Source organism: Colius striatus, chromosome 6, assembly GCF_028858725.1.
Source record: "Colius striatus isolate bColStr4 chromosome 6, bColStr4.1.hap1, whole genome shotgun sequence".
In the NCBI taxonomy this organism is placed as follows: Eukaryota; Metazoa; Chordata; class Aves; order Coliiformes; family Coliidae; genus Colius; species Colius striatus.
The window spans coordinates 47,214,259-47,286,347 of NC_084764.1; the positions used below are offsets into that span (position 1 = coordinate 47,214,259).

Genomic DNA, 72,089 nt, shown 5'->3' on the forward strand with positions numbered 1-72,089 from the left:
ATGTTCAACACATTTAAACTCTGACTGCTTGAAATTCTTAAGGTACTGCTCACATAAATTAAGCCTCAGATCACAAATATTCTTGTTATATAACAACTCTACTGGCTTTCTAGATCCAAGAGAGAGGGTCTTGGGACAAGATGTGCTTGTCTCTGATGGCTTTGGGCACTGTAGACTGCAGTGGTCCTGCTTGGTCTCTCTGTTTCTCGAACAGCGCTCCAAATAATGGTCTGTAATGGAGAACAGGGACAGCATGTCGGCTTTTCCACCTGCAGGCACATGAAGGGACAAAGTGATCTTCACAAATGCCTCTGGGGGCAGAGACTAGATCCTTCAGGTGTGGTACAAGAAATGAAGCCCTTCAAGGGGTGTACATGTTTTGGATACGTGTCAGGTTGAGGCTGGTTCTGGCCTTGCACAGCAACACTATTTGTCACTTGGTGTCCTGTACTGATGTATGCATGAGGAAGTTATTTTTGGTGCAGCCAAGTGAGAGGGATTCCCTTCAAAGGCAAAGGAGCTTCCTGAGAAAGGGATATGCTGACCCCGGAATACTGTGCTAAGTGAACCCACTGTGGGGTGTAGATAGGAAAGTGTCTTCAGGTGTCATAATCAAGTGTAGTAGCATAAAATAATCATGGAAGCATGAAGCTAATCAAGTGTAGAAGCAACAATGAAGGGCACTGCATATAGTTTAGATGGAAAAATTTAAAAAGGGAAAAAACCTGCTCAGAGAGTGGGTGTCCACTAAGGGGCTGTTTCTTTTGATGTGAAGCACCAGAGAGAGGAAATGTGTTATTGTTATTGCATCCCTGTAGTGAGACAGGATATCACTCATGGAACACTGGGAAAGTGGTGTCCAAGGAGTGGCGACAGGAAACACAACATCAGCAAATTTCAGGGTGGGTTGCCTGTAAAAATCTGCAGCCCCTGAAGGGCAACAGGCGCTTCCATGTCAGCCAAGCAGCAGTCCTCATACCCAGACACACAGAAGTTCTGCCTCAGTGCCTTCAGGGATGCAGGCTCCCACAGTAAAGGGGAAAAGTACCAGCAGAACCTAAGGAACAGATTCCCTCTTTTAATATGCAGATTCAAAAAGGGAAATCTGAGTTGTCCTTCTGCAAACAGAACTATTGGCAAGTATCGTGGCAACGTTATAAAGGAGAATTGCCTTAGCTTTTGAGCTTGCTAAGCAGCGGTAACTTGGGTGACTAGAAACCGTTGCTTTCTTTTCCTCTTAGTCTTGAACCTAGGGATCATCTTACTGGGCATTTTCTGGGCCATACCTGAAATAAGGATCTGACTGTACTTCCTGTACCCTAATGGAGCCAGGATTGCACTAGGCAGAGTTATTTAAAAATGCATGTGGAAAAGATTGAGTAAGATTATATTTTGGTGATCTGATGAAAATACTGCTCAGTTTGCTCCAATCAATAACTTATGGTGCTGTGTTGAGTAATGGAAAAGAAATTCTAACTTCTTTTCTTCTGAAGATTCTCAACAAAATACATAGGAAGCCGTTAAATAACTTTTGTATGTGTTTCTAAACCACACGAGAGGAAAGTTTCAAGGTTGTATAATGGACCTCCAACTATATTTAAGAGGAATTCTTAAAAAGGATTCCAAAGCCAAAAGATACTTTGTTTGTTTAACTTGATTTTATACATAAATAGACTGCAAATTTCCAAGCAACTCTATCTCAACACTTATATTTCTGCAACTGAGTTCCATTTGCTGAAAAGTACTTTTTCAAAGGTACACTTTGTTGAAAAATCATATCTAGGAGAAAAAACAGGCTATATTCTTGTTTCAGTATCTATTTTAAGATTGTGATTCATCTCTACATAACTAATACGACTGTATCCTGTGTGACTTGGGATAAAGCAAGAAGCAAGAGGGGGTTGTGGGGAGTGTCTTCTGTAAATACCTCAAATACCAGTGCATGATAATGTAGTATTCCAGTCCAGTAGAGATCTCTAACACTGTCTTAAGGCTATATTACATTAAACAGAATTACTGATGGAAAAGAAGGGAAGTACATTGGTTATGATTATATCAAAGCTAATGGTCTCCAAAACAAGATAGGAAAAACATCACTTTAGATTTTAGAATGTGCAATTTTAGGGAGTTTTCATTAGGTTTCATCTGTCCTTCATGGTGTCAAGTCAGAAAAAGCCTACAGGCAATATTTTCCGCACTCTACAACTGCTTGGGTTTTGGGTTTTTTTTTTTGGGTGGTTTGAGTTTTTTATTTAATCTCACTATTGTGCTACAACTTTGTCTGTGGGATGTGCATGGAATTAGCAATTGACACCTGCAATGCAGAAAAAAGCCCAAGCTTAGGTTTGATGTTTTTTCTGACTTACAGTTGGGGAATGGTCGTGCACTCTGGTTCTGCTCATCTGATGCCGTGGTATTTTCCCTGGCTTGTGTTATGCCATAAGAGGACACAGTCAAGTGCTTTAAGAGAGACATTATCCTCACTTCTATACTAAATTTGCTGTTGTTTTTTATTTGGTTTGGGTTGTGTTGTTGTTGTTTTGAGTTTCTAAATAGAAACCAGTTCCTCACCACTTACCGCTCTTTCATTTCCTGTGGTTCTTTCCTGTTAAAATGGATGTGTTACAATGGTAGTCCCTTACCAGGCAGGTTTGTAGGAGACACTTCCTATTTTCCCATATCTGCACAGAGAAGATGGGGTAACCTACAACCAGTAGTCACTCTGCAGCAACTTCCCAGGTCAGCTGGGCATGCTTCACTTTGAAAGGCCACAACTCACTCTGTCCTGGCAAGCTCTTGAGCAGCCCCGAGTCGCAGCTGGTGCAGTGCCTTCGTTCCCAGCCCTGTACTGCACACAAATCCATGGAAAGCACAGAGATGTCTCATCAGAGTAGCCCTGCTGTGGTTTTCTTTATCACTCATGATGATTTCCTACACTGTTCAAATAATCAGTTGCTTTGATACAGAGCTTTTTAGACCCCTAAGGTATTTGTTCTTGAGACAGCTGGTTTCAGAGACAGCATGAATTAATGCATAGCAAGTATGTGAGCACTGAGTGAAGCAGGGAATTGTTGAGCTATAAAGTAAGGGTGGCTCTCATCTAACTTAAATCAGCCTCACTGGGAATAGCATTCTTAACCCCAGCACTAAAAGACATTAAACAACATCTGATGAACTGGTTTTATCACAGAAAAGATACTAGAGCATTAAAAAAAGAAATTAAGTGTAACTTGACATAGTATGTATTGATAAATCTGAAAGTTGCTTCAGTGACAAGGTTGTACTGTTTTAGCACACAAAAGTCCAAAGCTGTTACAGTTGTGCTGTTACATTGTACTATACTAAAAATGTTCAGATTCTTGTCATATTGTAGGTCTCTTAACACAGGTAAAACTGATGCTAAACAAAGTTCTTCCATACATAGGAGAAAATAGTGAAGGTTTTATGTTTGCTTGTTTGGGTTTTTTACATTTAGAATGTAGGTTGTTTGTTTTTTTTTAAAATTGCCTGAAGAAGAGGAATTTCAGATTGCAACTGGAAGATGGTAAAAATTAAGAGTATCCTACAGTCAGCAGTGAGGCAACTGTGACTACAACGTTAAGAATTAGGCCCTGCATACCCTTGAACTGCAAAAGAAATGGGATGGTAAAGATAATTCTTACAAAGTCAAAGTCTGCATTTGACTTCAGGAGACGCCAGTGAAGATGTACTTCAGAAGATGGGATCCACCCGAAACAAGACCAAGTCAGTAAATAATGAGAAAGGACTAGAGAAGTTTGCACAGAGGATAGCAACTACCGTGGCTAAGAGAAATTAATGTGGTTATACAAACTATTAAAAAAAACAACAGCATGAGACTTTCAGAGGAATTAATGGGCATTTTGATTTACCTGAAGAAGAAAGAGAAGTACTTTATAAGTACTGTTTTGCAGCAGCGTTTGTCACAGAGAACTTTGAGGAATATTTACTCAAAATATTTTCGAAGTAAACAGAGATTGACAGAGATCAGAAGGAACTGGGTATTAGCACAGAGTATGAAATGAAAGAGCAGAAAGACTTTTTGGGGGTTTTTTTAAATTAAAAAAAAAAAAAGAAGCAAGAGAAAAATTGCTCAGATGCTTGGGAGAAGAGCTGAGCTGCTGAGAAAATAAAATCCTGCACTTAAAATTGTTTGATGCATTGGAGGCCTGGGGAATAATAAATCACTTGTCCTGTCCTTTAAAGAGTCCCTCACTCAGGAAATTCACAGATCAGTAAACCTTATTCCTGTACCCAACTGCAGGCACAAAACTTTTGTAATCAAAACCAGAAACCACAAGAAAAGAAATACATACAGCTGACTCTTCAAATGACCATCCAACAGAACTTTCTCTTCCATTTCTAATTATTGTGCAGAATTTAGAAGTGAAAACAACCGAAATCTGCAATGAAAAAGTGATTTATAACTAGATGTTGTTGTAGTGTGGCAATTGCACTGCCTTACATTTTAATGGGTAAACTCTGGAATATGTTGCTAGACCTATAGAGATTGGGACTAGGAAAAAAACCCACATCTTCGACTTTTAACTTCTTTTTTTCATTAATTTTTGTCAGATTTGCTCTCAGGACTGGCATGTGCATCTTTGTGGTTCTGAGTTTGCTTCGCTCAAAGGTAAGTCAAACTTAAAATGGTGCGTGAGAACTGACTTAACACATCCTTTTGTCATTCAGCAGATCTGAACATATTTGCTCATTGGTTCCCCTTTGGAGAATTGCAAGGTTTGCAATAATCTACATGCTGTATTGCATTAGGAAAGCCACATATTTTCCTTTTTACCTCTTGCCACTATTTGCCTTTATGAAGCTTGTTGAACATCCCACAGTGAGATGTGATGCCCCTCTCAGGTTCCCCAAACCAATCATAGAAACATCCACACTGCACCGTGGGACAGGACGGTCATGCTAAACTGAAAAGAGAACTGGGAGAGAGCAATCACAGAAGGGTTCATGGTATAAAGGCTTCTGAGCTTACTTTAAAGAAGTTGAGACATCTTTTTTGGCTCCAAAGTGTGTTAAGGCATTTCTTAAACTTTGGGAGCAGGTGCATCCCTTCCTGTGGAAACAGCCACAGTGTTTTGTTTGTGCCACATAGGCAACAGAGAGGGTTTCCCAAGGCTGACAAATCACGTAGATTCGTAAACAAAACAAACTGTTAGTGTCAACATATCACTGGAGGTAATAATTAAATAACTGCATTTACAGGCATCAAAATACTCTCAAGTAAACTGAGAATAAAATGAGAAATCACACGTTGCCATTAATTTGAAGAACTTTATCCAAAAGCACAAGTTCCACCCAATATTAACAAAACTTATCATTTTCACCATAGTAAAAGAATGAAACAGTATCTTGTACACATATAGTGAAAGCAGTCAAAGCTGGAGAAAAGAAAGTAACAGGAGTTTAAAATAACACATTTCTATTAACTAAACTTATTCATTACAGTAAACTTAAGAGGAAACTGAGGGCATTTTTTCAGTTGCTTTTCTCTTTACAGATATCCATATTTCAAGAATAATGATTACAAGAGTAAAAGTTTTCTTTAAACCAACCCATATACTACAAAAACAACAGAGCACCCCTGCAAACCTGTAAGTATACAGAACAGCGTGGCAGAGAGAAAGCACAAGAGAATTAAATTGTCAAGGATTATTAAGAAAAATAACTGTATACTTAAAGGGCTCCTGTAAAGATGTTTTACATGTGCTATGGATGCCGTTTCCATATGACTGTGACTCTGAGTGAAGTACGGGTGCTCTCAGAAGTGCCATTATCTAGCTTATTTTGAGAAAACCCCCAACAATTAGGCAATATTTGAGACAACTGAAAAAACAAATGTTACAGGCTACCTCACAAAGCTAGCTACTGGATTTATTTACATTAGCTTAAAATTTCAGTCAGGCTTTGCACTTCTTCCAAACTCAGTAACTTCAAACTGACAGAACAAATATTTCGCATGTTAGGTGCTCAGACAATAGAAAAAATAGTGCAACTGTTTGCTACATTATATACTCTTCCAGTGTATCTACCAAAATATTCAGACTAGATTTTTATTACCTTGTCGTTTAAAAAAATACAACATTCCTTCTTTCTTTCTTTTGATTAGGAAATTATGGACATCTTTAGATACATTTAAAATTAAACCCCAGCAACCCAGAGCTAGTTCTGGAAGGTGATCCACTGAGCAAGATGTCAGAAGTGTAGAAGAGGTGTTGTTAATGCAGTTGACTCCAGGTGGAGGCAAAGGTCCCTCTGGACAGAGCAGCTTGCGGGCTCGGGAGCTTCAATCATCCTTATGAAGGCAGTAACTGAAAAGAGTTTTAGGCCTAGATCTGTAAACAGCTTAATCTTATTTGCTCATTTGTGAGACTGAACTGCACAGGAAATGTGACATCATCTTAATAACTTCAGCTCAGGAAGCTCCCCAAACAACACCAGAACAAGCAGGGTCTCGTGAGGGAGGCTGTTCAGCAATCTCAGCTCTGGCCAAGAAATACGCTTCCTTTTGGTCACAATGAGACTCAGAAATGTGCAATCTGGCTATAGCAGCTTGGCTGTGCATCTGAAAACAGCAGGTGTGGCTAGATTTGAAACTCCCATGGCGTTGCACACTGTGCTTGTTTTCCTTCACTGAATTAAGGTAGTGGTTAATGGCCTTTGCCCTACACAATTACATGAGGCTTTTCACGTCTTCTGCTCCCCTTGCCCTACCCCAAGTGATTTACCACCGATTCTGACGTGCTGAGGGTGGCAAGGGACGTGAGGTGGAGGAAAACTCAGCAAATGCTGACTGCAGAACAGTGGACTAGATGTACAAAATGTGAGCTTCTGTAAGGAGCTTTGAGTTGTATGGATGCTGACGATACAGTTACCAAGCTTTATGGTCACATCTTACTATTCTATTTGGGGGAAGTAGTTAATGATTTTGCTAAGGCTGATAATGATTAGGATCTTCCTACAGGCAGACAGCTTATATCAGTGATCTGTGCACTTCCTGTGATGAGTCCTCACATTTTACTGATGGTCAAGGAGATGCTTAAGTGCCAAAGAACATTGCTGGCTTCCAACTGCTCACATGCTCTGAAATGGAATGAAAAGAATACAGAGAAAACAAGGAGAGAAACTGAATGAAGGCATAGAGACATGGGGTGGTGATGAGGGGTTTAAAGGGATGGATGTGAGCTCCCATCAGGGTACCTGGGGGAGGAATGAGGAATGACGTAGCCTGAAGCATCAGACAGTGACTTTTGAGACATGCTTAGCAAGTGAGGTCTCTCTGCTCTCAGCTTTTTAAAAATTTGGATAATAGTAAGACTTGAGATCGAATGTCATAAAAAGCTGCAGATTAAAATAAGGTAATGCTACTGTACAGATGTTACTTGACTCATCAATGTTCTATCCTTAAGAATCAAGAAATTCAAGTATTTTCACTTCAGCAGGGAGCCTAGAAGTGCTCTGGAAGGTAGGTCTTGCATGTATTCTACAACACAAAAGCTTTTTGAGTATTTTCTACAACTGAAAAATATCTTCACTAGCTGCATAGGAATGATAGGCATAATGCTCCCAAGACTTCCTGAAAAGATGGACATACCATTTGTGCTCATACAAAAGAGCCTTTGTGCTTGTACCAACGCATCAAGTCTGCTTCTGACTCTCAGGTAACCCTGCCTTCAGAGGCGTGCCAATGAGATGATTAGAGATTTGACAGTTCTGGGTTATCAGTGTTGTTTTCTTTTCCAGTTCCTGGCTGTGCTGCTGTAATTCCCACAACAGGTTACTGCAAAAGTAAGTCTGGTCATGTCATCTTGGGCCAGCTTGGGAGAAAATTACCATCAATTCATGTAAATGTACATATTCCCCTGGAGTCTCCTGGGTAGACAATTGGACACTTTCCCCTCTTTCTTTGTGCCCGAAGGGCAAAAAACCTAAAATGGGACATGGTTGGTCCCTTGCTGTTAGGAGCTCCCTTACATGTCCAGAGAATGGCATAGTGATGATTTCATTTCCACTGGTTTGACTTGGAAGGGCAAGGTAAAAGGCACAGAAGGGTTGTATGTGAAAACATAAAGTTAATGTCAGATCAAGGGAAACAGGAGACTTTAAGGCTTTGGCATGCTTTGATTTCTTTAGGATGTTCCCACATTGAGGCAAAGGAACCCACTACACATTAAAACATCCCCATCTTTACCTTATGGGTACCGATAACAATATACCTACCAGAACACCGATCTCTGGCTTTTATTCTGTGACTGGAATAAATGCACTTGCTTTTATTTTTTACACTTTATTTTTACAGGTGCAAGCAAGCTGTAGAATGCAGAGGGAGATGCCGTACTTCATGGTTAGCTCACTTAAGCTCGGCTCAGGCTGTGAGCCTAGGAAGCCAGCAAGGCTCAGCAGGGCAGAGCAGGCGTTAATGAACCGCTCAGCTCTGCCTGTCAGAGCCCTGATGCCTGACATTATCACCAGGGACTTAACTGCTCTTTTCTGTGCATTAACCAGATGGAATCTAATTCTCCAGAGCTCTGACTGCTCTAAAAGCACGGGAATATTTTGATCTGGGATTCCGATTTTTTTGACCTGTTTCTCTCAATAATGGAAATCATCTTTAAAAAGAATAACCTTCCAGATTCTGCTCTATGTTTAGCCACAGGAAACCCAGCAAAATTACACCAGGTAAATGGATAGTTACCTGAAATTAATAACTTTCAGCAGCCTGCAGATAAATGTGAAGAGGTTATTAACAACTGGAATTGTTTGAGAACAGCAAAACAAATGCTTCTAATGTCAGACAAAATATATAGCAACCTACTGACTAAGAACTCCTGTTTTCACTTGGTCCCAGGCACAAAGGTACATTTTCCCTTTACCTTCAAAGGGATGTACAGGATAAGACTGTAATGGCTGGCTGCTTCGATTTACTCTGGATTTGGGATTTGTTATTACAGGCTGCTCAGCAGTTTGGTGGGATGCTGACTGCCCTCACATCCTTTTGCAAACGAAGATTTTTGGACTCGTCACTTCTGAGGTATCTATCAGCTCACCTGTCCACTGAAATGACTAAATACATTAGTGTAACAGATGAGTCGCTTTCCTACTGTTGTTACAGCAGTTTTTAAATCTGTTGCTAAGTTTTGTAAGTGGGTTGACCCAGCAATACATCCTCCTCCCTCGCTTTATTTTTGGAGAATGTCAATGCTGTGGACAAAAACAGAGTTCTAGCCCTGCAGATAACAATATAACAGGAGTAGCCGTGTGGGTTTCCCTACCCCCTTCTCAGATCTGATGTGCATTTGCACCCACCTCCGTCACTGTTCAGCCTTTAGTCTCTTTGCTGTGATGGCTGCACAGATGCCATGGGGATCTGCCGACTGCTTAGAGGAAAAAATAATAATAAACTTAAGAGGCAGTTCAATTATTTGATATGTTGCTATTGATCCCTACAGTCCATTGGCTAGAAGGAGGAGCACATTCAGCGTTGGTTCTTGTGTTTGTACAATGACGTTTACAACACAGCTAGAGGTCTAGCACTGCATATAGGAAGCATTTTGCTTTGTCTGCTACAGTAATTCCCTTTTTCTATGGTTGAACTCAAACCTTCTCTAACCTCACAAAAGATGGAAGTAGTTGCAGTGGATGGAGCCAGATTGCAACATCCAGAAACACACCATGCATGTTATCACTGTCAAAATAGATCAGAGTTTGAACCAGCTCTGCTCCCCAAGATGCACCTGAAAATATTCTGGTAAAGAGTACCTTTGCACCTGCATGCTAAAACTACCATCTTCTCAACAGCAAAGCTGCATGCTTACTGTGCAGTGTAACCAGAAGACAGGAAATGCTGCCACTTGCTGCCTGCACCCAGTTTGCCTTGTCACCCTGTCAAACCAATTACTTTAATTAAAGTTCTGTCTAGCCCTTCCTGACAACTCAGCCTCTAACAATGAAAATATGTATGATGATGATCGGGATGAGGGAGGCAGAACTCATTGTTTTCCAACACTCCTGCTATCACCATCAATTTCACATGAAAGTAGGGCACTTTCTTTGGGAAAAACAACACAAGAGTGTCCCTCAGTTTCATTAGCAGAGTTGTGGTTCTTTGCTCTTCCTGCTCTAATGCTGCTCTTTATGGGTGACAGACTTAGTCTAGTGCTTTGGAAGAGAGATGCAAACATTTCTTAGAATATTAATCTTAGTGCAATTAGCAATGTCAACAAAGCTCACTGCTGGTAAATTCATTAAGTGGCAGAATAATCCCACTGGGGAAGTATCATGGTGTCAAACTGGTTTTAATCATGGGGGAAGTGTTTTGCTCTTCACTGCTTTCAAGATCTGGCCTAACTAGAGACCCTGTAGAAACACTGAAGAAAAGTCCATGAAAAATTGATACAATTAGAAAGGTATAAGAGTATAAGAAAATGGTTGGGAACAGAGTATTACATTAAGCAATAATTCCATGGGTCCTAAATGTTCTTACAGCAGAGCCTGTCCTGCTCAGTTCTGCATTGGAAACTTCTCTGTGGCCTTCTAAGCTCATTTAACACCTTTCTGTTCAGCAAGAATAAGGGAGTGTAAGGACAGGAAAGGTACACAATCTATGCAGCTCCCATTTTGTTGTTATGCTCTCCTATGAAGGAAAAAAGCACCATTTTAAGACAGTGAAAATCATCATTTTTGTATCATTCTTAAGACTACAGATATTTCATTAGGCAGAAGGTCCTTTCTTCCAGCTTCCAGAAACGGGCTTCCCAAACTTTTGCAACATGGATCTCACCCATCCTCAACCATCTCCACAAAATCCTACCTCTAAATAGGGAAATAACTCTACACATAAAAGCTCAGTTCCCCAAGTTAATTGGCATTTTTTTCCTCATCCTCAAAGCAATTTAGTTTCTTTCTTCCCCTCCTCTCTGTTTGCATTTCTCCAGTCTTTGAAGACCAGTTCACAGAGGGGGAAAGAAAATACACACCATGACTAGTGAGTGGTTATAAACACTGATTTGGGGCATGCTGCTTTGATTCAAGTAAGTTTTTGCCAGCCCTACATGAAAATGGGTTTAAAGAGAAAAGAGGAAAATCCAAACCTCTCTATAAATTCAGTAGCTCTTAGCCCAGCCTCGAGCTCAGGGGCAGGCAACTCTTAAAAATAGCCTCAATGCCTGTAGACAAGGCTTGCTGGAACTAGGGTAGTAGCTGTATGAGTCAGAAAACCTATATTGTACATATGTACAATACATATACATGTACATATTGTACATGCAGACATAGAGAAATTGTCTGGTACACTCAAAGTGCAGATATTTTATAGATTTCAGGTTATTTTTTAAGTGAGAATTGGAAGATTTCCAACAGAAGTGATTTTTTTTTCCTTCCCTCGAGCTTTTATAATCTCTGAAACAAGGCAGGAGACAGTTTGTTTTGAAAAGAAACAGCTCTTGAGAAAGAACTGCTCAGGGGAACAATGCAGTGAGAATATTGCCCCTCAACAGAACAAATTCAAATGATAATTGCAGTTGTTACCTAAAGCAGGCTGTATAAAAATCACTTCCAGGAGCCTCAGCAGAACCCAGAGACATATTAGCACTGAAATACAAGCACTTGCATGTCTGTCTCTTGCTATCTTCTTTTGTGCTGTTTCTACCCCAGGACATCCCGCCTCTTGCACTCACTCCCTCCAGAGCACAGAAGAGTCCCGTCTTTCTTTCTGTTCTATTATTCTCATAGACAGCATTCCTTGTTAATTAGGCTTCACAATTTCCCCACATTCTTTTGACACCAATAAGCTTAAGAAAGTACATGGCTGCTGTGGGAAATCTGGATTACAGCAAAATACATTGAAAATCATGGCATTTGGCTTTTGTTTCCTGGGAAGGACACATCTAGAAACCACTGCAACCCGGTAGCTCTAGCAGAAAGGGTTGCTGCTGCTCTGTTTAACGTGTACCTGTCCTGGAATGCAGAGGCTTTGCAGACCAGCCATACCTTGCAATAGCTATGCCTCCTCCTGCAAGCAGTATCAACTCATAGATTATCAGATCCAGCAACTGATACTGGAAGGCAAGTGTTAGATAGCATGCATCTGCCTGTCCTAGCTTTAAGACTCATTATTTTGAACACAGCCTAGTAGTGTATGCATGTGCTGAGGTCTCACACATGATGAATTTCATGAGACCTCAGCCCATGCTGACCATTCAGTCCATCTGGAAAACTAAGATGTCCAGAAAACATGACATTGAATAATTTCATCCAACATGATACCACAGTAAAAAATGCACAAAAAAAGCTGACAAAATGCAGAAGAGCTGCTAGAAAAATCTAAACAGTAGAAAATAAGCACTTTCTATATAAATCTCACTTTCTCTTAGTATTTACTGTATCCAAATTGGTCTCTCATCACATTTCTGTACAAAACTGATATTAGCTCTGTTCTCAATTAAAGCTTTCACCTCCACACAATTTGCAATTGCATCCAACCTTTCTGCCATTACCATTTAAGATGATTAACTTGCATTTCACTTCCACAATTGTGGCAGCAGTTAGTTAAACAACAAAGTCTCTGCCTATATGTGTTTATATAGATATACATGTATACATACACACATACATACGTACACATGACAAATACTGTTGCAGTTATCCTCTCTTCCAGTGTTTGGGGGGACAGTCATCCTAGAAGGTGAAGGCATACACCACTCCCACAACCACAATATTTCCAATTGTTGCTATTATAGCAATCCATAACAATATGGCATCATTTGAAGAACGGGATGGCTCCTCTGATGGATTCTGCATGGAAGAAGCTGCATGGACGTTGGCTGATGAGTTAAACAGGGAGTACTCTGTACTAAAGTCCTCGTTGGGTGAGTCCATAAAGGCTCCTCCCATAACAGGAAGCTGTGAAGAAAGATATGGCAAAATTAGATTGAAGGTGAATTTGCTTTGGTTCAAAGTCATTAACAAAAGACTAACCACTAGCACACCTGCAAAATTACTGATTTTGTGTGTGTGGTGCTAATCTGTCAGGAATACTGTTGACACACACTCTACAGTATTTCTTCCACTCCTGTTAGAATCAATTGCAGAAAAGCTACGGATTTTCTGAACACACACACCAGTGAGCACACAGGCTACCAGTCAATCTAAGTCATGGCATGCATTTGGAAAGTAGTAATACTGCTGTCCACACAGCACTCACATACCACAATGTAAGTCTGCAGCAACACAACTGTTGCGATTGTACCGTATCGCTCTAAGCCACTGGGCAAGCACGGGCTGTGATGCCAAGAATTTGTACCACTCATAATTTGTGCAGAGACCATGCAAAAACAGGAACTTCAAAAGTTCTTACTTAAACCAGGTGGCTAGTGCACTAACTTCACCTGCAAAACACACCATTGCGACAATTAAGGATTTATAAATCTATACAATGGAAAACTTCAAATTGAACTAAGTGGCAGATTTCCAACACTTCCCCCCGCCTAGAATTCTACGGGGAAAGACAAAGTTTCTTTGGTGATCTTAATGAATTTCTCAAGTGGTGCCAGGAAAAGTTCTCAGTAAAATAGCATTTATTCAGTACAGGAATATGAAAAAGCTAAAGAAAAAAGGAATCATTTAACCTTGTCTGTGTACACGTTCCAGTTGTCATCCCAACTTCATCCTAGACCACAACACACATTCTTCGTGATTCAACAACTCTTTTACACACTTCACAGAGTGTGCAAATGTATGGATCTCTCATTCAGGCAAGAGAAGGATACCTACTGCAGTATTAAGACCATCTACTACTAAAAAAGGGTTCACACAGAAGCTTTTTGCTTTCATGCTTGTCCTGTGTACATTTGGGAATGCAGACCTGTAAAAGTGTCCCCTGGCTCACCAAGTGCAGACTACACAGTAGAGGACGTTGTTTCAGAAGCTGCAGAACATCTGCTTCACAGATCTACAAATGCTAAGGATGCATGTTTCTGAATATCTTGTAAAAAGCCAAAGATTTGCTCAGCAACCTCAGAAACTGAAACTGTTATGTAGTGCAGGAAGAGCACGAACAGTGTGGGTACTGTAAAGCCCTAAATCTCTGCAGTAACCAGTAAATGAAACTCCTGGAGGACTGTAGCAGGCAGGTAGACCAAACCCATGGCTTTACTGGGGAAAAAAAAAAAAACCACACTACAAACTACAAACCAGAGCCATATGTCCAAATCTCTCTGGCAGCCTGACCAGGAAGGATAAATTCCATCACGGAGCTGATGATTACTTTGACCTTGTGCATCCTACCAACACTTTCGGATCTGACAGAGCTCCAGTCCTTCAAGGAATGCTTAAAAAAAAAGGTCTGAAAATGTTCTTAAGGAACAGCTCTGCTGCAACATCAACCAGCCTTTCCTTCCCCACCGCTGTCCATACCACTGCTGTCGCTTTCCAACCTTCAGATGCAGTTATCACCTCCTGTTTTACTCCCTACTTGTAAGTGCTTTTGAGGTTTTGGCACCATTCTTAGCCTTTCTCAACAAGGCTTTCTTCTACAGCTGGAATCCTCTGATTCTGTAACAACAAAATAAAACTTGTCCCTGCCGTGACACTAGTAAAAGTACTGTTATAACTTCAGCAGTACTGCTGAAGTCACCACAGCCTGTGACTAATAGCGAAGCCAGCCTTGTCTTTGTTGAGTCACATCACAGAAGGCTGCTATACAGTCAGCCCTAAATTACCATGCCCACTACTGGCTGGATTGAGAAAGCAACCTCTTTTAACACCCCATCCTTCGGTTCCCGTATCACGTTTTGACTCTCCCTTTGGTACCGAACTGTGAGGCTTATGCTATGGAGGCTGCAAAACAGGACAGGATTTGCGGACAAACCACCTCTACATATTGGTGGTTGTAATCTACAAATTAGAGCAAAGAACTCGAAAAGCTTGAGAATAAAGTAACTTTTTTTTTTTCCTTGCTATTCATCTAATTTTACAGAGCTATAAAAGACAGATTCTCTTTCAAAGCTGACTGATGAACAAATTTCATTTGTGATAGAAAATATTACGTCATATTCAAAATGAAACAGAGAATGATGAAAGATCATGATGGATTTGTCACACTACCCAATCCACACTACATAAAATTATCTTTGAGATCAAGCACGATTAGACAAAAGCAGTTTGCAAGAAACCAAACAGGAAATTGAAAAAGTCAAGTTTGATACATTCCTCCTGCATCGAAAATTTTTGCTGCCACTTTCGACACGGAGCGTGCCTCTAAAAGAGCAAAAGCTTCCACTTCACAAGCTCAGCTTGGTATTTTGAATCCAGTTCCACCAGCTTGTTTTATGTCTGGGGATTTGGTAAGGAAAACACTGCTCAGTTCAATTGAGGTTTCTTTTTCTTTAGAGATTGCCATAAAAGGCAATTCTGACTTCAAACAGAAGTGTGTTTACGTAGTGATGCTGCCACTTAACAGCTATGGAGACACTAAAGATCTTTGCAGCAAATGATGGGCACACATTTACCGCACCAGCAGTAAAATGCTCAGCTGGAGGTGTCTGCCTCTTCAGCAAACCATTTCAAGGGTATCTGCATTTAGGATGGCCACTTCTGCAAAATCTTTCTACTGAAACAATCATCCAAAATACAGAGGTACCTATAGATGTGCATGTGCCCAAGACAGTGGCAGGTCACAAGCACTGTTCTGGTGAGTGGTACCTGTTTTTTGGGGCCACACATTCTGTGCTCTAAATGAGTTATACGAAGCAACAAACTTCCACTCTGTTAGTCCACCTGGTGCTGTCACAAAGGCAGGGAGCATTCGTGTAGCAACACAGTTACATACCACACTGCAAGCGAGTCTGAATCTCCCCATACTGTCTTGAGGCTCAAACAAGCTGTTTGTACCATCTGAGGGGAACACATGGTGAAACAGCTCATCTGAATCTAGAAAAGGCTTCTAGTGACCTGATACAGGGCACTGACATTCAGCACCTGGCACAGGCTCTTTCAGTAAAATTGACTTCCAGCTTTTCTGTTTGTAGGTCAGTAGCACTTCACCACAGATCTCAAAATAAACCTCGCTGCCAATTTCCTGTTCACAGCAACTGTCTCTTCACAAAAAACACATATTTCCCCCTTCTCACTGCTGAAATGGCCTTGTGTAAGGGCACAGGAATGGCCATATGGTGTCAGACAGAAAGTTCATCTCCCTTGTGTGTGGCAGCTCCAGCAGTGGCCATAAATAGATGCTTAGGAAAGAGTAAGGGCAGCACAGGACAAGCCTGTCTGATGCTACCCCTCAACAACTCATAGTCTCCACACGTTTTCAGCTTAGGAAGTTCATACGTCAGATGCTATTGCTGTGGATTTAATAACTTGCAAAGAATTTAACTGCCATGAATCTGTCCAGCCTCCTCCTGAGCTCATCTAAAGCGGAGAATCCTTCTCAGTCTGGCCTCTTACTGCCACTTAACAGTCAGGGCTGCCCAGCAACTAGAGCTCCGAAAATTAACCATGGGAAATAGGCCCGTCTCTCCACAGGAGAGAGGGAAGTAGGGATGATTTATATCATCTGGCAATCTATCTTTTTGGTAGATTAATTTCAGTGAGATGAATCTCCTCCTCAATCTTGATGTCTCTGTTCTCCCAAAAGGTACAGTATCTTCCCTCTGCAGTCTTATTTGAGATATTACATTAAAGGCTGCAAGACATCCAGACCCGACACTGATGGGAAGTGCAAAGTGCCTGCGATAAGCAGTAAGCCAAGGATAGAAAGCCTGCAATGCTCTCTGTGTTTGCTCTATTTCTCTGTCCATGCCTCTACAAAGCAAATATATGCCAGTATACATCAGCCCGAAACTTCACCCACATGCTGTGACAGTGACTTGCAGTCTGCCTTCGCCTCAGAGGGTTCTTATAGTTTAGGCAAAGCTGCGCAGAGCCTGTGCTACCCCTCCCAAGGGCACTGGGTGAGCAGGGCAGAGCAAAGGGTTAACTGGGAAAGGTGATAGTGAAGGACATGAGGAAGAATGCTGTAAGCACTGTTTGGAAATGAAGCTCTTTTCCTAGTGACTACACCGATGATATTGTTGAGTGGCGCTAACAGTACGTCACTTACTAAATGCCTTCTGGGACTGTCGATGGAGGCATTCAAAACATTAGCAACAGGCAGGAAACCAAACAGCAAAATGTCAAGCGGTAATGAGAACACCCACTGTTCTGAATACCTCCTACTGACATCCAAACGGATGCTTTTGGGTCACAGGGAGGAGAATAAGGCTATTGAACAGTGAAGTGATACACTTCCCAGTTAGCAGAAAAATCCTATTTTATAAGCAAAATTATTCACATGAAGGAAACACAACATGTCACAACAAATCACTGGTACTCTACGAATGATAACTCTCTGGCCTAGTATCACATAAAACCCATCATTTAGCAATGACATTGCTCTGTTTCCTTGAGAATTAGGTGACCATCATTTTTTCATAGTCACCAAGAGAAGTGTGACACTTCTTTCCATCTAAGATATTTGGAATCCAGGCTTGGCATAGAGATTTGAAAGCACAGGTGAAGCTTCTAACAGGCATTTCCCAGAAATCAGGTAACCTCAGCAGCAGCTTTAACAGCTGTGCTGTACCTTGGCCCCGGCATCACAATATATCACTCTGGGGATGGGATGCAGAGAAGTGATGTTTTGTAAAATCCCCGTTGTTACTTCTGAATACATAATTTTTCAGAGTTTCTTTCTGGTTAAACGTTAGATAACATATTTTTACATGATGGCATATTCTGAACACATAGAACGAAATTATTATTCCAATCTGCCCTGGCAGCATGTGATCGCTGCAGCGTGTGCTTGTGTCTGAAAACCTTCTAGCTGCAATCATAGATCAATTCAGCACAGTTGCCAGAGGGCAGCAGTATACAGGTTCACAAAAGCATCATAACCACATTTTAATTCTTAAGCTTTTTTTTTTTTAAATAAATGTATTGCACTAAAGAGATATCCCACATGGCCCATATTCTCCCACACTAATTGTCTTGCGTCTCACAGAAACATGCACGTATATTCTCCTCACGTAAAGCATGCACTATTGACTTACTGGCAACATCTAGAGAACTGTTCCTCTGTCCACCGTTTGCCAGAATATCACCTTACTACTCACAATGCAAAGATGGGTACACAGTGACAATCATGTTCACTGCAAGTGGATCAGTTTACACCCATTAAACCCCCACACAAGCAAAGTTAAATGCACCTAAGTCAACCCTTTTAAATGGAATTAAATATGTCTAATTCTGAAGAGGGAGGAGCCATGCAAATGCTTTATGCAGTTCACTTCAAATCCTCATTTTAAATCATTCAGATCCCTGCTTCACCCTGAAATCACAGGCTCAGGTTGACAAGCTTATGAAAAACAGCTGCTTATTTTCAAAACATAGTTGTCAGAGTACTCTCTTGACCAGTGACAATGGAAAACTTTAACTTGGAAACTCCAGGATTTCATCTGTTAATTTTAATCATTTAAAAACCTCTCAATTCTATCAATCTCTGCTTTTGTTCCAATTCATGATATTCTGTGGACCCACATGTTACTTCCTCCACTGCTTTCCTGATTCATGCTAGGCTGGATATAATGTCTCTACTCTTTTAAATGAGATCACTGTTCAAAGTTGTTCCCTTTCTGCAGTATCTCAGATGCCACAGGTTCAAGTTTCAGCCCTGCTACTGAACCACACTTAAGAGTTGCTTTGACCAACAGCTGTCTGTGTACATTCAGGAAGGAATATCCAAAGATGTTCCAAGATGCCGCAGCAGACACTTCAAATCTGGGTTTGCTCTTGACTGTGGAAATCGGTTTCCCTTAACTAAGGTGTTTCCATGGGGAATTGAGCTCAGCTAGATCTTTGTCCCTAAGAATAGCTGCTCCTCAAGTGCCTTCTATGAGCACAATCTTTATGCAGACTGGAGCACCTCGCTGTGGGAAGTTATTCCTATGAAGTAGCTGCAAGAAACAGTGTAAATAACTGGCATAAAAGTGTTTTGACCTTGATATAGCCTCAGTAGAAGGCTATAAAAGTAACTATCACTGTTGTCATGAGTAGGAGCTATTCAAATCTGTTTACGATTTGGTGAACCAGCAAAACAGAGGATCTCTTCACACTATGTGTAGTCATAATGGGAAACTCAGAGAACAGGAATTCTTTCAGAGGTAAGAGCAACCTGCAGAGCTGTAATAGTTTAATATCAAACATGACTCTGGAAGGGCTTCTAACACCAAGTTTCTGAGTTTAAACTCTTTAATCATAGACAAGAAAGAAGTGCTGATTAACCCACCTATTAGAGGGTTTCTTGCACAACCTGATATCTTTGGCATAGGTAACTTCAAAGCCAAACTATCGGACACAACTAGGCTTGCAGGGTCTCCTGCTCTGATCTGACCAAGGTCCTCTGTTGCAAAACAAAAAAACCCCAAAACCCAAACCCAAACAGTCTAGGGGAGAAGAAAGGAACACTGTCTAGAGCATAATGTTTTAATGTCTCAAGGGACAGCTTTGCTCTAAACGCACAAAGCGTTATCCCTGACTAGAAGCAAGCACACAGCTACAAGGTATCAGGGGAAGTTTCAGTTGTCCTTACACACGGAGCATTTCTCCATGTGCCACAGAGGGTAAGTAGGAAAAGAAGAGTAACACAAGCTGGTTGTAGGGAACTTTGTATCTGCTAGAGGAAAAGGCATGCCCAGCATTAACAGAGAAGTCATATGGTGAGATGTGAGCAGAAAACCACAAAGCAGAGCTCAACAGCAGGCGTATAGAGAAAAAAATGAATGAAGCCTAATCCCATTTCTCAAAGTCAAAAAAGGGCTGCACAAGACCTTCCTCCACCATGACCTTTGCAGCCACATTCACCTCTGATAAAATGTTGATACTTCATTGGCCGTTTACTGTTGTGGCAAGGGTAGCAGAGAAAGGGGCTGATCCTTGCATTCCTTTGGTTTTCCTTCTGCTCTCTCTTCCTTAGCCTAACACGATGTTTATGCCGTTCTCAGGAGAGAAGGATGGGAATTGTCAGCCTTTCACAGTAATGGAAGCAACAACACTATTTCAAAACTAGAACTAGTTCCAGAACTTGCTTAACTCAGTAGACTTCAGGTATGGGCAAAAGCAGCGATTTTGTAATCACTGATGCTTCATGCAAACATTTAAAGAACTGCAAGGGTCACATTTTAGGGACTTCACCTAGAAGGATGCGACATTTTGGACATCATCTTAGCCCTCTAGAGAAAAATGAACTATATACAAATTCCCCTATGCTGACTATGCTGACCACTGCTCAAACCAAAACCCAGCAGCAATAAAAAAAGAACCTTGCATGCCAGCTGCAATCCCTGCTACATAGCACATGAAAAATTAATTGGCTGAGGTTTAACTAAACCACACTAACAGGCATAATACAGATTAGCTCTATTTCGTCAGAGAAATTACTTACTATTCCATGCAGACTCAAAAGCTTTCAAACTATACATATGATGGATTTTACAAAGTGATGACTGTACTACAAAGACAAGATAGGATTGATTTGCCTGTTGAGGGAGGTAATCACTACCATTGCAGCACTGCTGTACCTAATGATACAATATAAACGTCCCATTTTCAGCACCTTTGAGATAGCCACTTGGAATCTATCTTCAAATATGATACCATAAGAGTTAGGCCAGTCCCTTCATCACAATGCAAACCCACTGGGGAAAAATAGACTATTCCACGCTGACTTCCAGAGATAAATTCTCCCATGGAAAATACTTGCAGGCATCCAACAGAAAGCCTCAGAAGGAAAATTAAAACAATTTAAAAGTCTCAAGTTATTTTATAATCATTATCTTCCTTAAGTTAGTGCACGCTATCAGACTCCCTGAAACAAAACAAAAAAAAACACAGAAAGAGAAAACTGACAATAGTGTAAGGAATTTTATTTGGGCAATGTATCATTTCTATGCAACATGTTGTCCCTACTATTTTTTCTTCCCTTTTCATTTTCAAATTGCATTATATTTTAACAAATAGAAAAGGGAGAAGGGCTGAGGTATGCCCACAGAATATTTGAAGTATCTCTCTCCTACCTACTTAAGGCTATTTTTGCTTGCTTACTTGGCACCTAGTTCAAGACACGCAACAAGCCTGGGAGTCAGCAAAAACAATGCATTCCAATTAAGATGAAAAAAAAAAGGAGAAAAAGATGACATAGTGTTACCCCTCTTCATGTCTGGAGACCTCAAGGGTACTGGCCAGCACCAAGGTCAAGTAAAGCACACAGAGCAGCTTCTAGGAAGAAAGGAGGACTGCCAAATGTTATTCCTACAGCGTACACTTAATTTCATAGAATACCAACATCTGGCAGATTGCCATACATCTTGATCCCATCAGGCATATCAGGCTCAACATATGACTCAACCTATGGACTGCACATCCCTCTCAAATTATTATGTAATGCTTCAGTAGTGGTTTATACCTGATGCAGAAAACACACAACTTGCTTAAAAATTAATCCCCTTTTCTTGCATTTTTCTCTTATGAGTGAGCTAATCACATAATACACAATAAAAACTAGAAGGAGAAAAAATGTTGGCAAGTTACTGATTTCTAGCATTTGAAGACTGCCACTCATCATGCTAAGAAAAGCTTCCTCCAATACAGCTATTTGTTGAACATCATGAAGAGACTCAAAGGTTCATCGTGTGTAAAGCTTGAACAGAGTGCCACCAGGCAATTATTTCAACTGCCTTCTGAGTGCAAGAAAGAGAAGTAATGTGTTTCTCATCCACTTTGGTGCAAAGTCAGCAGGCATAAGGCGAACACATTTCACAGATGGCTTAAAATAAGCCTGGATCATTTTGCTTTGAAGGAAAAGAGGAGCACCCATAAGGGACATTTCACTGGCTCTTTTTGGGGGGCATAGAAACCTCCATCAAAGTGTGAGAAGAGTCATCATCACAGCCAAACATTTCATATGTTCTCACAAACTGAGTTTCTCACAGTCTAGGTTTTGCTCCTGTACTAAGACCATCAAGGGACAATTAAGTGCAGCTGAACTAGACAGTAGCTGATGACATCTTTATCATGCCAAACAAAAACAGAACAGCGGAGCCATCCGTGTGTGTGTGCTTATGTTTAAGATTGTTCAAATAGTTCAGAGCACATTACAGAAAAATACAGTAAATTATATATTGATTCTTTCTCTCTAGATAAGGATATCCATTTATGTGTAGGCAAAATAGCACTCCTTGGTGCTGACGTGCACAAATCAATGTCTAATTTATTGTCCTCCTTTTTGCAATTTGATATTTGTACTCTTGCAGTTGATGGGGCTCCACAGGAAAATTAAACACATAAATATGTAACAGTTTTCCTTGGGAATTAGCTTTTTCCTACCCAAAAGCGATTTCTGTAAAAGCTTGTTCAGTTAGACTTGTGTTACAGAAGCCCAAGCACAAAACTAAGAAAATAAAGTTAAAATGTATTGTATTTGCATTCCCCTTCCATTTTATTCAGTGGAATCTGAATTATGGACTCACTACTGGCCTGGAGAGCTGGAACAGTTCAGAGAGAAAGAGCAATTCAGCAGCCTTCCATGCCTTACAGAAGATGCAAGTTCACATTCCCTTGATGCCTTAGGATCCGAGGGTGTTTGGAGCAAGGTTTTGAAAGTACATAAATAGAAGAGAAATACTATTGGCTCTGAGCTTGGCACAATTCAGGTACAGAAGTCATCACCATCACCAGAACAGTGCACCAGTTGAAAAGGCTCTCACATAAAGGGCGTTGAAAAGTACTCTGAAGTTCAGACGGTTAAAGCAACAGAACAGCTAATATTTTCCTCGGTGCTTTAAGAGACAAGGTTCTGACTGAAGCAAGACAAGTACACCCACTTCCCCTTAGACCGATACTCACTTTCACATATGTGACTACATGCACAATTTTGTGGTGGTATCTTGCACCTACAGATGTGACTTTAAAATAATGCATCTGGCCAAAGCAGTCTAAGATTGAGAATAAACTTCAGCTACTGGAATGCAAAAAGTAAGATAAAATATTAGGTGACTGAACTGCAGCAAAATCTCAAACTGTTTTTTTGAAGCCCTTAGTACAAGTCCTACAAAACCAGTTGCAAAAAAAATTCCTGGAATAAGACTCTTGACTGCAGGAGGCCTTAGCACCTACACAACAGTGCAGTTCCCAAAAAAATTCAAGAGCTGTCTGGGTTCTTCAGTCCAAAGCTTACATACTCAAACAGTGAACTCATTGATCTAAATAATACTACCTTCATGATCCCACTGAAGCCAATTTAAGTAAAACATCATAATATCATTTTTCTCATGGCATCAACAAATGTACAGTAAAAAGATTAAATGATGAAGGAGAGAAAAATTCGGGAGGTTACTGAGGATTCACTGGGTCTGATACAGGTGCAGCTCAGTTAAAAATGGGGGATATTTCTGCATCACTCAGTGCAGCGTTTGAACATGGATAGACTGCCTAATACGGAAGACCTCTTAAGAAAAAGGTAACAAGCAAAGGAAGTTTTGATTGTAGGTAACCTTAATCCATTCTGGAGGTGTTTGTTTCCTGTGGAAAAAGATGGTTCTCCCTCACTACAGCTCTCTGCCCGCTCACAGAGGGGCTCACTCCAGCTAGGCTCAAGTCTTCAGAACTGCAGCTCAAGCCTTTTGCAAGCTGAGCATCACTTGTGAAATATTCAGCCCAGGAATATTAATAAGCAGCATGAGAATCTTTCAGAAGCAACAGTACAAATATCCAGCACTTGTAACATCACCTGTATTTTGAAACGCTGGATGAGAGATCTTAATTTCAAAAATATCTCCAAGAGATTTATGCATCCTGCACTATCATTCTAGTGTTGGACAAATAAATCTTAACACAATGAAGTACTGAGACCTCAGGAAGAAAAGTCACAAAGAAAAATGATTGCAGCAGATGCCACAAGAAACAATTAAATCCATCAGCAAAAGAACACAGGGAGAGGTTCACTCCATCTGGTTTGCAGCCTCAGAATAATTCCCCTTAAAAGCATTCTCAAACTCACTATCCAGTCAAAAGGAGTCAAATTCAGGAATTTAACTAGACACCAAGATTTCCCTTGGGAATACACCTATGGTTCTCCATTGGCAATATATGAATGGGAATGTAACTACTTTATCTTCAGGGAGTGCTGATTTGCAAGCTTATACGAGAAGCTTTCACCTTGTTAGGTGTTGGTAGGAACCTATTTCCTATTCTCATTATTACACTTAAGGATTTAGAGTAAAAAAAAGAGACACACACATACATCTAAAAGTATCTACACTAACATATCTTAAATATAACTAAATCAACAAACTAATAATACAAGGAACAGCAGAGAAAAAGGGAAGGATTTTTCCAAAGAAATTATCATCTCTTTAAAGCAACCCTGCGTTTTGTCATTTTGAAAGTGCCTTGCAAATCACGAGTCCTTTGTAACATGAATGATTGCTGAAAGCATAGCCAAAGGGATAAAAGCAACATCAGGTAACAAATAGATGACCATAATAAGCAAGTGATCATGTTTGGCCAAGTCAAAATGAAATCAAGTTGGAAAGCTGAAAACATTCCAAATAAAACAATGCTTTCTGTAATTTTTTTGCAGGCCTGAGCTAAAGATAACCTTTTATACAAAGTTTCTCCAAGGCTTAAGTAAGCTCTTTGCACTCCATAAAAATACAGACACTGCTCTGAGTATTTTCCTCCTAACACATTCAATATCTGATCCAGTTCTCCCTTGACAATAAAATTGGAAATCATGCCATAATATCTTAATACATTCTCTGACTGGGGAGACCATACAAAACCAATCTCTACGTTACCCACTGAAAGGAGAAGGTAATTCCTTTTATCTGTGGTTTACCATTACTTGAAGTTCCTCTAAGTTAAGGAAAGACATTATTTATTTAATGGCAAGTAGATAGAATTAATTACAGAATAAAATCACAGTTAATGCATCCTGTTGCTCAGAAAGTATCATATTAATATAACTGATAAAACGCAATACATCAATGCAAGATGACTACCCAGCTTAGAGATTCACCACATAAAAATAAGCTCCAGTTCCAATCAGGAACAAACAACCCAGAGAAACGGGAAACTACAAAACACTTTAAAAATCTTCCAGGCTTGGCTTGTGAGGGAAATGTGCAAATCTCTCTCAAATCTTTTATTTCCAGATTGCTGGTACAAGTACAAGGTAAGTCAGTGAATAAAGCCAAATTTAAGAGATGAATAACGTGTTTTCAGGCCCATTCCAAATAACATCCTATTATAGTACAATCTAGAGAACTTGTGGAATAATCTCTACTGGCTTTGAAGCAGAAACACTAGTGACCACAGACAGCCACCGATCTGGAAAAGAATAGTTTGAGACATATTGGGTGCCACGGGCAAGCAGGCTGGTTCTCATCATGAAACTCTTATTCAAATCCTTGATGTTGCCCGAGTTATTACCTTCAGAAACTTACATTTCTCTGTGCTTCTTTCACATCTTTCTTTCTCTCTCTCTTTCTTCTGTTCTGACTTCCTCACAAAAGTTCAGAGTTCTTTTGTACAAAATGGTTGAGTTTCTGAACTGCAGTTTCATTTAGTTTCAGCTTACGCAAAGCCTCCCACAGTGAGGTCCCAATCTTCTCAAGGCACTTCCACTACAACGTAATTTATTTACAGCTACAATTAGTAATTGGAATTATCACTGGCTCTTCATACCAAGAGTAAATACAGTGTGTGTAACTAGTTGCTGTCAGATAACCTTTATCCACGCACTGCATATCCATGTCTATTATATGCATAAGAAAATCAAAGCAAAGGATTCACTGAGTCCAGCTCTCCTCTTTGCACTTGTTTTACCTTGACAACTACTGCAACAAATAATATCATTTTTGGGCAATTATAAAAAAACCCCACCCATCCATCATTTTTTCACCTCATTTGTGTTAGCATACACAGCACTGGAGAGTCTGCCTATCCAGAACTGCCTGAAACCAGAAAAAAATCCCTTTGGGAAAACCTTGAAGACATTCAAGAAGGTCTCATTATCCCACAGTGAATCCCTGAAGAAACCTGTTTGACTGAGCAGTAATAAAACACACATACAATGACAAAAAGCAACAACTCAAGCTCCTCAGAAGGACCAAAAGAAACATGACTACAGTCCTTAAAGAGGAGGACTGGCTTGCAGTAAATAAAAGAGCAAATGCAGCATAGTTAAACTTTAATTATATTTGTCTCCCTGAAAACAGATGCTGGCAGACAGATTTCTGTTTCACCCACTAATGACTGTCATACACAATCATGTCACCGATTTCAGAGGGCTGCAGGGTTTATGTGCTTGCAGGCAAAACTGACAAGACAGAACTCAAGAATATTCACAAAATCCAACACCCTGCTTAATCCAACAGGGATATTCAGATACTGTGATGGAGATGGGAGAACCAGACTGTGCCATGCTGTTTCAGGAAGAGGAATAATTGTCAGACTGTGCTGTTGCCTGTTACATCTTCTGCATGTAAAAGATACCATTCTCCTGACTGAGGCTTGAAAAGGCACGGTGCACTACTCTTCTTCACTGACTGGTCTGGGTATCTGAATCATCACATCCTGCTGAAAGGATAACAGGAGGTAGTGGTATGAGCAGCCAGATGCAGATAGAGTGGGGGATGGAAGAGGCATGTCACAGCTACGTACAGAGAAAGGCAGTCTGTCGGGAAGTCATTATGCCCCGTGTGCTTCACATTGGCCCAGAATAAACTCCCTCCCGGGAAATTTAAGTCTTCCTCACTATTTAAGATATGAGCCCCAGAAGATTTTACAAAGGGCCTTGGTCAGTTTCAACTTACTGCTGCAAGACCTAGAAAAAATGAGATGGGAAATCCTCATTCTTTGGACTCATTTGGACTCATTCCTTAGTCCAAAGCTGTGTTTCTCAAGCTTGGGTCTTCCCAGCTCAGATAAGAACACATCAAAACAGAGCTTGAGCCTTGGGGCTATGCAGCATCGCTGTAATTCAATTTTATCAAGAGCAGCTTCTTTATCTTCAGCTTAACTAGGGAAGAGGAAAGAGAAAAAAAATCTTCTGCTCCTCACCCTCACTTCTAGGGACTGACAGAGCCTCAGTGTGAAAAAAGAGACTAACACACTAATCCACACATACATAGGTTTAAACATGTTCTTCAAATTCCAAGTAGGGACCCAAGGCTGTGTATTCCAGCTCTGCCCACAACAGCATTTTCCTTCCTACAAGGCACTAAATTACCCCCAGTACTGACAGGACAAAACCAGTGCCACCATCTCCAAAAGCAGAGCCTAGATTTTGTATGCCAGCCCCAGAGATTGGTGAGCTGTTCATTAGCTTGCCCAAGCCACAGCAGAAGAGTTAGCTTCAACTTTCTCCTTCCATTAGGACCCATTTTCCTCTATAGTCCAACTGTGCAGGCACCACTTGTATTTCCATAAAGAGAAAGTACTCATTTTTGAGGAGCTGTGGAAAAGCTGAGGTTCTGCTTTGAAAACACCAAGAGTATCCCTTGTCCATAGGTACCCACAGTCTCTGTCAGCCCAACCAATAGCTATCCTTCCTGTTTCAAGCTCCTTACAGTTGTATCATAAGAAAAAAACCAAAAACAAACATTAACAATTCATCCAAACCTTGATGACTCAATGGTGGGGGGGTAGGGGTGAAAGTGTTTCTAGAAAGCATTAGAGTGCATGACTCATTACTAAAAAAATACCATTGGGCTATATCTGTCTTCAGAATGAACAGACACCTTTCAAAGAAAAGTATATCTTGTGTTAAGAAAATCCTCATCTATTACTTGGAACCAAGCCCCAGCTGACAATTGATTTTGGCCTATGAAGGCTCCAAACGAGATGAGCTTTAAGCAAGAATGTGCTTATATGCAGAGAACGGCAGCAAAGCCAGTTAGGATTTGTGTCACAAGAAGATCTGTTTTACAAATCTGATTATTTGCACAAAGAAGCAGGAAAAAAAGGAAAAGTGGAAATAAGTTTCTTTATGGTGCTCAATCCTTCCCTCAGATTCCCTCTGATTAAGCTCCTCCTTATCTGATCTGCTTTGATTGTAAGTTGTTCATTTGTTCAGTGTGCACCACAAGAATGCTGGTAAGTCTCTGACAGACTACCAGTGTCCAGCACACTTCTAAATCCAAAGCTGCCTTGATCCATAAGAGACTAGTGATATTCTGATGTTAATTTTTAATTGTGCTCATCTATAGCTTGTTTCATCAGTCCTAATGAACCAGTGGCTTCACAACACTAAATAAATTCAAAATCTAGCAAGCTGTTCTCCTCTCAGAAGGATAATTGCTATGAATTCTACTCTTCAGAGCAGCCAAAAGCTGATGTAGAACATGTTTTACCAAGAGGCTAAAGCAGAAGGTCATGCTCATTATTCTCTTCAGAGATGCCTTGTATAGGCTACGGCAGGGGAAATGTCCTTATTATAAAAGGTAATTGCCTTACGTCAATTCTTTGCACCATTGTCTTCTCTTGGGGTTAAGCTAGAGAAACAAGAAGGTCTTTCCCTCAAACACCCAAATTATTCAGGATGGGCATGCTAGGAAAAAAAAATCAAACTGAGGAACCAAAGTGAAGACTGTTTTGAGTGCCTTGATATACGAAGGGCATCAAACTATTACAGTGTGTCCAGAGGAGGGCAACCAAGATAGTGAAAGATCTCAAGTGCAAGACTTAAGAGGAGCAGTTGAGGTCATCTGGTTTATTCAGCTTGAAGAAAAGGCTGAGGGGTGACATCATGGCAAGCTACAAGTTCCTCAGGGGAGGCAGGAGAGGGGCACAGGCTGATCTGTCTCTCTGGTGATCAGCAATAGGACAAGAGGAAATGGAATAAAGCTGCATCAGGGGAATTTCAGCTTGGACATTAGGGAAACATTCTTCACTGAAAGAATGGTTGGTCGCTGGAACAGGCTCCTCAGGGAGGTGGTTACAGCATCACTGTCAAAGTTCAAGGACCATCTAGACAATGCTGTAATCATAGGGTGCAGTTTAGGTAGTCCTGCAAGGAACAGGGAGTTGAAATCAACGATCCTTAGGGGTCCTTTCCAACCTGAGATATTCTTTCATTGTATTATCTGAACTTCAGCCACATTTCATCTTATACCTTTCTCGCACCTAACTCTCATTTCTCCTCTGCTGCCATTACACCCCTGTTTCCCCTCATTTTTTTCTCATCTGGTTCTATTTTTCCTATTATCACTCCAATTCCTCTACTTAATACCTGTTCTCCCACCTTTGATCCACCTCAATTATTTAGACGAGTGATTTTGGTCAAAGGCTGCCTGGCATTCTGAAGGCTGAAAAGTGCAGAGCTGATTCCTGTTGATCTCTAGCTATGACAGTAGAAAAAGTAAGAAAATGCAACATCAGCATCTGCCAACTGTATTCAGGCATCTAGTGACAGAACAAGACGAACCAAGCATGAGTTCACAGCCTTAAAATATTATCTCCTCCGTTTTATTTTCATTTTAGGCCTTCATTACAGCCTATAATTTAGATGATGACATGTCTCTCCTTGCTGAAATGCAAATGAGATATTTTGCACATGAAAAGTTTGACAGTGGTGAAGTGAATTATAGGGCTACTGATGTACTCTGCTTTTTCAAAAGGTTACTGGGATCTTTTGTTAATTAAAAGACATGATGTTGCTAAGATAAATAGTTCTGTTGCTATTAACAGCATTTCTCAGTGAAAAAACGTATTTTTGCACAAAGTGTAAATAAGATAAAGGAAAGGATACTTGTCAAATCAGGAGGTCTGCAACCTTAATGACACTTCATCCTATCACAGAGTAAACATAACTGCTTGACTTATTGTATACATTGACTTAAACACTGCATTCATCCTCACAGCTCAGAATTTAACAAGCATGAAAGCCACATTTAAGAAAGTTTCTTCCAGGTGATAACCTTTACATCTGTTGGCCATTTTCTCCTGTGAAAAAGGTGTGAAGGAAAAGAAGCTACCAACAAGACTAAATGTAATATTAATCAAAAGTTAACACTCATTTCAGATCAACTAAATCTGCCTCTTTTTGCTATAAAGATACTAAAAGTGAAAAACAAAATAATCTAAACTAGACCAACTAGCTAACCAGACTCAAACCACTCCAAGCATATCTGACATATAATGTAGAGGAGCTGCCTTCAGTTCAGATACCCTCAGTTGTACCCCACACATGAGCTCTACCCTCTCCAAAGACTTCGAGACAGTACAGATGTGCAATTCCTGTCTTTGGGGCTGATTTGTTGAAAACATGACAGAGAGCCTCAGCTTTCACTTAGCCAACTACAAACTCCTACTGGTTAACTTGAACTTGTTGCTCAGAGGACTTGATTTAAAACATGAAGTGAGGAGGTACAGGAAAGCTACAAACTCTTATCATTTGATCACAGAGGACTTGGAAAGGGGGGAAAAAAAATTCTTTAACCCTCCTTAACATCTATGTATAAAGACAACTGAAATTCCAATGACAGAGTAAAAAATCTAAACAAAGACTACCAGCCCAAAATGCACTATGAGAATGGAGCCTTCACATACTGTATCGATGCGTGGATCTAAATGCATGCTTTTGAAACCTAGATCTGAAAGCAGATGCATGTGCAACAGCACAAGATTGGGTTTATCTCAGTTAAAAAAAATGCTGCACTGATAGAAGAGGAAGGAGAATACTGCCAGACAGTTGAAAAGAAACTGCCCTTTCCCATTTGCAGGGCTAACTTGGGTGCTCACGAGAGCTATCTGATAAGGGAATGAAGAAGCATGTGAACTCAGACTGCTTTGGTGAAAAAAGTTCACAAAAAGGACAGCCACAAAGCAATTACTCTTTTCCTTTAGCTTCACTGACTTGAGAGTTCTTTCACACTGCTGCTGAGGTGACAGCATCAAAACTTAAGGACTAAGAGGATTTACCACCACTGCTGGTAGCCTTCAGAATTGTTCTCTGGTTATCCTACATAGATAAACTAATTAATCTCCATTTTTTAAACTGATTGTTTTTTATTTTGTTTGGCTTTACCCTTAATTTGAAGGACACTGAAATAAGATGCATCTAGGCCCAAATAAGATGCAACTAGGATGATATTAGGCTCTTTTGTAAGCCAATTCGTTGTTTAGGGAAAAAAAAGTGCAGTTACTTGACATGCAGTAACTGGATGGTAAACAGTCAATGACTATGCAGCACATTTTGGGAGGATCACTGGCAAGCCAATAGCTTTTAGACATATATGGATGAACATGTGGGAATTTGATTACACCAGTTTTCTCCACAGATACAAAGATAATATTTCTTCAAAATGGCATTCAGTGGGCTCAGTGTTCCAATATCTCTGATTCTAAAATGTGTCTATTTTTTACTGTAACTCTGGTGACTAACAATTCCTGTTAAACACAAGGATCTCACAGGAACTATGAAAACAAATAAAAAGGTCTTGGTCAATGCTCTAGAATGAAGACACGGGAGAAGGGTAAAGATGGCAATGAAACAGAACTACAGTGAGAAGGTTACAGGCACCAGTGGTACAGTCCTCGCCCCATATTTTGTCAGCTTTAAAAAAGGACAGTTTTCAGAAGGTATTTTGGGAAAGAACAGTAAAACAGCTTTGCTGTAAATGAGAATCTAAACGCTAGGTTGAGGGGATACATGGGAAAAAGCATCCCTGAAATATGGGAAGTGAATAATGGAAGAAATCATTGTAGGCCATCTGGAATTAGGAGATGAGACTGTCAAAGGAAATATGGAATGATGGATGAGACAATTGACACAAGGTTTTATTTATGATACAAATGGTCTTTTTTTTTTAAAGCACAAAACCAATTGAGACAGACAGGGAAAGGCTAGACAGTAAGAAAAAAACCCAATAGTTTATTTGGTTAATCGTTTTAGGTTTCCAACTCTTCCGAGCATTTCCAGTTTGCTCTGCATCCTGCCAAATAGCAGAGCGCTCACCAGCCACTTGTTATTTCCTCAGCTTGTATTTTTTCTCTCCACAGGTCTGTACAAAGCCTTTGACTTCAGGACTCTGCCGCTGCTGAGCAATTTGTAGGCACTGCACTTACATTGCCTACAGAGCTGCAGAAGCAGCTATCAGTAAAACACCCCTGACATGGCCTGGAAGACAGCAATAACAAGCAGAATTGAATCTGCCTGGGATTCTTGCTATTTTTTTTCCAACTCTCCTAGAAGCCTTCAGCATGTGCCCACTGTAACATGTGCACTGCTTTCCTGTGGATGTTTATACATCACAAAGGCAAAGCATGTGTTTATTCCCACCAACGCTTCACAGGTGCCCTCAGCATGAAGCACTCAGGATTCATGCACGGAGATGTGGAACTGGGGACAAGCGTATTGCAGACACCCTTTCTCCTGGGTTCCCCTTTTGCTCTTCAGACAAAGGCAGTTCTGCTTTGGCAGATGGGGTCAGAGCAGATGGAGAGCAGAAGAGCACTCTCCATGCACTCCTTCCCCACATGCTCCTCAGCGCTCAGGGGCCATCACTGTGCCCAGGACACTCGGGCAGGGAGCCATCTGCTCCTGTACACTGATGTGGCCAGGGCTAACCCTGTCCTTAAGTGGCAACGAGGGCAGGTGGCATCCTGTCACTGCAGGGCTTTCCAGGGCAGAAAGGAAAGCCTGCATGGGCTCCTGCTGGTAGGTGTCAGGTTTACATGATGTGAATGAATGTATGCCCTTACCACTGCTTTGCCTTTTAACAGCAATTGTTCCCATAAACCCGTCTCTTTGTGAATTTGTTGCATTTTCCAAAGAATAGATTTGGAGGCTATCCGGTGGCTTCTGTGAAACAGACTAACATAAACACATAAACAAACAATTAAATAAAGAAATAATCCCACTCTGGAGGATTCAGGGCTTTACTGAAGGTTCCCAAAACATACACACAGTGTTGAGTTTGGACAGCACAGCTTACAGTTAAATCCGGACCTACAAAAATAAATGCAGGCCAGATTGTGTATGAAATAAGTGGTCCTGCAGCAAAAATGGTAGCACATTTGAAAGGTGAAGGGGAGTTGCACTGCTTGAAGCGCTGGTTCCAGCCACCCCTAGACTCACACAAGCAAGTCTACTTTACATTTACATTTGTTTAGAAGAACGGGAGGAAAAACATAAGTGGGAGGAAAAACAAGCCCAAATATTCAGATTGCTATGTTTTGGAAGCTACAATCTAGCACCTCCAGGGAAATGCAGAGCTCTGCTACTGATGAGCAAGAGCAAATGACATCAGGGCGTGTCATGTCCATGTACAGGATCTTACATAGGGCATAAGTCACTGAACAAATGCATCCCTTAGCAGTTCTAAGAGACAAGCATCCAACTTATTTGGTACTAGCTGATGAGGTGGACAGGAAAGGAACAGTACCACCATGAAGAGCAGTGGCAAAGGAGAGTCAAATGGTGGCAGAGATACTTGAGCACTGTTAAATGCTGATGTCACTCAGGAATCAAGTGCAAGGCTGCAATCAGCACATTAAAGCAAAATGTCAGCAGCAGAGATGAAGCTTCCCAAAAGCTGAGGAAACAAAGAAATGTTGAGGTGTGTCACTGCAGCTCTAAGGTCACCTCTCTCAAAATGCCATACATATTGAGCTTATAAATACACCGTCATGCTGCTCCCCACACACTTCAGGGACAGGCGAGATCCTTAGGCACCAGAAAGTTCCAGTTGGGAATGCTGACCACAGGTCAGCCTCATTACAAAAGTCCTTTGTAGCAGCCATTGTACTGGAGCACGTCCCTCAGAGCTGGCTGCTAAGGGCAATTACCAAGGATCAGACAGTGTAACCAATCTGCTCCACTCAAGCAGTGTTTGCTCTCAACTCCAAGCCAAAAACACAGTTCCCTCCATGAGAGGCTTGTTCTGTGTGGTCCCCTCTGTAGCTTTGAGGAGGAAAGCAAAGACAGCATCCATGTTCCAAAACCAGTGTCTGTGTGAGTTATTAGGGGCTCGCCCTCCTTCTGTTTATCTGGGATGGTGCCACTTTAGCCCTCAAAACAGACAACAGATTTTAATCCTGTCAGCTCTCCTGATTTACTGCTTTGTTTACAATTGCCTACAATAGTCAGCCATTGTGTGGCTTTAATGAAGTTTAGTGACTAAATACAACCACTTTCCTGCCCACATTTCTGGGTATGCCATGCTGGAAGGTATGAGCTCAAACACTTGTTTCTTGGCTACCAAAGAGGACATGTTTATATTTCTATTATTTTCCTTCTCAGTGTTTGCAAACAGAACATGAAAGCAAGCTCTAACGGTTATTTCTATAAACATTTCGCTCAACTATGAATTCTCTCAGCCTTTTTTACAGTAAACATCACTTGCTCACATGCCAGATAATTACTCATGGCTGCAGAGCGGGGAATAAAGTAAGAGAATAAAATGACAGCAGCAGACAAGAATAAGTATGCTCCTGCATTTAGAGAGCCACATCCCATCTTAGTGCAACTTCACTCAGAGGAGAAATGTGTCCTTTCACCAGGTAAGGTGAATCTTAACAGAAACAAAAGGAAACCCTCAGGTCAAGCACGAGGTTGCAAACCACACAAGTGCTGACAGAGCTATTTCACTTGAGCCTTCATATTTTTCAAGTGACTGATTTTAAAAATAAATTGCTAACCATGCAACTACATGAATACTGTGTCTGTTCATTCTCACATCAGTGGCTGAGAAGCTGTAAACAGGTGTGACAACTGCAGCATCTCCTCCCTTGTCATCACTCTGCTCCTCACATGAGACAGGCAGTGCATGGGATGCCTACTAGGACTGACAGGAGCATGTATGATCCTCAAGAAAAGAGTTGCACACTAGCTCTATTACTCTTAAAACAATGCTGGGGTTAAAGCCAGCACTCACAGAGACGCTGCTTATTTTTGGAGAAGAGCACACAGCCCATTCTGCCAGCTGGCCAAGCTGTACTGAAATGGTGCAGTGTCTGACAGTACCAGTTTTATAAACTTCAGTAAGATCACCTGCTAGGTTAATTTTGAAGGAAATTACATCATAGCTTAAAAAACAATTAAAATACCACAGCTTCATAGTTATGAATCTAGTACCAAAAGGCAAGACTGTAAAAGCTTAAAGCTGTAACTTCATCAATATCCAGAAAAACTCAAGGGAAGCTCTGAACATTACCTGCTGGCCCACCTGACTGTGCACACAATGGCATCAGAAGGATTTGCTTTGCTTCTGCAATCCACAGGCAGTTTCGTCTTCCTCGATGGGGAAGTGCCAAATCGGAAGTCAGTTCTCTAAATTCTCATCTCCTCTGTGGCACCACAGAGAAGTCCTGCCTTTCTCTGCACACCCTTTACTTGCAGGTGAAACTTTACAATCTTCATAAGAAGTTTTGAAATTTACGAGACTAATAAAATTGTTTTGGTTGGAAAAGATCTTAAAGATCATCAAGTCCAACCACTAACCTCACATTGCCAAGCCCACCACTAAACCATGTCCCTCAGCACCTCATCTACTTGTCCTTTAAATATTCCCAGGGATTGTGACTCCACTACCTCCCTGGTAAGCCTGTTCCAGTGCTTAATAGTAACCCTTTCAGTGAAGAAGTTCTTCCTAATATCCAATCTAAACCTTCCCTGGTGCCACTTGAGGACATTTGCTCTTGTCCTATCACTTGTTGCTTGGGAGAAGGGACGGACCCCCACCTCGTTACAGCCTCCTTTTCAGGTAGTTCAGAGTGATCCTGTCTCCCCTTGGCCTCCAAACAACCCCAGTTCCCTTAGTCGCTCCTCATCAGGCTTGTGCTCCAGACCCTCCGCCAGCTTTGTTGCCCATCTCTGGACACACTCCAATATCTCAATGTCCTTATCATAGTGAGGGGCTCAAAACTGAACACAGTATTCAAGATACAGCCTCACCAGTGACGAGTACAGGGGTACAATCACTTCCCTGGTCCTTCTGGTCACGCTATTTCTGGTGCAGGCCAGGATGTCCTTGGCTTTCTTAGCCACCCAGGCACACTGCTGGCTCATGTTAGGATTGTTTATTTAGTCATCCAAATGCTCACCTTTAAAGCACCATTAAGGGTATTAAATACATTCAAGCAATATGCAAGAGATTCACCATGAAAACCACTCATGTTGAAAATTACAGCTGGCTGGGAAAAAGAAGTTTACCTGTGAAAGGATAAAGCACAGTTGTAAAAGGAGGTGGACACCTCTTCTCACATTTCACAAGATTACAGGAGAAATCAGTTATAAAACCACCTAGGAGAACAGGGGAGAGAGATCACAGCAATTCAATTCCTTCTGCTTCTGTTTCATGTCTGTGAGAAATGACAGTGAATGTACCAGGAGAATAAAAATTCTGCCACTGACAACAAATCAGTGCAGGATTTCACTGCCTAGCCCATATGCACAGTTTCACAGCATGTTCAATCAGATGGCTCAGAGACCAGCACAGAATGAACCCTTTCACAGCCTGGATCTTATTACTGAACAACAACCGTTTGCTATGCCTTAACATTAATAACCTCATATTTTATAAATTTTCCTCCATATTTGTAGGGGGAAAGATAACATAAGACAGTCAAAGAGAGAGGAGTGTTTGTGAAAGCATTTTCAATATCCTTCTCCCAAGTGGCTGTTGGGCTCTGCATCTAGAGATGAGGATTCAGAACTCTTCAGATTGAGGTTCTAAACTGCTCTGCTACAGCTAAAGATCAACCAAAACATGAAAGACAGCAAAGAAGCGACATTTCCATTCCTGGGGGTTTCGATTCTACATCTAGCACCACTATATTTTTACTAACCTGCAGTCTAGTAAAGACTATGCAGACATACTAACATACTTCTGTCTTTAATAAGACAACTGAGAAAGTTTCTGCTGTGTTGCTTCTGCTTTCAGATACTATAGCATTTTAGTTTGCTGCTCTGTTCTGCTTGCATCTCCTGTCCCTGAACAGAGGAAACATTTACTCTTTGGGCACCACCTTTGAGATATAAGCTTAAATTGGACTAGAGCTGGTGTAACTATAGCATCTGAAGCTTTGAGAAATGTAGAAATAAGATATCCCAAAAGGATGGCATACCAGAGCTGGAAGGAAAACATTTTATACACCATACAAGAAAAAAGTTGGAAGAAGACATCTGAGAAAGGTCCATAAAAGCTTATGTGCAGCATTGAGGAGGGCAAGGCTGAAAGACAAAAGGAGTAATCCAATTTATTCCAAGTGGAGCTCACTTTTAAAGAAATGTGATTAAAGTATTTCAGAATGCTCTGCCACTTAGTGCAGGTTATCAAGACAATTTAAGCAGAGGCATCGTTCAAACAATCACTCATATACTTAAAGCATAAAATTACTTGAGGCTGAGAGAATTGAGAGAATGAGCTGCTCCAAGTCCTGGGATTCAGTCGAACTTTCAGAAGCCGTTTTAAACTTTACATTTTAATACTTCTGCTTCCTTATCTGTTCAACTGTTAATTTTTCTTTCTGAATGTATACCTCAACACTGTTAAACATCAGCCAAAAAGATGTGGTTGTCCTTTTCTCTTTCCTTTTAATGACTGTGGGACTCATGGCTTTTGTTAGTCACAGAACCCTGCACATCTTCCTGCAGATTGCAAATGTTCATCCAGTTGTTTTGGAAGGAAAAAAAAAAAAATCCACAGTGGAAGTCAAAGGAATTTTTCACTTTTCTTTTAGCCATGCACAGCTCATTCCTAGACTGTTCCCCCTTTCCTAACATTTGGAAGGCTTAAAAGCAAAACTACATTAAAAAGAACCAGATGAGGTTAAAAGACTTAAAAAAAAAAAAAACAAAAAAAAAAAACCACAACAGAAAAACCAATCTTGAAAACATTTCCAATCTGGAGATACACCTCTTTGCAAAACAAAAGGAACTGGCCCTGTATCCAACAGCCTGCTGCAGAGACACTGAGCCTTTCCGAATTGGCTCTAAACATTCATGTTTTCTAACTAGCTGCTGCTAGTTCTGCTTGGTTCTGACAGCTACAAGGAGCGTGGAATTCAGCTTTCAGAACAGAAAGACTAAAGATTCAGTGTCATTTCAAACAGGCAGTGCCATGAGACAGAACTGAAAGCACTGTATGGGTGTGCAAGCCAGCCAGAGACAGGCTGGGCAGTGACTACCGCTAACAGCACAGGCCTGGCTGCCACACACGCTGCATGGCCACACTTCAGGGAGAGATACTGCACCCTGTGTTGCCTCTGCCCCCTGTCATCCTTCCAAAGCTGTAGAGTGTACCTTCAGTAAGTGCTCTGCACTCCTGGCCTTGGCATCACAGCTGCCCCATGGGTTTTTCTCCTATTCAGCGCTCAATGTAGGGACAAGGATTGTTCACTGCAGCACCAAAGGGGATGGGAAAACACAACCTGGCCACTCAAAACCTTCTAAATAGATGGGCAGGAGTTCACACACTTCATTCTGACCCTTTTTACTTCAAAGTGCTAACAACTTGCACATGGGAAACCAAGAGCATGTTTGCTAAATGTTTCCACAGCATTTATCCTGCTGCTACTTCACAGAAATGGAGCAACTCCCGACAAAGCCACCAGATCAAGCCACTGACAGATGATGTTTATAGTTTATAATCAATCTGCAAGGACTTTCCTTTCACATTTGACTATGTATCCATTGGGAAAAAAAAAAAAAAATTAAAACAACAGAGCCACCACTACTTCAAAAGACCCCTTTAAAAATCATCACCTTGTGGACAGTGAAAGAGGTTAACGCTAATCCCATTTAGGATACTAAACTCATAAACCAGCAAGCCTGACAAAACAACAGACAGAGGACTCCCACAGACCTCACTGACTTAGGTAGACAGTGCAATTCATGACAGAAAATACCTTCAAGGAAACAAATTGACAGGAGAAGCAGTAAGCTCAGAGAGACGGCCAGTGCTGAATTTACCTGGGTTCCCATTCTCATTTTCTGCTTTCCACATCACCATGCTCCATTGACCAAAGAAAACGTTAAAGCATTGAAATTACTTAATTTCATGGTGTAGCAGTGGTACCCAGAATATCATGCTGCTTTTCACATGGAGCCCTTTGAATCATTTGGAGTTTTTTGTCTTTTGTCTGATATGGTAATAAGGTTAGGAAGGTGGCAAAAATAGCTTCCTAACAGCCACCATCCATCCCACTGCCAACAAAACTTAAAACAGAACCTCCAGCGCATGCTTTCAGCTCGTCAATGAATTTAGAAGTTCAGACTAAATTAGCCTATCAATTCTGAGAACCCAATACCATTGGACTATCCAGTTGCTACCCAGAAACTCAGTTCTCATCAATTCTGCCAAGAGCATTACTGCTCAGTATAGGACAGGGTTGGGTTCTTCTTGCTAAACAAATACCAGGCACCTGACCAAACGATATTTGGCATGAATGCAGTGCTGCTTCAGCCTTCATTCCCCTTACCTGCCATCTGTAGCTCTTTTCTGTGTACAACAGGACCCCAGCTGTTGCTGACATCAACTGTGTTCTGAAGGGCTCCCACTTATCTTTGTGCAGCATATGAATGTGTCCATTTGCAGTCATCTCACAGACCTCCTTTCCACATTCCACAAAGACAGAAATATGTGAGATCTTATCCCTTTGTGAACTCCTTAGCCTATATCTGCCAAAAATCATGAAATTGGCTTTAAATAAATAAACGCTTCACAGAATTAGTCTCTTAGTTAATTCGCACGTGAAGCACGAAGAACATATTAAGGGGGCACTTAATTAGACTACACAAACACATGCATCACATGAGCCACACCTCACTGTCCCTTTCCTATAACACCCCTTCCCCCATCACATCCTCCTCTTCTAATGTTCAGCAGCTCCTATGAGAAATTGGTCATGATAAAAATTGATGGAAATGCAATCACTCTCAAACACAGTCTCAGCCTTCCTTACATTAATAACAGGACAAACAGCATTTCTAGCATGTTTTACTATGAATTCCAAAGCATTCTCACCCCACCTGTGCCAGGCTTTGAGAGATTTCACTTTAAGCAAGCAGACAGTCCTGATGATGTTACTGGAACAATATACACGTGCGCCAAGTCTAGTAAGTGCTTAAGTGTTTTGCTGGATTGGAATCACTGCTTTTAACATCTTTGACAGCAATTACACACACAATCCTGGAACAATGGCCCCTTCCAAAGTGCAGTATCAACACTTTACAAAACCAGTGTGCCTAAATCTCCACGGAATTTTCAAAAGCTTTGCTGGAACAGAATTTCTGCTATACAAGACTTAGAAATGCATTCTGCAGTTTAACTGCAGAGATAAGAAAAGTGCAGGGAACCCTCATGTCCCCCTCATTAATAAAAATCCAATGTGGTTGCACCAAGAAGCTAGCAGAATGTTTTCTGGAGAAGTCTTTCTCACCTCAACTGCTGCCAACACCCTGATTGAGGGCAACACTGACTTCTGAACACAGAACTGAATTTCTGCAACATCTGGGTTACACAGGTGGTCTTTCTGGCTGTACCATCTCACAGCAGGGTGTCAGGACTTGAGCTTCAACTTTGAGCATGTGAGACATCCTTAGTTAAACTCAGATTTGCTCTTTCTGCTTCCTGATGTTTTGATTCCATTTATTATAGGGCAAATTATTCTGAAGAAATCAAAGGATATCAGAGAAAATTACTTTAATCTTTGGAAGAAAGCAGAGTTGATAGATCAATGGCTCCTAAGTGAGCACTGAGGTGGTCATGGAAGAGAATGCATACATTCTCCTAGCTAATACTGTTAATGCTTGATGTTATGGATCGAAGAGGTTTTTTCCTAGGCCTAGAATACAATCAAGGTCATTTTTGACATGGAGAGGTTCATGAATCTTTAAATCCTGATCCTCCACGTGGTTTGGCTTAGAGCACTGAATTCAGTTTTCCCGATACAGAGGTGGTGCACATAGGCAAACACACAAGCTCATGTTGAGCAAGCCTGGATTCTGTTTCGAGCTGATGGGAATAGCCTACCAGACCCACAAATCTAAACCATCTTGCTTTTAATACCTTCAGATTGCATTGCTGCAGAGAGAGCACACAGGTAATAACAGCTTTGAATCCCTCTTGAACCCAGAAATGGAGAATGAATAAAGAAAAAGTGTGAAGACAGATGCAGAATTATCCTGCAATCTGCTTCCTCTGCACTGGTACAGCACATGCTAACTGTGCATTCTCTAGCATCCAGAAATCTCATTAGAAAGGAATCAAAGTATATTGCACTTATGTTTGGGCTGTCTGGGGAATGCATCAGCTTTGTCCAGGTGACTGGGTGTCCAAAAATGTAAAGCACACCCTCTGTGCACACACCAGCTTTGCAGCATAGACATGGGCAGTCTGCATTTTCTGGAAAATACAAGTATTAAGTCAAATATGTCCTAAATAAATCTCTTTTATTCCATGTATGCTAGTACTTTCCAGAAGTTACGTAGCTCTTAATAATACTTGTTTCATCTGGAGGCATGGTAGCCTTGGACTTATCATTCCATCATGGTTATAGGTAGCTATAAGGTTTCTTCAATGTACACCAAGGACCACCATGCTGTTCTGTGGCAAGTGACCTGAACTACTGCCAACGCAATGGATGGCTCAGAGTGACTTAAACGATCACCAGTCAGACCTGAAATCCTAGAGGAGGAATATAGAACATAAACCAAATTAAATTGAAGTTATATTTATTGTTTAAATGGTTTTGCTTTCCACGTCAAATTTGTTTATTTGATTCTGCAGATCCTGAGGCATGTCACAGGTTTTTTTAACTTAAAAACAACCAAATCCTCAGCACTGCGATAGAAGTGAAAGATTGAACAAATAAAACTTCTAATAATTGAAGAGAAACACGAAAGAATTCAGCTTCATGCATTTCAAATCCTCAGAAATTGTTTACAAAGAGCTTTGAACATACAGAATCAACAGATAATTCATATGTAAATTATTGATGACTGAGACCAAAAACCCCACAGCAATGGCCATGCTCCCAAGGCTCTTAGTAGCATTTCCTTACTCTTTATGTAAAAAGAAGAAAAGATCATCCACCTGATAATTAAAATAGTATTTTTACTGTATGGAGACATGAAAATATTGCAAGTTAAAGAAATACATTCCTCGTTCTCACTATGAAACAAAGATTTCCGAAACTGCTTACAAATTGCAAACGTAAATACTGAAACCCAGACAACCATCATTGTGATTGCAGGTGCTGTTCATCTCATATTGATTTGTACCATGCTGAAGACCATGACATCATATGTTTCTTCTCCAGCTTCCCAGTTTCTCCCCACCATATATCTCTATTTTTCCCAAGTTGGATACACATTTCAACCCTGCTCCTAGATTCAATTAAATTAACCCAGATGCAATTTTCATTGCTATAGCTTTTTCCATCAGAAATGCTTTAGCTGGTTGTTAAACAGATATGAATTTTAGTGTGTCAGAAGCAGGGAGGGGCGCAGCTCACCAGTTGGCATCTGACAGCAAACCCCTGACACCTGCCGAGAAGCACTAGTGCTCTTAGCCTGGACCTCAAGCTCAGCATCCCCCAAAAGAGGCTTTTATGCTGGCAACAAGAGTCTCTTCTTATAAGAGGAGGCTATTTCTGAGGTTACCTAGACTACAAGAGCACTCTGAAATCACTGAACACCACACGGAAATGAGCCAGGCATACAGCTCAGCGGTGGCTGAACATCTTGGCATAGCACATTGAGGTGTACAGGATTACTTTAATTAAAATACGGATTTAAAATGAAAAAAAAAAAAGCACTTTGACTAGGTGTGAGTCGTGCTTATGAGCACCACCAACCTTAACTAAAATCACTTGCAAAACAGAACATCCAAGACTGCACAACCAACTACTGATGAACACACAGATGCAAATCGGTATGTTTTAACAACGGATCTAATGATTACAGCCTAAAGCTGTTCTTCATGACATAGCTAATAAATGTACTAGGGCCGTGATGTTCAGAGGCGGTTCCTTAAGCTGGGCATCTAACCCCTCGTGCTGTATCTACATTGCACACATTTGTTAGCATTACTACCTGACAGTCTCCCACTCCACAACAACAATTTTTATCAGCAAAATGTTATCCTTCCTATAGCATCAAATATATAATCTGGGGAGGCATTTCATGTATCTTTTTGCTGGCACAAACGGTTTTAGGGCCTCCAGGCACAAACTGTCTCACAGACATCTTAAAAAGCAGGGGAGATACCAAATATGAAAGCTGCGGTTTATCCATACAGCTTTGTATACTCAATGCTTCTAGAAAGCAGGACTCCTTGCATTCAAGTTTCTGAAGAGGTGAATACAGCAACACAGTTGTCCAGATGTACAAGCTCTCACCCAACTGAACCTTATAGCAAAGGTATCACAACTTTACTCAAAAGACTGTTAACTATTTAACCACCTGGACTTACACTTTCATCCCATGCACTTTAAAGACCAGATTTTAAGCCTCCATAACACACAATAGTGTCACAGAGACTGCAAGTGTTAACCTACCTCACACACACCTTCTGTCTCTGTGCCTACATCAGGGGGCTCTACAGCACACATAATTTATGGCATCTCACAAGACAGCTACCAAAGCCAACTTGGATCCCTACTGAGCAGTGCAAAGGTGTGGTAAGAATTACACACAAAAGCAACATATAGGAACATAAATAGTCTACAGTGTCATGTAGAAACTAAATTAACTTGAGAGGTAACCATTGCTTTTACACCGTTAAGCATCTCCATTGAGGCACTACCTATTTTCACATGAAGTATTAACATACTTGGTATTCATTAAGTAAAATGCAATCCCCATTGTTGGTCACAAGGATGTTAATGAGAGCAAAAGCTTTAAAAGCAGTCATGAGCAGGGAGCACAGGTCAGTAACTCTCCTCTGTTCTCACATATCACTTATTGAAGGTCATCTCAATGGACCACACCACCAGATACCACAGAGATGATTCAAAAAAAGGGGAGAAAAAAGACAAAAAGGTATAGCAGGGAATAGAAAGTTGAAGAAAGGAAATATCTAAATTAGAGTAGTGAAAGTCTGGGGGTTAAATGCCATTGTGCTGACAGGAATGGAAAGGGTTGCAGGGTTCCGAAAGAAAGGTGCAAGAGGACTATGATGGGGAGTAACAGAGGTAAGTATAACATCTGCTGTACACAGTCACCTAACATCTGGATTCATTTCCTTCAGTAGAAGAGCCCAACAAATCCTCTCCTACGGTTCATAAAGGGCTAATAACACAAATACTCCCCTGAGAACTTCCCCATCTTTACTCATGCTGGGGAGGGCAAACCTCACTTCACAGATAGCTTTCCCTGCTATCCTTAAAAAGATGTAGCCCAAGGAAGGGCAGGTTCTCCAAATTCACAAAAATAACGTGTAAAAAAATTATTGTCACTTGCTATGACAAAAGGAACCAAGAAACCAGCCCCAGAGAATCAGCAAGAAAAGCACATAATTCACTGTAAATTGATGCACTAATAGCCTTGTAAGCATAAGACATATTTGTATAGAGAACTCTTCTAAGAGGACTAAAGCACTCAGCTCTGTGACTCTTCGAATGCACAGAACTAGGGCAGAAGATATATGGGACAGCAAGAATAAAGGAGAGTATAGAAAGGGCAGTACCAGCCCCAGCTTCTGCACACACTGCCTTGATTACTGCTAAAACCTTTCACTGTGCTGCACCTCTGCTTCTGTGCAACGAGTGCATCCCACTTCAACTCAGCACTTAGGGAACAGAAGACGGACACAGGGAGCTCACTGATCACGCCAAGAAGGACCACAGGAAAATGATTTGACACACACAATGATTTGAACACTCCAGTTCCCAGGAAGACCTAAAATTGGTGGTAATTACACCTCCCTCCTCCCCATTGAAGTCTTTTTATAAAAAAAAAAAAAAACAAACTACTATTCTTTGGAATGCCTCCCAATGAAAGAGATTCTTGGTGAGCCCACTGCTACCTTCAGAAAGGCAGAGCCTGACATCCCCTCAGAATTATGCTTTAGAAAGAGAACAAGACAAAACAGACATTGTATTAATGAAATGCCAATTTGGTTTCCTCCAACCACTTCCAGCTGAAGTCATTGATCAGGCAGCAACAGTACGGAAGGGCCTCCCTCGCCCCTACTCCACCTCTAAAGAGTGGGTGATGTTCTTTTGGCAAAAGCTCAAACTGGGATCCAAATCATTCTTGAAAAATAAACCCATTACATACATACAGTTAGGCATTGCATGAAGAGAAGAAATTATCCTGGAAGAACATGTAAAGACAGCTCAGTGAGTGTGATTTTCCCTGTAGCACAGCACTGCCTGTCTGTTTAAAAACCCCAATTCACCTGGACTCATGGAGATGATTTTTGGCTTTGGGTGGCTTATCACCATTACATACTCTCAGCATATTAAGCTTGAGCACACGGAACACTAACACCCATCATCATGCCTCGGGCTGAAACCCAGAACGCGGCAGCAATTTAAACAATTTGTTCATGCAAAACCGAAGGGCATTCCCGATCCCGCCAAGCTCCATTCTGTGTGCCGAGACTTGCAAAAATAGAGATGCACGCACCAACGCGGCACGGAAGGGAGGGAAAGAGCCGAGAAATCCAACCTGCGACGTCTCCTGCCAGCCTGCCTTGGGAGGGAGGAGAGATGCTGCGCTCCCCATCCCTCCCCGGCCGCTCGGCGCTAACAGGTGCCGCGCCCCGCCCGCAACTTCTCCCGGGGCAGCGCCTCCGGCTCCGGACCCTACTTCTCCCCCCTTTTTAAACTTATTTTTCCCTTTCCTTGCCTCCCGAAGCCGCGGCGCCGCGACTTTATATTGTGGGGTACAGGACAGGAAGGCGGGTGGGAGGCTGTGCGCCCCGTCGCGCCGTACCTGCGCGGCCATGAAGGACAGGTCCATGGTGCTGCTGCTGCTGGAGCTGCCGGACGAGCTGGCGGAGGTGCCGAGGCTGCCGCCGCCGCTGCTGCCGGGGGCGGGCGGGGCGCGGGGGCGCGGCGCGGGTGCCGCCTCCCCCAGCAGCGGCGGGCGCGGCCGCGGCAGCGGTACCAGTTCCAGCTCCGCCGCGGGCACGGGCCCGGCAGCGGTACCGGCACGGGCACGGCCTCGCCTCGCACAGCCCCGAGCGGGCGCGGAGCGGAGCGGCGGCGGGTCGGCTCCGCCAGGGGGCGGTGAGCGGCCGCGACCCGGCCCCCGCGCTGGGCTGGGCCCGCCCCCGCGGCCGCGGCGGACGGAGGGAGCGCAGCGGGCCCGGCAGCAGCTGCGGGGCGGCCCCGCACTGGCGCTGCTTCAGCGGTGGCGCGGGGCCGGCCTGGGCTGAAACATCAGCCCTGCGGTTCCCTGAAGCAAAGACGGGCTGGTATGGCTGCGGTGCCGCTGGCGACAGGCGAGCGCGGTGCTCAGGCGGACGGAGGAGAAGCCGCAGGCTGGGTCGTGCAGGCAGGGAGCTGGTGATGGGCGAGCGCTGAAAAGTAGAGTGATAAATACCTCACATGATAAGGAGCAGGTGTAGCTCGGCGTTCGCTGCGGTTGCACGTCCTCTGCATCGCACAAACGCTCTGAGATACTCACCTGGCTGCTGTACAGTCGCTTTTCTTGCCCTGCTTGCAAATCCATCGGTCTTTTTTTGAAGTACTCAATCAGTTCCTTCTCTCACCACACCCAAAAAGAACTTCTAATGGCTTATTCTTACAACTTTTTAGGGCTTAGCTGTTAGAACTTTGTTTTCAGCTTATCTTTTTTCTTTGTTCCTGGAATTTATCTTTTAACAATTCATATTAAATGTATTTTGCCCCTTTTCTTATGCTTTCCCCTGTATCTCATAGCTACTGTTACCACTTTACACGAAAATTCAGTAAATTCCTTTATTGGATTGCTTGGAAAAACCTTTGACACCAGCTACAAAAGTAAGATAGTAAAGTTCTTCAGTGATTATTTCTCTTTTTTTCCTCTGGGATTTTTATTGCCCTTCTGTACCTGTTGGATTCACCTCCAAGGCTGAGCTGTTTGCTCATGTTTTTACTACTCCAGCCTATTACAGGGGTCCAAACCAGGGCTTGTGAGAAAATGAGTGTATGCCAATAGCAGAAGTACCTGGAGAATTGGTTTTACACTGGGGTTTTAAACTCTGGAAGAAAACACAGGAGGTACTTCATACTCGATGCTGTTTTGTACCATGTACTGTTGCTGCAGGTGGTGCTGAGAAGAAAATGAGCTGTCTTAAATCAGTCCTTCACTTGAGTCACTATTAGTGTGCCTGCCAAAAATGCTTTTATGTCGAGAGACTCATTAAGTAAAACAAGTAAAATCCAAACCAGACAATGTCATTTCAATATTTTTAAATTAAGTTGTGTAAATAATGGAACTGTCTCTTCGGAGGCTCTCTCCAAGTTTTGAGAGGGTATTGATGTGTGTGTCAGAAGCCATAAAGGAACTCCAAAGCAGTGTTAATTTTTTATCTTCCAAATAAATGTTACATGTACTGGGCAGACATCTCTACAGGGTGAATGTAGCCCGGCCAGCCACTGCATCTGTCACAATAGCTATAATGAAGATCATTCGATGAGAATAATAAAATAATTAAGGGTTCAAAACCACAGTGACTACTTGCTTAGTTCTATGGAGCATGAGAACTGCAGAGAATCAGAGCTGGAAGGGTCCTCAGGAAATGGTCTAGTCCATGCACCTCCTTAAAATGCAATCAGTTAGTTCTGTGACCCTCCAAATAGCGGTTTTACCTTTACCTAGTTTCCATTTGAAAGTGCCCAAAGAGGAAAGTTTCCTTCCCTACCAGGCAATGCATCGCTTCTTTCCACTGGCCATTTCCTGAGGCTGTTCCCACCAGGGACATGGAGATGAGATTATTTTCTTTGGGGCAACCACATGCCTTCTGAGAACTGCTCTTGGATACTGTCTTTTTCCAGTCTTACAGTACCTTATCCATACCCTGAAAGCACTCAAGGAAGTTTGCTAATGGCAGCAACATTATTCAGTCAGCTTTACAAGTATTTTACTTTGACGTTCAACAAACTCAGCCAACTAATAGTCTCCAAATGATTCTTGACTGAGGTCTTCTTTCTCACAGTTAACAATACAAGGCACTTGCTCATAGTTGACCTTTTAGTGAGCAATAGTGCATCAGTACTTTGGCTTTCTGGACATTTGTCATGGTTTAGGTTCAACCAGCAACTTAGCACCATGCAGCCACTCACACACTCCTGCCCTTTCCAGTGAAGAAAAAGGTAAAAAACTTGTGGACTAAGATAAGGACAAGTTAATGGGACAACATAACAGAGAGAAGAAACAGAAACAATAATAATAATAATAACATATGAAGTGATGCACAATGCAATTGCTCACCAATCAGAACCCCATGCCCAGCCCACTCCTGAGCTTTGATCCCCCTCTCTTTGCCAGTTCCCCCTCAATTACATACTGAATGTGACAGCATAAGGCATAGAATATCCCTTTGGCTAATTCAGGCCAGCTATGCTGCCTGTGTCCCCCCTCAGCTTCTTCTGAAAATCAATCCCAACCCAGCTAAGCCCAGGACAGAAGCAGATCGCATTAATTTTGCCTTTCCACTAAGAAACAGAGTAACATGTTTATTCATATACTAGTCATACACTTCTGGAAATGTTTCTTTTATTCTTGGTATCTCAAAAATGGATTTCATCCTATTTATTACATGTAGTTGCTCACTTCAGGAATACTATGCATACCAATTAGTGGGGGGGGAAATGTGAATGGCTCAAGTTTCAAATTCTTTGTCTTCACACTGATAACCATTTCTCTGTAAAATATTTGATTTAGCTGAAGCATTGTTCAATACAGAGGACAGTGAACTCAGCTACTTTCAGTTCCTATGACAGAAAAATATAGAGCTTCATTCCATCTTTGTTTATAAGGTTTAAGCAACGTGGAAATCTGCTGCTGTTATCTATCTATATAAATTCCTACTAGTCTAGAAAAAGAGGTGTTCATTGCACATAGTGCCAGTGGAAAGCAGTACCTGTCATTGTATTTTGAAGATGCTATACCCTTATCAGTAGTATAGAAAGTGTTTCTATTTTTAAGCACTCTGAAGTTTGATTTGAGTGGACAGTAGATGAAAAATGAATGAAAGAACCATCAGCAGCCATGAAGTCCAATACTTTAGATCCCACTACTCCTACTCTTGATCTCAGCTGGGAAGTTACCTTGGGTGATGGTGCCAGTAGAAACCAGTCTTTAGAGAGAACCAGCTTTCCTGCTTGGAGGAATGATAGGTTCATTGAAGCAGCATTTCTGTTTGCAAGTGCCATCCAAACCACTACCAAATTGTCTTCAAGAAAGATTTTTTAAGAGTTTTTAATCATTGCAATCTCAAGCTATTAATGTATCATTTGTATATCTGAAGCTTGACAGGAAAAAAAATCACTCTTCAGTTTTCACTGAAGTTTGTGGAACAACACAGGTTTAAGCTGCAATGCAAATAATTTACACTGTTTAAGCTGCAATGCAAATAATTTATGAGGAAAACCAAACTATTTGTGTTTGAAGCTTTCATTATGATACTGCAACATACAAAGCTTTGCTTCTCCCTCTTACCCCAAATACTTTTTAGATGTAAATTTCTTTTTAACAGCTCTGTAAGTTCTTCTGTAAAACAAATATTTTAGATTTGCTTCTGTCTCCCAGTAATGGTGATGCATAGTTGGAACTGATATCTGCTAGCTGTCTTGCCAGCCTTTATGGTATGGCTTTCTCATTAAAATACCTAGACCACTTGAAACAATTATGCCATGATTTACTATTACTATGGACAGACATAGTAGCACCCAGCTAAAACTGCAAGCTATGATAGCCTAAGATGCTCTTTAATTTGCTTTAAAGCTATTTGCTAAAAAGTCCACGTTTTTCAGTACAGTGGAACACAACTCAATTAGAGAATGGTTGGGTTTGTCAGTTTTCCTGGGGCATAGTAGGAAATCCTTTGTTACACTCCATATGTGCATCAACTCTGCCTTCGCTTCACAAAACAGACCTAACAAAACATGACAATTGAGCCTTGCTGATGAAAATGGGCTTGTATCTGTACAGTCCTGTTTACCATATGTTGTATTTAGATACCTGAGGCAGTACAGTACCAATTTTTAGCTTTGTAACCCTGACATCATATTTAAATCTTACATTTATGCAAAGGGAAACTAACTTCCCACCTTGAGGAGAGAACTCATCATTCAGGACTGGTCAGAATAAGGCTGATGGGGAATGTGTCTGGCTGTACCAGCAATGCAATCCTGGGTATCACATCTGCACCTACAGCCCTCTCCTGCTTGACAAACAAAACCATCTTTATAAAGCAAGGATGCAGCATCAATTGCAAAAGGGAGCAACATTGCCTAACAGATTTGGTGTAGCTCACATCCCTTTTCATCCCTCTAGACACAGTCCTTACCGAACTTCTCTGGTGTGGGTTGCTCCCAGCAGCTGCAGCTTCTGCCCACGCAGGGTCCCTCACACGGGACACGGCCTCCTCTGGCCATAGCCACTGCCCCTGGCACAGGGTCTTCTACGAAATGTAAACAAATCTCAGCTTCACCAGTTCTCTCTGCAGGATGCAGGGGAGTCTCTGCTCCAGCACACCTCCTTCTCTCCTCGCTCTCTGACCTTGGGGTCTGCATGGTCGCATCTCTCTCTCTCAGCTCCTTGCACCACCACCAGCCATAGGTGGAGGTGCCCAATTGGCTCAGCCCCACCAGTGGGTCTGGCTCAGAGCTCCGGAGAGTTTTGAGCAACTTCTCACAGGAGCCATCTTTACAGCCCCTTCTCCCTTACCAGAGATGGTTCTACACAAAACACAAAACCATGACACTTCCTAGTTACTGTCCTCTAAGCATTTGTCTTAGAGATTGTCTTTTCAGGTAATGGCTCAAGACTAGTTTATTTCATGTTAGAGAGCAGAGAGATTCATTATGGATCTAGCACTTGGCACTAATTTAAGAGGCACTAATTTGAGAGAAAGAGGAAAAGATAAACTGCTGCATACTCACCCGTTATTATAAACTCAAGAGGAGAATTGTCTTAGCTTTTGGAAACATTTATTCCCATCCCAAATTTACATTAGCTGATACAAAAGAATGAGTAAAAGTTCACAGCCAGTAAGACTCATCGGGGATTTTGCCTGCAGTAGCTTCCTCTAGCTCTAAAGGAAAAGCTGTCTCTACCAGTTCTATCTATTACCAAGAGTTAAATGCCTATGAAAAAGCTTCTAACAATCTAAAACATTTATAATGGAAATAAACACTACTTCCTTGCTCCATGCAGACAGATTTTTCACCTGACTTTAGATCAGTGCCTCTGTTTGAGGCAAGCAATGAGCTCTGTAGTCTCCTGTCACAGCACATTTCATTTCTCGACATTGACACACTCTGTACACACTTTGAGACAATATAAACAGCCAAAAGAATGTGAGTTCAGGTCTGAGTCTGAAATGTCAGCATACTTTTAAGAATTGTACTCCATGACATAATTACCAAGATACTAACTAAAATCATTGGAAAGGGGGCATGTGGCCTTAAAAAGGAGAACTTTTATGGTCCCAGACAATGTTCTGAAGGGGAATAGTTTGCAAAAGGGATGCCTCTGTGAAACTGTTAACATGTGTAGGCACTCATGTTAGAAGATAATCAAACACTGAGAAGAAGACAACACTGTGCAGGACCTTGGGAAATTATCTACGTCAGTCCTCGGCTTTGAATGGGGATTATTCATTATTCACCAACCTCTGATGGGCCAATTCTTTCTCCTTGTTAAAGAGGACTTCAGCTTCAAGCACACCTCTCAGAAGAACTGGGCCTTCACTCACTTCCCTCGTATGCCACTTTCACTGGAAAATGGAAAACATAGACAGCAAATTTCAATCATAAATGCTACAGTTGCTCTTACTGCTGTTTTTTCTCCAAATACTATGGTATATATATAATTGTCCTACTACATTGTTGCTAATATTCATAAATACTGCCTCTGAAGAGTTGGCTCTGCTGGGGCACATCACAGGCGCTCAAAGAGCACGAGGACATATCACATCCTCATTTGCCTGGTACACATTTGAAAGAGTCAAGTTTCTTTGACCCAGTTTCATTCTTCATCTACAACTACAGATGGCCCAGTAGCCCTCTAAATGGGGCAGAAAGGGTAGAGAACCTCCATACCACGTCGTGATGAAGGCACATTGTGAAATACTGACCTACCCTATGACTGGATTGAAGGTTACAGTGTTCAGTCTTCTACAGAACAGCAAAAGTGCAGAATGAAGATCATAAACATCAGAAAAGCAGACTTCACCAGATCCAGAGTCTGTAGGAGGGCTCTGCAGGGAATGTAATCAGGAGGGTGAAGGAGTTCAATTTCACACAATAAAAAGCTATCCTAGTGAGGAAAAGAGAGAGAAGCTGTAATAAAAAGTCATCATAACTGCATCAGGAATTCATATTTTAAAAACTACAAAATGAAGAGTGGACACAGAAGTATAACAAAAGTGCAGAAGGAACAGAATAAGAAAGAATAAATTGCAAAATATGGTACGTGGCAAAAGAAAGTACATTAAATGACAGGAGAACAAAAGGATAGCAGATGATTCAAGGGTAGCTGGAAGCCACTGGAGAGCTGAGGGGCTAAGGATGGTGGCAAGACGGCTTAATTCAAGAGGGCTGTAAAAGTTCTTGAGGTCACAGGAGACCAACACTGATGAAAATCTTTGTGGAAAATTGAAGGAAATGAGCCTAATTAGTCCAGAAAAGGGAATACTAAAATAAAACATGAGAACAATCAACGGGCATATAAAAAAAACAAAGTAAGCAATTGATGCAATTTGAAACAAAGAAATAGAAGTTCCAGTTAGGACCAACTTTCTAATCACTGTGGAAAGGCAACACTGACAAGATGCCCAAAGAGAACACAGGATTGTTTTCTTGGAAGGTTTTCATCAGGGAGTTGTACAAGCATTTATCAGGGGTGGTCTGTGGAAATTCGGTCCTCATTTCAAAGGATTAGGCTGTAAATCCACTTGCAGCCATGGTAATCCTGTTAGCTGAGATGTTAATCTCTCCTGTGGAAAGGTACAATTCAGCCTCTGGCCTTGAAGTGGGATAAAAACAATTTGATGGATGTGGGATGGGAAATACTAGCAGGGAATGTGCTCTGCCTGATTTGATGCTTTTTTCTACTGCTGTTGCTTTAGGCATACTCTCCACCTCCCTTCCTTGGGGAAGTCCTGGAGTCAGTGCCAAAACAGACTCATGACAGTACTGCAACTGTCATGGAATCAGGACCCAGAAGTCAGCAGCACAGAGCTTCACACTTGCGGATTGCCTTCTGACAGCTTTGTTTTGATAAGGCTTGGGGCAGGGGAATAGCAAAAAGCTCCCTGTTCAATTTATACAGAGCAATCCTTTTTTCTCCCTTTCCCTGGAAGCGTGAGCTCATGAAATACTCAAATTGAATTTCAGTGTTTCTGTCACCTGGTAGTTTTCTAATAGTCAGTGAGCTACTTCATGATATTCAGAACTGAGCTGAATTTGGGTCATCATCAGCCATTTAATCTTGCTTACCAGTGAGGCAAAGCTAACAAAGACATCTTTCTGAGCAATGTACTGTGTGTTTAATATGTCAGCACTTGTGAAATTGAGTTTGCCTCCTTAAATGATGCAGGGAACTTTTAAATCCAGGGAGGTGAACATAATCAATGAGATATGGACATTACATTTCACACTTGGACCCACTGAAACATTCATATTGCATTCTGGTGTGATGCCTTAGAAACAAAGGGTATCATGAGAAAATCCGTATTGCTTCTGACCTCCAACTGCTGCTGAAGCTGACAGAGAAAGTTCAAAAGAAATGTAAATGATTTGCAGGTTCTAGGGCTTTCACGCTAGAAAATACAATTAGGAAAAAATAATGAGATTTCTCTTCTGTAAACACTGAAAGACAAAAGTGCTACATCAAACATCAGCTTCTTTTATCTTTAGATGACATGATACAAATATTAACTAAAAAAAGAGGGGAAAAGAAGACATCTTGGGGACAAAATAATTTCTGCAGTTACTTTTGCTACCTTTAGACTAAAGAAGAATCATTTAACTGACCACTCTATAGAGCAATGCCCAGCATCATATGCCTATCACACTCCTTTGAGAGGTTATTCCACAAGCTAATCGTTTTCAAGAAGCTTTTTTTTCCACTTGTCAAAAACCTGACAAAATTATACTTTTTTTTCCCTACACAGTATCTGATCTATTTTTTCCACAACTTCTAGTAGTTTGCACCCTTCCAAAACGTAATGCAGCCCACATATGCTCTTCATAAATGAGAAAAATTCAGAGCTCTCAAACAAGCTTAGGGGTGACAGTCTGGTCCTTTCCAGAGAGGCTCCCACATCACAGAGAACACAAGTACATCAGGCACTGAGTAACGAATGTAGTAGAAATGTCCAACTCTGACTAACCCACCTACAAAACATTTGCAGAGCTGGTGTAGAAACGGTCAGCTGGTGTGGTATCTTCTTCCCATCTGAAGGTAAAGTCTGTCAGATGTAGGAGCAGTGATTGTTCTTGTGTGGCAGCTCTTCTCAGATACTGTGCCCTTCCTGACTTAGAATGATTAAGGTGTCAATCAGCCTTCCTCCCTCAGACATAACTACATAAATGAAACAAAGACCTAGCAGCTCAGTGCAGAGCCTTCCGTGGGCCAAAAAATGGACAAGAAAGAAACAGGAAAAGTGACTGTCACATGTGTAAGCAGAACTGTGACAAACGCCTTGATTTATTGGAGAACCAATTACTGTTCTTGCCACATCAGTATCTCACACTGCATTTCAAGGGAGACACTTCAGTGCTATTATGTCTAAATAATACAAAACCTGCTTGCAAAATCAGACACTGATTTTTTCCTTCCACTTGCCAATGCTTATCATACCCAGCTTCATTCATTTTAGTGAAAAGAACAGAGGAATGCAGGATCATGTGACTGAATCCACAATGAGTGTCAGCAAAGTAAATAGAATCTTCCTTGTAGGAAAAGAAAGCAATGTGATGAGCAAGGATCACAGGTTTTTTGTTGTCTCTAGTATTTTACATCACACATCATATTGCTCCCTGAGTGGCAAAGCTGACCATAAGGCTGAAGACAGTGAAAAATAAATGGAAAAAAATAGTTTGTTGGTGGATACCTTTTCCTTCATTCTTTTGGATGTTAAGTAATAAATGCTGAGATGTTTGAGTTGCAAAACTTTCGCAGTAGTGATTTGCAAACTCCCTAGATAACCTATTTCAGTATTAACTACTTTGTTAGAAAGCTTTTGCTAATATCTAACTTTAGGTTTTCATTTTAGCTGTTTAAACTGATTACTTTTCTCTCATCCTCACTTGATATGCAGAACAATTTGTTGCTTTGTATTCCGTAGCAAACACCCAGAGATGTAGGGACTGCTATTATTTCTCCTTTGTTTCTCTCCTTTCCTGTAGCTAATCAACCCCAAATATTTCAGCCTTTCTACACAGCTCACTGTCTAGATTTCATGAACTTTTCTTGAGGTCTTTTCATTTTCCTTGTACATCTTCCAATCAAGCAGCATCACTCTTGAAAATGAGGCCTAGAACTAGATATTATTCAGCCTTACAAGTCCTAACCTGAAACTTTTTGGTTTAGCTCTATAATGAAAAAAAAAAAAAAGTCAAAAAAGAGATCACCTGAGCCGACACATAGTCATGCAGGTGAAAGTTTATGCTAAAGAGCTTACAAGTAACAAACATGGCACATGGGCAAGAAACAGAATTAAGAAACTCTGTAATAACCAAAAATAACAACACAGTGCATTCATTCTTAGTGGATGCTAATTACTCCTGACAATAAACCTGAAACAAAGATAATGAGGAAGACTCTTTGATGCTCCGTAATTCAGTACATTTGGGAAAAAGCACGTTTGGTTACATACTGTAAACACACCATATATTTATTAAAGCATGCAGCCCCTTGGTAAGCTGTACATCAGTATCCAAAGTGACCGTCCCATATCAATGTTTCTGACTGAGTTCCAAACCATGTCACCTGTCAAAACCGATCCATCTTTTATGGACCAATATATACCACCTATCAAGTCAAATAAGCCGTGATCTAATCAAACCAGATACATTGACCACATAATGAAAGAAATCACCCATCAAATCAGATACCGAATGAGTTTAAAGATGTCTTCAAGAGAGACAGATTTTTTTGTTGTGGCAGGTGTCCTACTCCAAGGTTTAGTACTTTGTTCTGATATTAAGCAGAGCCTCACCAGCTTCAGTGAAAAGTTCTCAAGGTTAAGACTGAATTGGTAAAAGCCCCTGTTTTGTAGTCTCTCCTGCAGTAACAAATGCTTTTCACTCCATTTGAAAAAGTCTTCCATAAAGAAAAGTAGTGAAGTTTATGATAGAAAGACATTGCTTTTCCATGAGTAGTCATAGACAGTACTAAGATCTCTTCACCTTGTTTTCATTAGGCTGTACCACCACAGGTCTCTCAACCTATACTTATGTATCCTGTGCTCCAGTTCCCAGCCCTCCTGCAAACCTTCTGCTAACCTGGTTCTGCTCCAGTATGTCCACATCTCTCTCTGCGCTGGGGAGCCCCAAACTAGATGCAGTACTGCAGATGTGTTCTCACAAGCACAGAATAGAGGAGATGGGTCATTTTCTCCAACCTGTTGATACACTCTTCAAATGCAGCCCAGGATATGGTTTGCCAGAGCCCTTGGTCTCTTGTACACAGAGGATTTATTTTAGCTTTGCCTCCCAGAGAAGGTCCCATTTTTCTTTGCTGCTTTTTACTTAGACACTGTTTCCCCTTGAAGATTTAAGGAATAAGATCTAGCTTTTGTTGAATTCAGCCTTGGGCAGTTTCTCTTATTGAATTTAACAGAAACTGTTAATAAACTCACAATTTCCATGAAAGAACAATATGCCACTAATCTCTTCCCTATAGCAAAGGCTGAGACAGAGAAGAGCAGTTGTAATAGTCTTCCCTCAAAAATCACAGTAGAGCTACAATAAATTTCTCCATGCTGAGTTCTTTTGATGCCTTACGTTCGTTTGGTGATGCTAATTCATGAACCACAAAAACTTTGTCTTACTCTCCAGGAAATCAAGTCCAATTGGGCTTTTCATATCAGGAAGAGCATCAGGGGGGTTTTCTGTCATTTAAAATATAAAACATCTATTTAAGAGCACAAGGATATATATGGAACATTTTTTTTTACAAAAATATTGTCAAATAACCCATTCACGGGAAACATCTACAGCCATCTAAAATCTGATTACAAAAACAACTCCAGCTTTCTTGGATCTCTGCTGCACAGACATGAGCAGGGCACGAGGAAACAGCCTAATTGCACGGCTTTGTCACAGCACTGCTCTAAGCACATACCTAAAGGTAAGGACTAGGATGGGAGGTAATTTCAGAGAAATATTTTATCTACCTTGAAGATTCAAGGTGCTTTGGATTGGAAATTACAGGTGAGCCCATCCTATTATTGCAAACTATTTTACAAGGCAGTTGTTTATATCTCAGATATTCAGGTATTTTCATTTCTACCCAAGACTTTGACACTCAGAGCCTGTTCATTCACACTGCCCATGTCATTTGCTTTGAACGAGAAACGTTTTTGCAGAGATAAAGATGTCTTTGCAGATTTCTGAAAAAGAGAAGGTATAGATCAACTCTGCTATTTGCTACAATGTTTGCACACTTTTTCCACAGTCTGGCAGATATTTATTGTGAGATTTTAGAGGCTGTTAAGCTGAATGGTCAAAGATTTAAATTTAACTATTTACTGATGTAGAAACTGGAAAAGAAGCCTCTGTCCTCCTAGTTGGTGCTATAGCTGCTCCACACTGATTTGGTCTCTCAAGTGCAGTGAATATGTGGGGACTCCATGAGAAGCAAAGGAATAGTTCAGTCCACAATAAACCATTCACAATGATCAGAAAACTCCCCAGGGAGTTGCATAATATTTACTTGCTCTGGCAGCAGAGGAAGGATGAGTACTTTAGATGGCTTTCAGGGAAAAGGAGACGTTACTGCTGTTTTAAATAGTGTTTCATCTGGTAGGCATGGGCTGAAACAGTTCAGAGATTGAGCCCTGTCACTGAGATAGATGTCTGCAGAAATGTCTAGCTTATGAGTCCTCACAGCAACTGGGCAGATGGGCATATTCCCTCAAAATGAAGGAGGCTCTTTCTCTGTCAAGGATGAGACATTTAGGGAACTTGCCTACAACAAAGGTAGACATTGAAGTATTATGTAGAAACTGAGCAGGGGGTTAAGGCTCTAAGTATTGGACATAAGGTAATATCAGATATTTTTACACCCAAACCTATATCTCCCAGTCTTTGTCAGAATTTCCTAAATATTCAGCTAGATCAATTTGGATAATTATTCTCTACTCTTCCTCTTGAAAATGATCTTCAAATTATTGAAGTAGGAGTTCAGGAAAACCCAAAGCTAAGAGCCTTTTAACAAAAAAAAGTATCCCAGAGGTAACAGACTTGAGAGACTGTCAGGTTTAACAGCCCAGCTTTCATCACTTGTCAAATATTGTTGGAGGGAAGTCCAAATAGAAATGTCATGTGGTAGAGCAGCTGTGTAGGTGTACATTGGATGTCAGAGCCTATTTCATTTGCTGTCTTTCCTCAAAGTTCTCATTAAGTGTCTACAGTCACAATCTTCTAATACTGTAATTCTGGATCATAAGAGGCACTTATTAATGCAAATGAAATATTATTATGCTGTGTGAGCAAATCCCATACATTTTACAAACTGTAATTTAAAACAGAGATTACTGCAACTTCATTACTGAATCCCAAGTGGAATTGCTACACCTTGAAAAAACAGTAGACATAAGAAAAGGTAGCGTGGGTGTGTATTTTTGCCAGACTCGGTGTATTTAAATAATCATTGTGTGGTCAACAGCTGATTCCAACTACATTTCTTATTTTTCCATGAGACTTCCAGAGAAACTGGTGCTTTCCGTGCTACCAAAAGCTTAATCTCACGGCAGTGTACACTGTTCTTGCCCTTGTTGCTGCTGATGTTTGTTCTGGGTGTTTCTAATGAAAGGTTTGAGTAAGAGCCTGGCAACGTGTGAACCGATCTGTCCTACCTCATCCAGTGGTTTTAACTCAGTTGGAGAGGCTGCTCAGTATACCAGAGGAGGTTGTTAGCAACAGAATTTGAGAGAGCTGTCTTCTTCTCACTTTCTCAGGTGGGTACAAGTGCTCACGTCTTTGTCAGACAGCCTTTTCAGGTACCACTTCTAAGAAGTAATTCTGGATACTACCAGTATACTGACAGTACTTCTGTGGGTTTGATGGTGGTTTTCTTGTATTTCTGTATGTTCTGAGCTTAGTGAGCTGTATTTGGGATTGGGAACAGCAGGAGTGCCTAATGAGTAGGAGTACCTCATTTTTTAGTGACCAAATTCTGTCACATCCTCCTTCCTCTAAAAGAAAAAGCAAGTGACAGATGCCTTCAGCTTTTCAAACACTAAAAGTTTGAAAATCACTATTAAAATAGAGAAGTACAAGGCCAGGTTGAATGTGGCTTTGAGCAACTTGGTCTAGCTGAAAGTGTCCCTGCCCATGGCAGAGGGGTTGGAATTATATGACCTCTAAGGTCTCTTCCAACCCAAACCATTCTGTGATGTCAAAGATTTTTTTCTCAATATACCTAAAATCAGAGAGCCTTGACATATTTCTTTCCTTCCTTTTTTCCTTTGTTTCTTCCTTGCTTCCTTGGTTCACTGTTTTGTTCCTTTCTTGTTTTCTTCCTTGTTTCATTCCCTGATGTTAACACAAACACAGATATACAGTTCACTATTACCTTTTTGTGGCTTGAGAGCAGCAATTAGTCTATTACAGATGTTGCACATTAACTTTCTACCCCAGTAAGGGCAGCTGTGGGTTTAGACTTCACAACTTGGCAAAGTAATATTCGCTTTTTAAAACCCAGGATGTTTTCTAAAGTAACTCATCGTTGTGATTGCATGATAGTGTACTGGGAAACCTTTGTGAGTGTTTATGAAAAGGGCAGGAAATGAGAGGTAAAATCCAATGTGTTTCAGAGAAGTTTATAGTTTATCTAAATTTCCTGGCCTTGAGAAGTTAGTGTCTCTAATTCAGTAATGCCATAAAGTTAATTGCCTTGGATAGTCTTTTCAATGTGACTATAATGCTCAGGCAAATACAGCTGTTAAGGAAGTCATATTACTGGGTTCATGTGTACAGCCACGGTGTCCGTGAGCCCTTGTCATGGGCTAGGGCTCTACTGGTCCAACCAAGCAGCACACAGGTTGTGCACAAGCTGCTGCGTGTTTCCCACGTCCCATTCGGCACTCCTGGTTCTCTGCTTGTGCAGGTTGGGAGCCCTCCCAATCCCTATGCTCAGGATATTTGTTTCCTGCAGACTGTTTCCTGCAGGAAAGGTCAGGGAAAGAGGTAATGGCCTGTGGTGTCTGGTTGGTCCTGTCTTGGAGATGGGATTCCATAGAGACACACCAGGACATGAGCAGCAGCAATATGCTCCCTTCTCTACCATTACTGCATAGCGTGAAGAGCAAAATGGCTTTCTCCACTTGACAAAGCTCCCAGGCAGAGTATCTCGGGAACAGACTTTAATATCTGCTTGCTATTACTCCATCCACAGAAGATTACTCTTCTCTGGGGAGCTGTCAACAAGCCTTCAATGCAATATTCAAGCTCATTAACAGCCTATGTAGATAGCCTAAAAGAAAGAGGTCAGCATGGAATATTTGAATGCATGATGTCTGCACCTGGGGAAAAATGCAATTACCAGAAAATATCCACTCTCGGAAACAGTCTGTTTGTTAACAGGAGCCATGCTGATGGCACAAACAAAACATAAATGAATACATTCTACACTTTAAAGGGCAAACCCCAAAGCAGAATTTTTTAGCTAGAAAGCAAAAGAAAGCCAAACACTTTATGAAGTCTGCTAGACACTACTACTGCTGTCAATTACAAGCAGTAAAGAGTAAAACAGAATGGTAATGGACATGGACAGCACTATAAAATCTCAGATAGACAAAGAGATAATAGCTTATAAGAAACAGAGTACACAAGCACAAAAACTTGAATTAAGGTAAGAAAAAAAAGAGAGAAAAAGAGAAGAAAAATCTAAGAAATTATCACAAAATGCTAAATAAGAAAAGGTAATAATAAATCAGCCAACTAAAATCCCAGATCATGGGTTTGGCCCAGAGCAAAGTTACCTCATGTGACACCGATAACTAATTCTCTGAACCTGACAAGAGCACAGAACTGGAGGGGGTCTCAGGAGGCCCTCCCCTCTCCCCTTGTTCTGCAGTATGATAATTTTTCACATGAGGTTTTCCAGTCTGTTTTTAAACACATCCTATAATGAAGATTTCAAAGCCTTCCCATAAAATCCCAGTGCTTCACAAGCCTCACCACAAGAATGGCTAACACCACAAGAATGGCTAACACCACAAGAATGGCTAACACTCCCTTCCTGCAGTTTAAGCACATAATCCTCATCCTGTTCAACACCATCATGGGCTCGTGTCCTATACTGGGTTTACATGGCAAGATTCTGGCAGCAGAAGGGCTGCTGTCCATGAGAAGACACCAGAAGCGGCACCCTACATCCGATAAGCCAGTCCCAGCTGCCTCCAATGGACCTACCAATGGCCAAAGCTGAGCCCATCAGCAATGCTCTTAAGAAAGGGTGGAAAAAAAAGCTGCACAGCAGCTGTGAGAAGGTGTGGTGAGAAAATATGAGAAGTAGCCCCAAAGACATGCAGATCAGTGAAGAAGACAGGGAGGAGGAGGTGCTCCAGGCACTGGAGCAGAGATTTCCCTGCATCCTAAGGAAAGACAACAGTGAAGCACCTTGTTTTCCTGCAGCCCATGGAGGATTACAGGAGAGCAGAAGCCCACGCTGAAGCTTATGAAGACTCCCCACAGGAGCAGGATCTGGGCTGGAGCTGCAGCCCATGGAGAGGAGCCAACGCAAGAGTAGGTTTTCTGGCAGGACGTGTGACCCATGAGGGACCCAGGCAGAAGCAGTCTACACCTAATGGGATGTGCTGCTGGAGCAGTTCTTGAAGAACAGTACCCCTGGGAAGGACCGTGTTCTGGATCAGGAAACAACATGAGGAGAAAGGAGCAGCAGAGATGAAAGGTCATGAACTGAACACAATCCCAGTTCCCCATCCTCCTGTGTGGCTCGGGGAGGAGGTAGAAGAGCTGGGACTGAAGCTGAGCCTGGGAAGAACAAGTGTGAAGGAGTGGAGGAAGGTGGTTTTAGTTTTGTCTTTGTTTCTCACTGTCTTAATCTAATTGGCAATACATTACATTAATCCACCTCATAGCAGGGAGTCAAAACTTCTTTAAACTAAGCAGAGCCCCTTGGTCTATTCCATGGAGAGCAGTACTCAAAAGTGAATAATGTGTTTGAGCTGACTCTTTACCAGTGAAGGGTGCACTGGAAGGAAATATTTCTCATATTTCACGAGTTTTCCTCTTTACTGTGTGCCCTGGGATGACATTAAACATTTTTGTAATGACATGACATGGTTGACCAAAGGCCAGTTTATGACCAGACTAGATCAGTATCCATGGGGTGATTAATCCCACTTATCTATCATACTTAGGGGTAATTTTAATTTAATTCAGACTTCTTTTACTTTCATCCTATTTTTAAGTCAATTTTCCAATTTGTCGGGGACGTTTTGAACTCCATTCTTGACATCAGAAGAATTTTCTGTCCTTTCTCTAGTGGCATCTGCAATTTTAAGTTAGGAATTAATTAGTAGAAGCTAAAAAACATCATCATTAGTGCATTGCAAGATGAATCATGGCTTCTGATAAGAATCGAGATTTCATTTTGTGCCATCTCTGAATTGTAATGAAGGTCACGTAAATGAGATGTGTACTTCAGATGGGTGCAATAGGAAGCTGTTTACTTATCTCCACATTCTTTGGTCCCTCGGGCTATCTAAAGGTCTGTGTGAAGATCTATCTCTTCACCCCAAGGTAATGTGCAAGTGACACCAAACAAGAGGGTTTGATTCTGGAGTGTGTTCACCACTCATGCTATTATCTGTGTTTCCTTTATTTGATATTATTGTATTATTTATATTATTCCATTCCCCAGTAAATAAGTTCCCTGATAATGAATGGGTTTGATTCTGTGGGCACACATTACGTCAAACAGGGGATTCAGCTAAGTTCTCTAGGGGTTCTGTCTGTGCTTTTCATTACGTGATAAATGGGTTTGTTTTTAAAAGTGGGCCACGTCCATAATGCATCCTTGAGCAGCTAAGTTATACAGCAATATGGAAAAAAAAGAGTCACTGCTCACAGCTCTAAATTACGGAGGTTTTGTCTGATACAGAAGTTGTGGATGGGTTTGCAGTGGCTCAGATTCTGTGCCTTGTGCCTGCCCAAGGTGGGGTCTCAGGTGACCATCCCTGCATGGCTGCATGCTCGTCAGATCCAGAGCTGTTGGCAGGAAGGAGCAGGCTCAGATTTGGATTCAAGCTTTAAAAACAGAACTCTATATAATTTGTTGCAAAGATCCCAGTCTCCTGATGCTTGTTTGAAGTAATTTGAAATAATTTTGGAGCTAATTTCCACACGTAGAGAGATTTTCAGGTCTGCCAGAGCAAGTGTTGTCTGTGCATTGAAAAGATGACACCATAGGTCCATGATGCCTCAAAACCTCTGTGCTTATGGCCTCAGTGGAACTAGCAAGGATATTTATGCAATTAAAGCTGTATACATACAAACAGAATCTTTGTATCAGAACCAACAGATGAATACATGAAGAGCGGCAAGGGAAGATAAATCACTTTTTAAGTGTATTGCACCTGAAGAAATTACTATGTTGTCTGCATTTTCTCTTTTCCCAAGGGGCAGAAATTGTCTTGCAACTAGGTTGTAAGAGCACTCTGAGAGGGCAAGTAAGGATGCTATTAAAACCCTGGCTTCCCTGAAGCCCTTTGGTCCCATAATCCAGCTCCCAAGAAAACTGATAATTTCATCAGACTGTAAACAAAAATCGTTTCAGACGTATTTTTTTCAGGACTAAGCTAATAATACGGCTTGGCAAAACTGTATTTAGTCATTTGCTTACGTTTTTGTCCAGAGGATTTCACGGCTTCGGTTCCGCAGCAGCGCCGGGAAGGCAGCCTGGGAGCTGCAGAGCCAATCCTGGGATGCTCCTGCCCCCTCGCGCCCATTCTGCCGAACTGGCCGAGCCTCCGACGTGCAAACGGCACATTCAGCCTCGTCCCAGCAGGTTCAGCCTCGTCCTCATCCTCAGCACTTCCCAAAACAGCCTCCCGAGGTGCCAGGATGTGACCGTGGCAACACAAGCTGAGACGTACCGCGCTTGGGCTCCCTGCCCGGAGGAAGGCAGAGCACTGTGGCCCTATAGATTTATTTATAGAGGAAGAGGGTGGAAAAAAACCCTAAACAAATAAACCCCAAAGCACCACACAAAACAGGTTTCTGATCTAACCTGAAAAATCTGGTTTTCTCCAGATGGAAAACAGAGGTTTGGAAATATAATAATAATTAAAATAATAACGTATGGCATAAAGTGAAATAAAATATCTCACAGACACCCTGGGAACATGCTGATGTTGCTTCTGCTGTAGCAACTTTCAAACACAGTGAAATTTAACAGACATGCCTTTAAATACCACAAAACCTATGTAAAAGCAGAGCCCAGCTAACCCATTCATTCGAGTGAGCTGTCATCACCATTTCTGAATACGTGTCTGCTCAACAAACACCACAGAGTTGCTGCTTATCCTATCTTTCTGCCCAGGTAAAGGTTGTTTTACTCCTTGGGCTGTGAGACGCAGCTTTTTGAGGTGCTGAAGCGATCCAGTCTGCAGGGCTACACTGTAACAGCCTCATAACATCACATAAACACACACATCACATATACACATATCCACTCATGTCCATCTTCCTCCCATGTACAGCTGCTTTCACATCTGTACATACAGACTCAACAAAACACAGGCTCTTTATAAAATGTTGGCAAAGCCCTCCACACAGAAAGTGAGACGGTAAAAAGTGGCTATTTTTGTCAAGTAGAAGTTCATTTTTTTCCTCGATTACTAGTGGAGATGACCATCATTTCTCTTGGCCTGATTTACGAAGGCGTAGGTTTTTGAAAGTAAGATGGGCTTTTTAAACTGGAGGTCAGTAGTCTCAAGGCCCTTAGGTAAGCTTTTCCCCTGCCAGCTCCTCTCTGAATTTTAAATACATGGGCAAAAAACCAAACTGATGATACTGCTCAATAATTGCTTTATTAGGACATAAGCCTCATAAGAGCCACTGTAAAGTAAGAACAACTTTACAATACTCAAAAGTCACATTACCAAAATCCCTTCAGCAAGATAAAAACAGGGAGGCTGGAGATAGGGAAGGGGAAAGCTCAGCCTCCTCAGCACCACAACCAGCCACCTTCAGCAGCACGGAAATCATACACAGGGACCATGAGAGAAGCTGTGTTTGGCAGGAACAGGCACTGTTAGGTGTGCAAACAGCCATCCTTTGGGAGCTTCTGCAGGTACTCCAGCACCAACCTTGTTCTGTTTTTCCTCCTACTGTGATAAATTATTACAGACATGAATGCAAAGGATTTTGCTTTGGGGTTGAAAGAGCAGCATTCTTCCCCTGGCTGTCCATACCTGCATTGTGTACTAATCATAGTGTTCACATAGCGTCCTTGCCTGCAGCTGGGTAAGCGTGTGATTTATGTTTCCACGGTGCCTTAAAACAAGAGTGATTATTGATCTGTAGTGATTTTTTTTTTTAATGATGAACAATTAAAATTAATCTTCCTAACAAATTGTACCCCAAGGTAGTAGCAGTATTATTATGCCTCTTTGCAAAGCAAGAGAGGCTGTCAGGGAGGCTGGATGTCTGCTCCCTGCCAGTCAGGCCACTTCCCCAGGCCTGTGCGTTGGAGTCCCTCACCCACGCATCCCGGGATGGCTGCAGGGGGCTGGGTGCTCTGCAGCACTGCCTCAGCACCAGCAGGTGTCCCTGGGATGTAGGAATCACCATCCAGAGTTCTTCGGACGAAAAGGAACATTTTAGGGGATCAGCTTGAGCACTGACTCTGGAATGGGCACAAATGCAAAGAGCATCCTTTTCTTTCTTCCCCAGTGCAGTCTGTGACAGAATTGAGATGTTTTATGTGTGCATGGGAGTACAGGCTATATGCAGCTTTCCAGAATTTATGCAATACAGCTTACCACCACTTTTCCTGTCGTGTATTTGAACAGAAATGCATACGGGAAAATGAGGCGATCTTAGAATATGATGATGACAGTGAGACAACTATTCAAAGAGAAGTCAGCTGGCTCTCATCTGCATGTCTTCAGTGACTTCTCTATGCCAGCCTCCTGCACACCTTGCCATGGTCCTTGACCTTGGGAACAAGCCCTCAAGCCCAGAGACATGCAGGCAGAGCAGAGGTCCCTCCAGCCCCGTGGCCTGTCTCAGAGTGGCCACCACCAAACGTTTGAGGAATATAATACAGAAATATAATGTAATCTTTTCTGCTTTTTATCCTCTCAGCTTCCAGTTCTCAGGTAAGTCTTTCCCACACCTTCAGAGATGCCGTTTCGTCCCATTTTACGCTTTTCCATTACAAATAAATATTTTAAGCTGCTGTCTTTAACTGACCAGTACAGTGCCACACCATAGAGACAATGGACTTTGTGAAATAACATTTACTCAGTACAGACTGGATTTATTAAGTTTCCTGTTCCTACCTCTGCTTCTCTTTTTCATTCCCTGTGAAAGCATGTAAAGAGAAATAAATCCAGCAAAACACAGTTCAGATTAAAGCTTCCAGAAGAGGCTGGAAAGAAAATAATGGGAACAGCCACTCCCGATCCTACCTGGATCAGCTGCTGCACCAGACAGTGACTCTCTGGCAGAGGGGGATTTTTCCTCCCTGTGCCCAAGCCAGTACCCACCTGCTCACCTTGTCTCACTGCTGGAGGTTGGCAGCTCAGCTGTTGAAACAACTACACTGTGATGGGACAGATCATGAACCATTTCTAGAGTTAAAAAAAAAAGACTTTGGCAGGCTGTTGAAGCACTAAGATGTCTGCTAAGTATGAGACCTTATGCAGGTTCCTTCAAGTGTTTATCCTTTATTTCCAGCTGTCTGTCCCAAATTCTTCCTTTCCAAACTGTTGATAAAACTCACTGTCAACACACCCTACAGATCTACTGAGATCCATTTTAAAGTTTGGGCATACTTTAGCACATCATATTGTGAATCTAAACAGTACTATTATGAAATTGTTTATGAATTTATTATTAGAGCTTTCTGCAGTGTATATACCAAAATATTTATAGTTAGAAAAACCATAGTGCAGAGTTTCTATTAATAGATCCTGTCCCAGAGCATTTATAGATGTTAAAGATGCATTAGATCTCTGAATCTATCAGTAAAAAAACAGCTCTATTCAAGTGAGATCTTAAATGGAAAGATATTTTTTAGTTTAACAGTGAAGCACAGAAGTTTAGAAATAAAAAATCATAGAATCATAGTAAATAATAATAAAGAATCCTCTGAAATGATTGTTTGAATTTCTTTTCTGCTTGAGAATGTCATAGTGAAGGATAGCTGCAGGTCTGTGGAAACCGACCAATGCCAGCTGGAGTAAGCAGTTGGTGCTGCACAGATTCTTTGACAGACAAGTTAGCTGACAACTAGATGTGCACAGCCTATGGATACATTTACCACAACGTGCCCACCTGAATGGCACTCAGCTTCCCCCACTCCTCTACCTCTCACTTTAGGCAGGCAATAATTCCTTGAGCCAATTAGATATGTTATGGTAAACACAGACCTCATCCACAGTTACTCTGAGATTAAACCGGGCCACAGACTCCCCCATGGCACATTGGGGTTTTTTTGCAGCCTTTTGCACAGCTCAAAGAGAAGAATGAATCAAGCAGGTTTAAAATTCAGTTGGAACTCATGTCCCAGTCATAAAGGCCTCAAAAAAAGAGATAGAAAAGAAAGAGAGATTGTTGGATGTTTTCATTAATCCCTATTTCTTCAAGGTCTAACATATTTCTTCTGTTGTTAGGCTTTTAGAAGTGCTTCCCGACCACAGCATTCCTTTGGGTGTTGTAATGGCATTTATGGAAGCCAGAAGGAGGCTCCAATGTATAAAACTTTCAGCAAGGGTGTTTTAAAACACAGAGCGATTCTGTGCCATTTGAGAAGGGTATCATAGGAAAGACCAAGACACTTTCCTGAGAAGGACGGAACCTGTGAATCAGAAAATGTCATCTTCGTTTCTGTACATCCATATATTGCACAGACATTGCCAGAACCAAAGTGCCTGTAAACTGGCCTTTTTATAATGATTACAAATTACAGTTGCTGTTTGGTATTAATTTTGACATGTAGCAAATCCCCAGACAGAGAAAGGCTCAGCAATGAGACACTTTGCAAATGACAGTCCTTAAATGTTTTAAGCATGTCCTGAATACCCACTGTACAGAGGAACCAGACAGGCATGTTGGTGCTCTAATGATGCAGTTAGGTTGCTTTGGGGGGGGGGTTGTAACCAATGTGTTAGACGCCTGCTTAGGCACAAGATTAAAAAGCAGCAGAATGAGAAAAGAGGAAGACCAGAGGGTTATTTTTGTTGTTGAAATCATTCCATAGAAAATTTTCACTGCAGAATTCCTCTGGTAGACACACAGGTAGTAGAGTGCACACAACAGCATGTTAATCAAACCACCACCATGAAGACTAGTTATACATCAGAAAAGAGCTGTCCACACACATCTAAAGGCTGCTGGGGAGTCCTGCTGAGCAAGCAGCAGCTTGTTATGGAGCTTTTCAATTTCAGTTAAATTTTGAGTCAAAGTGTTTCAGACATACAGGACCAAAACTTTAATCACAGGCAGGTACCCGAGTGAAACTCAAAGATCCATTATACACAGGTGCACAAAACCAAAAAAAATAGAACTGGGTTTACTACCATAAAGACAAATTTTGCAAGGGCAGTCTGCCAAATGAAGGCCCTCACTGCAGCGAGAGCTTGGCCACAACAGAAGTCAAGAGAATCCTGTGAGAGAGGCATCATTAATGGCCCAGCTGCAGGATACGTTTCTGTTAGAGCTGGCATCTTGTTAGGTACTCTTAATCCCATCGAGAACAGGAAGCTATAATGTTCATGCAACTACTTGTTTTGTGTTGCTGAGGCTAAGGGAAAAGAGAAAGTGTGGGTGGATTGTCTGGTGAATGCATAGTGCAAGTGAGATAAAAATTCTGATTAAATATTTAGGCTTAGGGGAAAAAAAAGGTGATTTGAGACATAAACTGAGCTGTGTTCATAATTAACAAGAGAATGCTGATGCTTCCTTCAACAAGTAGGTGGCAGCAGTATCATTCTCTGCATATACACTGTCCTGTATACTTTGCTTTTGTAACAGATGGACAAAGAAGAATCTAAGTCCTGTTCTGAAACAGGCAGCTGGAGGCAAAGAAGGAAAGAAAAAAAGTGCAGTTCCTGTAGCAAATTCAGCTCTAAGAACCCAGAATGTTGCTGTTCAGTATTTAATCAAACGTTCATAAAAAGCCTGTTTCTTTCCTTTCAGAGAGAACTTCATTATTTTCAGGGCATAAAAAGAATCCATTTTGCTTCAGGTGTGTCAAAAATATTCTGCCCATTAAGAATCTACATGGAGTCAAGAGGATCACACACAGTTTGCTTACGATGTAGAGGCAATGATCAGGCTGCAGAGTGTGTGCTCTTCCATTTCCATTAGCGTGCACAGCTCTGCCCAGACAGGGGTAAAACAACAGCTGGCCTGCGTGAGGCTGTGCAGAGCACAGCAGCCTTTTGGCAGCTTTCTGTAGCAAAAGATAATGATGATATTTATTTATTTGATATTCAACCAGATTTGAGAATTTGTCCTGCCATTCTGTCTCCAAAGGCTGGCCCTGCTATCTGTATATAAATGTGTTTTCTGCTTTAACAGTCAGGAAATTAGTAGCCTTCAGGGGCTGGAAGCCTGATTGCTGACTCTCTCCGAATCTGGAGAATTGAAGCTGGGAACCCTGTCCCCAGCTGTCAGCCCAGCTACACACAGCAGAGAGGAACAAATAATAGCCAAGTACTCAGAAGGACACAGTTGTCTACCAGTCTTAACGTGCTTGAAGGGTAAGAATTTTGCCCAAGAGATCGTGCATTTCATTTTAAGATGGTGTTGTACCAAGTGCCTCAGTTCTGCCTGTGGGTTTGACAAGAGATATCTTCAGGCAGTTTTTCAATATGAAGTTTAGGTTTTTGTTTCTTACAGAAAGAAAACTGCAATTGCAGCCTAAGCCTTTGGCTGACCACATGTGCCTGTTTTCTTCACCTAGATCAACTGAAACAAAGCCAAGAACTCCTTTGGACAGTGTAAGGCATGAGAAAAGGTTTCTATGCTTCTTTCACTTGAGGCTTTTATTTCCCAGACCTCATTTTGCATCCCTGAACATGAATCTGGCAACTGTTAAACTCGGTTATCTGGCTGTAGACAAGGAAATTTCCATTATGCTAATGTTGCTAGTGTCTTGAATATTTAGCTAAAGAAAGAAGTGCTCCAAGAAGTCTTCTCTGAAAAATTACAATAAATGGAAAGGCAGAAATCCAAGATAAAGCACAAAGACCAGAGAAAAAGATCAGCTTGAACAGACTAAGGTGTAATTGTGTGTATGAGAGAAGAGCAGGAATGAGAGATGCAGACTGTCTGGATTCCTTTTCAGGTTTTTAAAGAGGTATTTACTATTGATTCTTTTGACCCAGCTACTCTCATTATCATGCACATTAAAATGTTTATGTAGGTTCATATACTGTCAGAGGTCTGCAGGTCATCTAGAGTCAGCCAATATGAGTTTATGGACAGCCAGTGGGTTGGCTGGGTGGAGAACTATTCCAATACCTGTGCTAAGAAGGGGCAAGGCTCAGTATGCAAGCAGGGGCGTGAGGGAATTTGAGGCACAAAGCACCTCACAAGTTTTAATTTTTTTTAATCTAGCAAAGAAGGACTAAGCATAGTTAATCAGATTGTTCTGAGGTCTGTAAATGGCATTTTCCCACACTAACAATATGTTATCTCCATGACATTTTTCTCCAGTTTTTTTTTTTTGGGGGGGGGTGTGGGGGAGAGAGACATTTCTGCAATAAAATAAATTCACCAATGATTTAGCATGCAGAGAGCCCAGAAATGCCAAAAGACAGAAGTGGATGGTTTGTTCCCAAGTCTTTATGGAGATTTACATCCTGTCTTCATATGTTGCTGGGGTTTTTTTTATTATTTCTGTGTTTGTAAAGGATGTGGGGAAAATTCTCATCAGTTCTTGAATTAAACCTAACCAAAAAGTGCTATCACAGCCACTCAGCATCCACTGATGCTGGACAGTCGTGAAAGATTGTGTAGCTGGTCTTCCTAGTGGGCTCATGTGTGGATTAATGAGAGGTTGCATTGCCATACAGGAAGAGGGAAAGCTGGTCAGTATTTTCTGGAGATCAGTGCTTTCAGCCATTGCCTTACAACACATTGGCATAATCGATTTTATCAGTCATATCTATGCATAACCTGAGTCCCACACAAGGTGGGTGGTTGGCCCATGACTAACACGGGATACCATGTCCGAGCTGGCAAGAGTTCTTTCCTAATTCTAGAAGTTTCTGTTGCAGATTCAGTGAGGCATAACAGTGACAGCTACAAGAACTGCAGCCATCTAAGGCTGACCAACACCTTCTGGAAATTACTTGGTCATTGACTTCTGGACTGCACGGTGTTAGCCAAACCACAGAGGTTTAAGTGGATTAAGA

General features: G+C 41.5%; 1 protein-coding gene across 1 annotated transcript; it reads right to left on the reverse strand.

Moving 5' to 3' along the window:
- Nucleotides 1–6,166: 6,166 nt before the first annotated feature.
- Nucleotides 6,167–46,060, reverse strand: C6H14orf132 (chromosome 6 C14orf132 homolog). The gene is made up of 3 exons (XM_061998407.1): nt 46,019–46,060; nt 12,655–12,936; nt 6,167–7,119 (listed from the first exon to the last, which is right to left on the reverse strand). Exons 1-2 carry the CDS (start codon nt 46,043–46,045, stop codon nt 12,712–12,714), a joined length of 252 nt encoding a protein of 83 aa, XP_061854391.1. The 5' UTR covers nt 46,046–46,060; the 3' UTR covers nt 6,167–7,119; nt 12,655–12,711.
- Between the last annotated feature and the right edge of the window lie 26,029 nt (nt 46,061–72,089).

What these genes read in the sequence shown, in the direction of transcription:
- C6H14orf132 (XM_061998407.1), bottom strand. Translation starts at nt 46,045, where the DNA reads ATGGACCTGTCCTTCATGGCCGCGCAG. An exon ending in TGTCCTTCATGGCCGCGCAG is followed by an intron (nt 12,937 to 46,018) that starts GTACGGCGCGAC and finishes CTTTCTTCACAG; the next exon opens with CTTCCTGTTATGGGAGGAGC.